Source organism: Sycon ciliatum, chromosome 13, assembly GCF_964019385.1.
Source record: "Sycon ciliatum chromosome 13, ocSycCili1.1, whole genome shotgun sequence".
In the NCBI taxonomy this organism is placed as follows: domain Eukaryota; kingdom Metazoa; phylum Porifera; class Calcarea; order Leucosolenida; family Sycettidae; genus Sycon; species Sycon ciliatum.
The window spans coordinates 26465178-26534083 of record NC_088655.1 but is presented as its reverse complement, the minus strand read 5'-3'; the positions used below and the strand labels follow the sequence as shown (position 1 = coordinate 26534083).

Genomic DNA, 68906 nt, shown 5'->3' with positions numbered 1-68906 from the left:
ATATACTTCAAGTGTGTCTGTTATGGTGAGGGCAAGTGTCCCGGTCGCGATATAACCTCTAAAGCCCGCTGAAAACAATAGCATAATGTTTTGGTTTTGCCTCGCTCACCTATTATTATTATAGGCTAGCTGTCCCTCCCCATAGCATTCGCTAGCGTTGTTGCTGAGCATTCTTGCTCCTTTGGCCTGGCATCTTACTCCCCCCGCCCGAGGGCTCCATTTCCCATTGATTGACTTCCATGTCGAGCATCCTGGCCTTGTTCATTCTATCTTGAAGTCAAGGTGACCATGGTGACGTGGCACACAAAGCATGCACACAGTCACGTGTATGCCTGGTCACGTGTCTCTGTTCACTGCATACATGTACTTGATGTAGCTTGGCAATGGCAAACGTTGCCAGACTGGAATTCTCGCATGTTACTAGTAATATTTATTCTTCGTCCTTTTGTAAGAGCTTGGACAATCCACTTGTCCAGGCAAGAAAGCAGCAATGCCTGTTCATTCTGGCGAAGTAAAATATAATAAATTATACCAACCAACCAGCTTCGGTCCTCGCCTGCTAGCCCCTAGTTTGTTCAACACTATTGCTCCCTTCTATCATTATTATTATTAAACAGTTTTCGTGGCGACAGAAATGGAATCAACGCAATAAGTAAAGCAAGTTGCGCACTCAAAAATCAAAACACACACCATTGACACAGGTTAGATTTCCTTGAACGCTTTCGTTGCCATCTCTTCAGAAGGAACTTATAATTACTGTCTACCTGTGGCAATGGTGTGTGTTTTGAATGCGCAACTTGCTTTACTTATTGCGTTGGTATACCGTAATCATTATTCAACTCGGATGGTGAGCCAATTAAATTATGGTGAAAAAGGAGAAGGACAAAATGTTACGAGTTATGACTAACTGTCCACCAACGTTGCACCTAAGAATGATCTTATACAGTCAGCGGGTGCGACAAAAGGGCACAACAACTGACAAGGAGTATTGAGACATTCGGCGACCTGACACCTAGCTCCAACACTTCTCCAAGGCGCAAACCAACAACCGTAGGCTTCCAACTTGGAAGGCTCAGGTTCGGAAAGTTCCAAGAGGGGAAGGAAAGCGCAACAAAGAAGAGTACGAGCTACGCCCCACGGCAACAAAGAATGCCGAAAGGTTCTGGATGATGACGAAACTAGTAAGACTATTGGACATACCGGCCTTACTACAACTCGACGACGCAAAGCAACAGACCACCCAACTTGGGAGGCTCAAGTTTGTGTAATAAACTTCCCCTCTTGGACCTTTCCGAACCTGAGCCTTCCAAGTTGGAAGGTTGTGGGTTTGCGCCTTGGAGAAGTGTTGGAGCTAGGTGTCAGGTAGCCGAATATCTCAGGACTCCTTGTCAGTTTTGCCATTTTGTCGCACTCGCTGACTGTATAAGATCTAGTTACGTTGGTGGACAGTTAGTCATAACTCGTAACATGTTGTCCTTCTCCTTTTCACTATAGTCATTATAGCAAGCTGTATGAGCTTATGTACTCCAGGTGATACCCGATATTCGTCGCCATACAATTCAAGGCCTTTCCCCGCAGGCTAGTCGTGTCGTTGACCGTGTTCCTCTCCGGAAACTGGTTGCCTTCTGTCACACAAAAACTCACCGTTTCGCCAGCAACAAGCGAGCATGGCGTTGAACTACACAAACATGATGGCCGACCGGCAAGGGATTTCCGGCGACTTCCTCGATCTCTGTGGTGCATGGTGCAGACCATTTGAGCTATAGCGTCCTAAACCGTTTCCTCTGGTCCTCCGTGTGGTGAGCCTCCCAGGCAACTCTTGTATACAGGGCTTGCGGGCATTGTTAGCTGGTGCAGAAGCGTCTCCCGCATCACACGAGCAATGCCGTGGAACAGTATCAACGGAAAGTATAATAATACTATTCTAATGAATTCTTACTCGAGTGTTCGCGGCTCCCTCGCCTCCGCTTCGTTGAGCACTCTTTCGGGTTAGCGTCAACGTTGTCTGCCGTCCGAGGCTCGTGCAAAGCTCGCTGTGTTTATCGCAGTTAGAGCACTCTGACTTCGATGCTTAAAAAAGGGAATAATTGTGCGTCGCTCCCTAGCCCTAGCTGGGAGCTCGCGCTTTTCCTGCCAACTTGGATTCTCACTTGACGTATTGAATGCCTCCCAGGCTCTCCTAGAAGACACGTCCGCTGAAGGAGATAGCATGAGTCGTAGCAGGAGAAGCACATCCCATTGTGCTATAATACTAAGTCAATTGTAGTTGGTGGTCCTCTTAGTCCAATACGAGTGGGGCTGCGTACATGCTGCTGCAGTCCATAACTTGTAGCAATATCAGCCAGCCGCATATGATTACTGCAATTGCGACTGGTGTCAACATTAAAGTCTCCACAAAGTATTGTCTGCGTCGTTGGGCTGCAGGCTTCACTCAGCAGGGCTTCAAAGGAGTCCCAGTATGAAACAGTGCACCCTGGTGGCCGGTATAAGCTCGCAATCAGGCATGACTGATGGCTGGTTTTCACTTCAGTCCAACAGCATTCTATGCCTGGAGAAACGAGATCAGGCCTGGGTTGGCAGTTGAGTTCAGCTTTCCAATAGATGCAGACTCCACCACCAACATTTCCGCTGCGATCTAGCCTTTCTAAGTTATAGCCTGGGAGGTGGAGATCGCCAGGAGTGACGGATGAGTCCAGCCATGTTTCGCAAATTACAAGTATGTCAGATTTTGTTCCTTCAGCAAGATCCAGAACATCACGCAGTTTGTGGCGCAGGCTTCTGATATTGATGGTGGTGATGATGCATATCAAGGTGAAGGTGGGATGAAGGTACAGAATCAGAATTATTATGCGCTGGTAGCTGTCCAAACGAGTTGGTCAACGTGTTGGCTTGGGTACTAATGTCTGCACCAGGCTATATCTGCTCAATCCCCAACCTCCTTAGAAATCCCTGCTTGAAAAGGTCTGTGCTTGGAGCTTGTGGTCTTGGCACATAGATCTTGGAGGCATGTTGGACAGAAATTTGAAGGTACCCGTAACCGGTACTACATTCTTGCATGCTTTGTTATGTATACCCTCATGCAGGATGTCCCAACCTGGATAGGCCGCCTTGCATGCACTCTTTTTTGTTTGTTTGTTTAGCTTTATTTTACTTCACCACAAGCACAAGCAAAATCTGCCTTCTCACTTAGGGTATTGCCACAGTTCTCGCAAAATGTTGAAGATAGTGATACCTGTATAAGAAAAGGAGGAACAGGACAAGACAAGCATGAACAAGGTACAAAGAGAAGAACTCTCCTGCCCGCCAATAAAGAATGAGTCGACGTTGACTATTTCCTTGCTAAATGTAGTAATGAGTGCTGTGGCACAGAATGTGAGTGAAATCCACATTGGCTCATGCCGAGTGCGACCTTTGCTTGTCAACTAGCGGAAGTGTCATCAGGCCACAACGAGGTATGACGAGCGAATATCGAATAGCACCCTATTCGTATTAGCAGTAATTTAGCACGCTGCAGCTATTTCCCCACCCGCTAGCTTGTATTAGTTGCAACATTGCGGCGAGATCAGAATGCTTGTGCACGTCCATACTGTGGCATACACATCATGTGAATGTGATCATGACCACCACCGACAATTCACACCAATCAGCCAAGTACAGTCGTGGCCAAAGAAATCCCGCCCACGACTGAGGCGAACGCAGCAGCGCCAAGGCTCATGCGGTTCTGCGGCACTCGGATGGGTGTTTTCCACCATGCATTGTGATTAAATTTTGTGTATTGGAAATGAAATCTACATATACCTACTGCCCCCCATGATGATAAACTCGTTCTTGTGCAGTGAACCCTCGCTAAGAAGAACGCTGCTAAGACAAACGTTCGCTTTAGAAGAACTAGTTTTCACAACTCCAATGGACAGTTCCCTGTGTATTCACAGGTTATAAATATGGAGAACTCCCGTTATTGAGAAAAAATGTAATACCATCGCATATCGGTCTCTTGGTGTTCGTCCTAATGAACTTTGACTGCTCCAGTACAAAAACATGCTATGCTGCTACAGTACATGTACATGTGATAGTCAGTACTAGTCACTGGTACTTGACGTACACTTTTCCTCTCTCTACAAAATCCACGTATCTCCAGGCACTGAAGTGAATAAAGGAGTGTGATGGAGGGGCTCATCAAGCTCAGCCGACCACATCTTCATAGCTCGATAGACGCAACAAATAAAGAGATCGTATGGTTGTATCCCATACGCATTCCGGTCTTCGGGGCGCAAAGTATGTCAAAGGGCAGCAGCAGCAAAAGAGAACTATCTGCATTGATAAACAAGCTGCTTATAGCTATCACGATCAACAACAATGGGAGAGAGAAAGAGAGGGGGGGGGGGAGAGAAGGAAAGAATCGTTTGAGCGTGTAGCGAGAAGGAAAGAACCAGTTGAGCGCGTGAAGCGAGAATTACAGCATTGCGTGGCGGTCAAGCTAATGAGTTATGGTTTGAGCATACCGCACTAGTACACTGTAGCTTGTCGGCAGTGTGAACGCAAGTCGTGGTAGGCAGCAACATGCAGAGGCATACACGTAGATGTACTTAATGAAAGAGAAAACCAAAATCTGCGATCAGCAATGCCGCCAATGGCTATTGAGACGAGGAACGAGCGCAGATCTACGAGGCGCGGGGTCCATCTGCATGGTCGCCTGCTGTCGTCGCCGCCCTCGCCTCCAACCGACCTTTGACTCGATCAGCTGTGATTTACGCACAACCTCTACCTCTGTAGGCCTTACTTGATCAGCTGCGACGCGATGGCATGCGCATATGCATGTCATAGTTATCCCATGTGCTGCATGATTGTGTGTTATCAGCTGTTGACTGTACATTCAAAGGATTGCTAATGTAGCTATAAGTCTGAGTATGAACGATTCCCTATTGTCATTGATCAGGTCGAACCTACGTCACAAGCGCAGCTGTTACGGCAGCCGTAGACTACGTCGCCCCACTGATGATGCGTTATACCATGCAAGAGAACAAAAAAGGCAAAAAGGTCTTACACCCGTCTACGACATCACACGACGTACTGAACCGCCCGTCGACACTACAACTTACAAGTTAGTACAACAGCCAACTTTGTTTTGTAGACTGTGGACTGACGCGTTCCAGCTGCCAGAACTCACTGCATGGCACAGACTACACCGCGAAGGACGCGTTGAGTATCTTTCTTTTCGATGTACTAATACTTCGAAGTAAAACTCAAAGCGGGCGGCGAAATGTTGCGACGACACGTCTGTCCGCGTGACTGTCCTTTTTAGAAGGATTGGTACAAGCAGCAAACATGTGGCGTGTCGCACTGTCGGAAGCGGAGCGACAACCGCGTGAAACAGGATCTTTCACTGAATGTAGACCTGCACTGCATTCCTAGGCACTGACTGATCTAGTGTCGCTGGCTAGTCGCTGGCTTGCACGTTTGTTTTTGTTTTGTTTTTGAATTTCGTTTAGTTCGTTCCCTCAACAGTACAATGTACTCCAAACTGGGTCGAACGTCACCTGGATCAGACACGGCCAGATTTCCCCCACCCTGTCAGCTGTGTCTCGCGCCGGCAGGATGTCGAGAACAGCCACAAAGAAATTCAGAAAGAAACGAGACATTAAAAGAGGTTAAGATACACGTTATTTCCGACGTGACGAGTAATTTCACGTCAAATTTGGTGTAAAACTCCAAATTTCGACGTGAGCTGCAGCCTGCATGCAGGTCACTCGCGTTGGTTTTCGACGCGAGATCTCGAGAGCCAAATAACGCGAGCTGAACTTTCGCGTTACGTCAGAAATAACGTGCGTCTTAACCTGTCTATTTTCTGTTTTCGGCTGTATTGGATCATGGACGTCAATGGAAAAGAGGTGAAGGAAATTCGAAACGTACCAACGGCCTGATCGCTACACGGGTTCTGATACAACTTATTTTACTTCGAAGTACATCAACCACCATACATCACTCTCCGCCCGACCTCGACACGTTGCCACAGCACACCATCAGGAAAGCAACACTTCCGTTGGTACTCAGTTCCTGCATACAGCTGTTTTGACCATGGAGATCTCGTCAGTGATGATTGCTATCTTTTTGAATGGCTTATCATGTACATGCACATTTAGATAGTGAAGATCACCGAAAGGAGAAGCATAACTGTACGCCTTAGGGGCAAAGGATAGCCTAAGTTAGGGGCAAAGGATAGGGCCATGCAAATGGACCAAATACAGTATACTGAAAAGAGGAAGGACCAAGGAATTACATGTACGAGTTACGATAATGATGTGCACTAACACCACCAGTTGCTAAACAATCAGCTCATGCGATAACATTGCTTTCCTCTTTTCTAGTCAAGTGGTGTGCTTCACTGTCCGAAGAGTGCTCAATGCCCATGTAGGGCAGAGCCTTGTACACAACAGAGAGAGTTTGGAAGCTTTGTTACCTCTTTTCTATAAATTTTATCCTTGGCTCTCTATCCGAGTCCATACTTCACACACGAAGTACAACATACCGCGTTAAACTAATCCGGGGATAATACGAAGTGATACTAGTAATATCAAGATTAGTGATAATGTGATGTGATAATACTGATAACCCTCTCTCTTCCTCATGCATGTACATTGTACATGTATCGCAAAGCTCCAGGATCCTTCAAAATGTGTGATACAATGGCAATCCCTAAGGCAGCCTAGCCTAGGTGATGGACCTCATCGCTTGTGCGAGCGAAATCCGATCTCGCGATCAAACGTCACCAGAGAGCATTCTCCCCAGGGTGTAGTCTGAATTACAGTTGATGGACTCTGTGCAACGTTGTGCTCGTTAGAAAAGATGGCTAACGTTCGCTTGTCCACTGCCAACCCTCTAGACTGTATCCTCGATAGGTTGCGTTTGAGTTTGAGTGAGAATTTGAGCGAGTAGCACTGGGCTATGTAGAGCGCTTGTCAGTTGACACGCCACTCTTCTTCTCTTCTCTTATTAGTGATGAAACCTTCTGGATGCCAAACTTTAACTGGAACTGGCGAGAAAAACGATCCTTGAAGTCACCCATCAATGGCATCGCCTCCGGCGTAACGTTTTGGTCGTCGATTGGCTGCAGCCGAAGTAAAGTTAGCGAGGTACTCGCTGGTACCATGTAATATCCCACCAAGTGTTGAGAAACGCTCAAGCGAAGGCTTTCGCATCGGCGAGCCACCACCACCACCACCACCACCACCACCACCACCACACCAAGCTCTAGTACTACTTGATAGTTGTAGATTGGAATGGGTGTGAGGCTGGAATACAGGCAAACGTCAGAAAACAGGCGTGTGAATTGAAGCCTTCTTTGAGCGGCAACTAGCATAATCCTATTCGCTCCCGTTTGAATTCCCAACCCAAATTACCCCTTTTTGAGTATTTGGAAGTATTCCTCTTTTACTGACATGATCACACGATGTGCCCGAGGGGAGTCTGTTGTCCTGTCACAGGCCCCGAAGCCTACCTCTGAACCCGGAGAACACGCAGGAATGCACGCTGCTCGGCATCTTGCAAATGCGGATGCTGGCCAAGTCCCTTGGTCCCTCCAATCCGCGCCGCGCTTCGGCGGCCTTGTCTATCAGCTGACACTCGAGTGAGGTGCGAATACCGACGTGCGTAGATCTACGCGCCATGGCACCTCTGTCCTAGATTACAGGAGACACTTTATCACAGTGCTTCCTCGTGCGTTGGCTGTTTCGAACTCGCCTGATCGATCCTTTCACCATGTTCACTGTTTCTGGCAGTGCAATCAGATTGAGCTGAATGGCGGTATCTTTTTCAACCTGTGAACGATGATTTCCGCTGGCCCCCACGGCCACTCCGACCAATGGAGTAGCTCTCGCGTCTGCAGACTACAACCCCACGCGCGAAGGTCAGCGTCGGTGGCGCGTACTTTCACATTGAACCCTACTTGCTTCAAGTTCCCATCTGGAACAGACTGGAAGGGTAGTGTTTGAGACGGAGCGTAGACTTCGTGCCACGCTAGCACTGAATAGGAGAACCCAAGAACTCGTGTGGGCCACGGGGCCGTCGATAACTTTGTTCCGCTCTCCGCCAGCGCAATTATTTGCTCAAGGTCTTCCGGTTGCTTTGCTGAATAAGCGCAAGTACTCCATGGTGCATCAGGCTGCAGTCATATTATGTAGTCTTGTAGATTTGTGTTCGCGCCCTAGCCCTGGCTATGCTGGCTCCACTCCACGGGCTTATCGCCCCAGGTGCTCGTCTGCTAAATTGCCAATGTGTAGCGAGTTGCAAGGCTTTTAGGTTTGTGACAATGACTTATGTACTCAGTTCCAGGGCCGAAACCTGAGGAACGTCGCCAGAAGTTGTGAACTGGCCCATTTTTCGTTCGCAATCCCAGCGACTGTGGTGTGGCAAGCTTTGCGGCTCTGGCCTAGAATATCATGATGCATGCTGCCATTCACAAAGTTTGCCAACGGTAGGAGTTCGCTATCAGATGGGGAGCAATGTCGCTGACGGAGAGATGGTTGGAGATTGGCTAGCAGCGCTTGCACCGTTGAAGGCCTAGTTCCTTGAGAACTTCGGGCGCAGGTAAGCTATCTATCTGTGCAGACTTTCAACCCTGGTCCAGCACGGGGATCGCTTTTTCTGAAGCCTGGACTTCCGCCTAGGAAACTCCTGGAAAAGCTTTCGTCTATTCCCCTAGGGAGGTACTTTCTACGTTCTACAAGTAGTTAGAATAGGGATTTTTAATTTAGTCGGAGAGGAGAAATGAAATCGGCGCCGTTGTGCTTTGTCACAGCATTGCCACGTTCTCGGGTCTCAGAAGTAAGTGTATAAATGGCCTTGTTAGCGTTACAACTGGCTCCGCCCGTAAATATTAAAAGCAAAGTAAGTTATTTTGAATGAAAATAACCTACGCGGAGAAAACAGTTTAATTATAGCAATAAAAATGCTCAACTGCGCACTCGTCCTATGCACTCAACAAGGCAAAGACGGTAGGTAAGTTCCAAGAACGATTTCTTGTGGTGGGTGGTGGTGTATGTGTGTGCTTCATATCAACAATGTGATGTTAATCCAACTGATGACAATCAGAAGAAAACGCTCTCGGAACTTACCTACCACCTTCGCCTTGATGTGTGTATAGAATGAGTGCGCACTCAAATCATTTTTATTGCTATAATTTTACCGGAATTGTCCTCGCTGTGGTGATGGTGATGTGAGTGCAGAGTTTGGATTGGCCAAGAGCGCAATGTGGTGGTGTGGTGTATTGGATTCCATAATGGCCGGGTCGTCGCTACTTCATCTTACATTTTGAATAATTGTAAAATAGAAGAAGAAAACGCATGGGAACGAGTTATGAGGCAACTATCCACGACTGTAACAAGATAATGAGTACTCAGAAAGTGCGATAACAGGGCACAAAACTGACAGGCTACTGAGACATTCAACGACCCAGCTCTGGCGCATCTCCAGCGTGCAAACCAACAGCCTTCCAACTTGGAAGGTTCGAGGTTGGGTAGGACCAAAGAGGGGAAGGTTCTGATTGCTTATTATCTTGTTACAGTCGTGTTACAGTCGTGGATAGTTGCTTCATAACTCGTTCTCATGTGTTTTCTTCTTCTACTGTACTTTTAATACTGGCTCATCCGAGTTCCATTTTGAATAAAGCTGTCTGTTTTGATAATCGTCAAAAATATGGGAAAAGGGGTGAATGTAGTTGTGTGAAGCCCACACACATCTTAGTTGATGACTGTCTAGGTGTGTGATAGTAGAGTAGAGCCAGAAAGCCTGCCAATTCTTGACGTCCACTAAGTAATCCCTTTCATTGCCCATTCATTGGTTTTGCATGCGACTATGATGTACATATTAGCAGTGGAAAAGCTGGGGTTGTACTCTGCATTAGGGGTCAGCGGGTAATGCTCGGCTTTTCATTATTTAATGCTTTACATAATGCTTTTTTGCACCCTCCTACTCTGATTGAGCACCCCCCCCCCACCCTCTCCCCTACTCATTTGTTGATTTTGTGTTTTTTCCTGCCATTCAACGAAAATGCAGTTGATAGTCATTAGTCACTGCTAGAAGGTTCATAAAGGCACATTTGTCTGGGGTGAAGTCGAGGGTTCGACCCCATACGTTGATTTTGGCATGGTAAGACAATTTTGGAAAATGGGTTACGGGGTAACTGTTTCCCCCGCCCGCCCCCTGCCCGCCCCCTGCCCGCCCACTACTATTTTGACCTACTTTATACTAGAACCCTGGTGGATGTGTCCTATAATTTGTTTCAATGGTGTGAATGCATTGGTGAAGAGCCCAATCTCAAGTATTGGTGGAATTCACACTACTGAGTCTGACTAGGGGTGACGACTCAGTGAGTGTGTTCGATTATGCACTTGAATCAATTCATGAATGGAATCTCGCCGTTCAATTTCGCCGTTCGATTTCATGTCATGAGCCCTGGAATTGGTTCGGAATCCATGCACCCTATTCACATGTTGTAATGTGAATAGCCAGGGGCGATTCATGAGCGGATTCATGAATCGATTCACGGGCATACTCAGTGAATTCACTCAGTGGTAGAGCATTGCCAACCATAAGCAAGGGTCCCCCGGTTCGAGTCCTGGTGGTGGCAGTCAATTTTGTGCTGGGACTTTCCCTGTTTCACCTCACTGAACCGTATGAATATTGAGTAAACGTACTATTAATATTATAGGACCCTGCGATGCAATACTATACTAGTTAGTTGACTTTGACTAAGCAGCACCTTAACACTACAAAGTACAGATTTGTATGGTCCTTGCAGGTACATTTTTACTGAGGTTTCATTTATATCTTAATTTACGTACTTTCCGATATCCGTTTCTCCAGCATGCGATGTAGATATGACAGCCATTCTAGCAGACCTGGATATGGATGTCGGCGACAAGACACACAGCATGCTCTCGCTCTCTCCCGGAGCAGCTTGCCCGCAAAGTCTCACATATGGTGTACATGTACACATAGCCTGCCAGCAAAGTCTCGATCATGGTGTGCAAGACGCTTGCCAGCAAAGCCTCGAGTACGGCCTTCAAGTAGCATTAGCGTCCCGGTGCTATGTTTGTTACTGTCATTAAGCTCACTAGTGGCACTAGCAAGCCCTGTTTCCCCGGTACCAGCAGCAGCAGCTGCAGCAGATACATCACTGAAAGATCCTGCAGTGGCATTGGAAGGTGACTTCACTGAGAGCAGCTCTGTGCAACATGAAGTACTCGCCAAAGATGAAACGTTCTCCGGCCGCCACAAGCACGATGTTGATGGTTTGGATGTTGCAGGCGGCGACACGAAAGCAGCAGGGAAAAGACCAGCTGCACTCGAGGAGGGCGTTGCGAACATTGACCCCGAGCCACTACGCCGGTTCTACGCTGGTCTGATTCGGAGTGGCGTAACCGCTGCCAGCGGATTGTCTGCTACGCACCAAGTGCAATCACAATGCGACATCAGCCATGGCGGGATCCAATCACGTGCAACCTCACGCATCAGCAGTCTCTCACTGCGTAATCCTGTCACTCAGGCGATATTCATGACCGTTCTCGAGCAGCACGAACACGACCTGGAGCAATTCAAGATGTGCCGTGCTGTGAGTGACAGCAGCTCCCTATTAGAATGTAGCAGTGTCCGGCCTATTTGCAAAGATGGAGAGAAGCATACAGGCAAGTTTGCCATGCCCAGTGCGACAACCACTACGGTCAGCACAAGGCGATGGCCATGGCTTGAGGTCTTGAACGCAGTCCCAGCGAAGGCCGCTCCAGGGCTGAGTCTCTCGAGTGCTGCGTCAAGTATGATGGTGATATCGCCAATCTCAATCAGCCATGGCCGCCTCGGCACGATAAACATAAGCCTGCCTATCGTGACACATGCTTACGGCAACAGAGAGAAGCCCATAGTGATGGTGGGTTACATCGAACTGGTCGTATCCGTGCATCGTTACCTTGCTACGAAATGTGCTGTTCCGCCGGGGAATCAATCTCTGCTCCTCGATGCCTGCCCGGAGAGTATGGTGTGCGTCGAGGAAGAGGAACGGCCACGTAAATGTGTTTGCGCGACGGGGAGTTATCAAGCGGAGACACCACCGCTGCCAGTCGCGGGCATTGGCGCTGAAACGGACACCGCACATGTGCGTCTAGTGAACGATCGCAGATCTGCTCCGCCACCGGGCACTGAAACCGAAAGGCGAGCCCGCGATTTGTTTGCGTGCATGCCGTGCCACTCCAGCTGCGTCCGCTGCTCGAACGGCGAGCCTTGCAGTAACCCTGGCGACACCATCGCCATGCTTCTCATGTCATCGCTCAACCTGGCAGCACTTGCAGCAACCATTCTTATATCGGTGATGGTGTTTCTACACCGCCGCAATGCCGTCATGCTATCGAGCAGTTGGCCGTTTCTCATGACCTCGTTGCTCGGTGCGGCGATGATGTTCGCGTCGGAAACACGCTGGCACGATCAGCGGTCCCGCGATGTCTGGGACAGCTGCGTTCTCAGCGCCGTGCTCCACAGCATGGGGTTTTCCCTGTTCTACGGCGCACTGTTCGTCAAGATGTGGAGGATCAGCCGGCTCCTCGCACCCGATTCCCTTGCCACCGTGCTCGTGCAGCGTTCACTCGGGAACCGGGCCCTGCTGCTGCGTCTGGTCGTCATATGTGCAGCCATGGCTGGGTACCAGCTGCTGTGGGTCCTGGTGGATAGACCCCGCTTGCAGTTGGTGCCCGGCCAGGCGTATCAGTACCGCTGCCACCAGGGAAACTTCAGATATGGCCTTCTCGCAGGTGAGAGAACTGGTTGGGTTGCATCACACACTCGTACACTCGTCCATGCACCCCCCCCCCACACACACACAAACACATGTGTACCGGTACAATTATGCTCCCTGCCCAAAACAGGTCACATGGATTTACTTGGGAAAGGGGAAGGCGATTCGAAATGAAACGGAATCCTGGAAAGATGACTAATAATGCTGTTGAACTGCCCAGCGCCCGCAATCCCCTGATATCCTCAGAGTAAGAGGGTATAATTACGCGGTGTGGTGGCGTGTGTGCGTGTGTGTGGAGGGGGGGGGGGGGAGGGGATGGCGGAGGGTGTGTTTATGGGGGGGGGGGGGTGTAGAGGGAGGGAGAGAGAGAGAGAGAGTGTGTGTGTGTGTGGGGGGGGGGGGGTAGAGAAGAGTGGGTGCGTGGGGGGGGGGGGGGGGAGGGGAGAGGAAAGAGGAGGAGGAGGTTGCATGTGTGTGTGTGTGTGTGTGTGTGTGTGTGTGTGTGTGTGTGTGTGTGTGTGTGTGTGTGTGTGCATGTGTGGTGAGGGAGGGAGAGAGGATGAGGGTATGTGTAGAGGAGGGTATGTGCATGTGGGGGACCAGATATGTGTAGGGGGGGGGGGGTGGAGGAGGGGGTGTTTATGGGGTTTATGAGGTTGTGTGGGGAGCGTGTGTGTGCGAGGGGGGAGGGGGTAGAGGAGGGTGTATGTGGGGGGGGGGGGGGCGGTAGAGGAGAGTGGGTGTGTGGGTACGTAGGGGGGGGGGGGGATAGAGGAGGTGTGCGTAGAGGAGATTGTGCGTGTGGAGGGAGGGGGGGGGGAGGGTGTGTGTGTGTGGGGGGGGGGGGTGGTTGAGGTGGGCGTAGAGGAAGGTGTGTGTGTGTGGGGGGGGGGGTGGTTGAGGTGGGCGTAGAGGAAGGTGTGGGGGGGGGGGAGGAGGAGGGTGTTCAAGGGGGCATAAAGGAGGGTGGGGAGAGAGGAGGATGTGTGGGTTGGGGATGGTAAGAGGGTGGGTTGGTAGGAGGGACAGGGGGGGGGGGGGTCTGATGGGTGGCCTCAGCACCTTTCTACCATGCTGGTGTGTCCTCCCCAGGAAGCTAGCTATCTTCCAGGGTTTTAGACCGCCCTTCCAGCATGGGTGCAGGGCCGTGAAATTCAGTGCAGCATACCTCAAAGGCCAGGCAGATATAGTTGTGTGGTTTAAAGATAGTGATTGAGAAACAGCGGGTACCATGTTGAAGTCCTTCTTGGAAACGGAATGATTTTCCAACCGTGCTGTGACCTGCCGTAAATTGGGAGTTTGTGCAACAGTCTACCAGCAGATCCATTTACGAGGCGGCCTCGTTTCGTCGGCCTCTCTAATACACTTGCAGGCAGAAAACAACCGATTTGCTTTCTGTTCAAATGTAGACATCATTATTATTGAAGTGACTTCACTGGAGTCCTCATACTCCGAGAAATAAAGAGTGGTTTTAATTGAACATTCTCTTCATGCATTTGCTCAATCTCAACACGCCAAATCATCCTTTCCACTGCATGATTCGTTAATATTGGATTCTCACCGCCTGCTCTTCTCATTGTCTGTTTAGGCAAGCTGTTGCTAATGGTGGGAGGACTGGTGCTGTGCGTGCGTACGCGGCGTGCATCGTCCCGCTTCACCGAGGCGGCCAGACTCTCCTATCTTCTCTACCTGTGCATAGCGGTGTTGACGGTTACTGAGACACTGGCGTACGTAACGCGTCATGGCCAGTCGACCGGTCGCGAGCAGCAAATCATGAACACAGTTCAGATCCATTTCTCCACGTCGTTCACCATCCTCTTGGTGTTCCTACCGAAACTGAAGCAAACAATAAGTCCGTCGTCTTCTTCGCAGCAGTCAAAGAGTGCTCTAAGCTTGACGTCACATCACACCACACCGGGTGTAAAACCTACGTCTTCAGCCACTGCAGGTGCTGCTCGTAAACGTCTGCCCGCGGCGCTGAAGAAACGACCGTCACTGGGTAGGATATCTCCGAGCGCCAAGTCCACCGTGCCGCATCTGTTCCGCGCCGACTCCGTGTCGCTCGTCTCTCTGCATCTCGATGCACAGCAGCAGCAGCTACAGGCGGGTGCTGCCGGGGAACAGCCACACGGACGCCTGCGACGGTCGCAGTCACTCTCGTTCCGGCCCACGCGCCGCGGCAGTGTATCGTCCACGCACTCGCTGGTCGTGAGAACACGGAGCGACGTTAACTCCGGCGGCTTTGACCAGAACGAGGTCAAACCGGGAGGCGACAGGTCACGACAAATTGCCTTTCCCAATAGCAGGAGAAAGTCGTCCGTTGTCAGTACCTCTGCCTGTTCCGATCCTGATCTCAGTGATCCTGCTCAACTGCAGAATGGTGCAATTCCGAGCACCGACCAAGATGCTCAGAAGTGCCAAAAACATCCTGCACTAGTGCCGCGCCGATCATCCGACATGTCCTCCGCCAGCTTCTACATACAGCCTACCTTGTTGGAGGACGACGACGAGACGGTGACAGACGTGGAGCCTGTGTTTGTGACGCGCATGTCTGACCTGTCCATGGCCTGTTGCTCGCAGCTGCTGGACGAGGCCAGTCTGCTGAGACGGCCGTCGGACATCTCCATACAGAGTTTGGCGTCGCCGGATTCCACGCGGAAACCGAGAACCACCCCGCATACTCCCATCACACGTGCGGGCTCAATCGGCGGTTGCAGTGGCGTGTTCAGTCGCAAGAGCAGCAACGTGTCCGACGTGGCGGTGGTGCCGGAAGACAAGGTACTGCAGACGGCATACCCGCACACGTTTAGCCCGCAGCTCTCCGAACTCTCATTGTCCCTGTCCGGCGGGAACACCGGCCGAGTGCTGCATCGTCACGGGCACGGCAAGGTCACCAAGACAACATCGCTGGAGATGTTCACGCGACAGGGCTCGGACCTGTCGGCGCGGAGCCTGCGTATGGCGGCGCAGGCCATGGCGTGCAGCTCTCTCCTGGCCCAGTCGCCAACCACTACCACCACACCTCCACGCTCCATCGTTAAGCATTCCCCGGCCGGTTCCGTACGCGGCAGCACCAAGCAGGTGTCGTTTGAGTCGAGTACCGATACGGGCATTGGCAGAACATGATGTGGCAACGGTGACCGAATGAGTGTCATTTGAGCCAAGTACTGGATACGGGCATTGGGAGAACTTGATGTGGCAACGGTGACCGAATGAGTATCATTTGACCCCAGCACCGACACGAGCACTGGCAGAATTTGACGTCACTGAGAAACGGTGACCGAATGAGTGTCATTTGACTCGAATACCGTCACATGCCTTGGCAGAACTTGACGTAGAAACAGTGACCGAATGAGTGTCATTACGTTTGTATTGTCAGCAGTCAAGAAACGAGAACGCAATGTAATTTTTTGACCGGTGGTGAAAATCATCGAACTTGCTTCTATAATCATAACCGCGTGCATGCTATCATATTTTTAATTTAACGCCTATAAAGAACAGGCATATACATAAATCTGATGGTCTTTCATCTCTGGAAGTGACATGCAAGGCGCCGTTTTGAGTAAAACCCCATCTCTGAATTATGAAAAAATTATACTTGAAGTGTACGCATTTGCCTCATCTGTATATCTTGACAGGAGATTGCTTTCGTTCCTTTCTCTTGCACTATCGCCTTTTCCTGGTTGTTTTGAGTTCAATTATTTTATTCCTCTCATCTCCAAGAGTTTGAGACTTCTCATCAATCGTTGAACGCTGGAGCCCCTTCCCCCCGCCCCCCCCCCCCTCACTAAAAAGTAATCAAAATGATAAACACATCCCGCATTGCGGACGGGATTTTCACATGCCCCGGTGAGAAGGCAGTCTTGCCTGTTCATAATGGTGAAGTAAAATAAAGAAACAACAACAACAACAACATGCACAACACACCCATCGTGTTGCAATCACCCATGCAATGGTTTAGTCCAGTCCAGTACGGCAGTAGTACTATAGTGAACCTTCAGCTCGGAGCCTCCTGATGTCCCTGCATAGAGTACTCTGTACAGTGTACGTGCAGTGAAACCTGTCTAAGACGACCGCTCAAGGGACCTTCACAACGTGGTCTCTGTTACCAGGTGGTCTCCTTATCCAGGGTCATTGGACTGGAAATCGCATCGCTCGGTCCTGGTTGCAGTGGTCTTCTGTGGCAGGTGGTCGCCTTGACAGGTTTTACTGTACCTCCAAGGGAGGTAAACCAGTACCAATACTCAACGGGCAAGGTACTCCTTATCCGAGGAGAAATACATGTGACTGGAAACAGGTACTTCGTACATGTATATAAATAATAATAATAATACCACAGCACGCGTCCAAAGGCCAAAGAACAATGCATGAGAATACACTGAAATTAAGCCAAGTCTGCTTCTGTCTCCAGTCAACAAAAACTCATCCATAAACAACGTCTGATCTCCATTTCGACTTGTCTGCAGCAGATGCTCGTGCTCCTTCTAGATCGCTGGCATTCTTCAAAGGGATGTCGTGCCCTGCCAGGTCCTTCATGATGGTGGTAGGGAGAGCAGCCGCGGGACGGCCCTTTCGAAGGGCATGTATGAAGGGCATTAAGATAGGCACTTTATATTGTACAATGCAAAGTGAAAGGTCAAAATGTACACTGCTGCTCAAAGAAATCCAGTTGCGTGAGTTGAATTTGTGCCTTGCTTCATTCCGCAGCCCAGTGTTCGCAGGTCTAGGGTTGCGTTTTCTCTCGACAGTAGGCATGGTTAGCATTGTACCGCTCACCCTAAATCCAACGGTACTCGTACCCAACACCCAAAACACCGTCGGTTTGGTATCGTTTCGACGATAGAAGGCTCTGTTTTAGCGGGAGAACGGAACGGAAAGATTCCGACTCGGGTTACGTCACAAGTCAATCGTTGCGTCAGAAACCGAAATGTCTTGAAAACACACAAAGCACGCTCGACGGTCGGAGTTAGCGTGAACGGTAAACTGCTAAACCATGTCTATTGACTGACGTTATAAGGGTGTTATCTGGTATTCACGGGGTCGCGCTGGAAATGGAGCGTCTCTGTAAGTTTTGTATCCCTGGCCATGTTCGTACCTGGAGAGCAGTAGTCGATATAGTGACCGAGCCAGAGCACGCGAAAAGGGCCCTTATGGTGATTTTCAACAAAATTCAGCTGATGGCATTTTCAGGTAGCCAGTGATTGTAGAAATCGAATAAAAAAAATTTGACTCAATTTGGCCAACTCTAATCAAAGTTACGGCTCCTGCCGTGGGCTCGTTTTTTACGGAAAATGCGGACATGTAGATAAGGGGGGTAAGAAACTCCTAGACATTCAGCCAGAGTAGACTGGTTGCAATAGCCATGGAGAATATCTCAGCCGAAGTACAGCATTTGTACACAGTTACAGTCAAAAGACAAAATTGAAAAACAACCTGTTGAAATCTTTGTTATGTACACAGTAACTAGGGAGTCATCCACCATGGAGTACTACGCAAGAAGCGGACCCAGAATGTGGCTTGTGGCAAATAGTTGCAACGGAAGTTACAGTAACAGCAACAAACATTGTTCCCCAAGCACCAGGTGACCGGGTTCATATGCACTCTCTTCTCAGTTTCAAGGCGAGAGCTGACTAGAAGCAGCGGGGGCAGGGCAGAGAGTGTCTTGATGCTCCACAGCAATAAACGGCCGTATCTCCTTGTGCAAATAATCCTGGCGTGCTTGCGACAAGCCACCAGCAGGCAGAGTTGCGGGAATACCAGCAGCCTTTACCTCCTCAGCAGTCACTTTCAAGATAGGTACAGCCACAGCATCACTGTCACCGTTATGTGCTCTTCCAAATTGCGACAGGCCATCAGTTTATCGGCTTCACCCGCAGCAGAAACAACTTTGCGCCGGAGGTCCTCACAAACTGCACAAACATCCATTCGCGGCGTCATGAAGCGGATGTGTGGTAGACACTGATGCCAAATGCTGCGGAAAGTAGACTCCGCTATAGCTCTCCATCCCTCTGACTTACACAGTGCCACAAATTCTGCATGGACTTCTTTGTATGTCTGGTGAGCTGGCAAGAAAACAGGAGGTACATCATCACGCCCGGGAGAGGGGCTGGGTGTGGGATACCATAGACATCAGCGTGTCGCTTGATGAAGTCAAGGCAATTCTTGACATCAGCAAATTCCAGTGCATTGGGCGGCCTTCGCCCACGGTTACCATGTACTCTTGCTGTGACACCATGCTCATGGAGGTGCTTTCTCAAGTTCTTTAGCCGCTTCTCACCGATGTCGTACAAAGTCCTGAATGCAGCAACACAAATTTCCACTCCCTGGAACGAATAGCGAAAGCGCTGTCGCTGTCTCTTCTCTCCTGGCTTGTGGGACAAAGCAGTTTCGTGTCGACCTGACTCGAGCAGTCCCAGTATAATCAGGTCACTCTCAGGTCCCTCGAGCTCCTTCGTGTTCAGCACATTCACTTCAACATCTGCCTCGTCAAACTTCCTAAAACAATTCAGGCTGCATCCACACGAATAATTGCGATTGTGTTCAGCCGCTTCACCAGTCTGCATGGCTTCAGAGGGGCTACTGCTACTAGAAGTTGCCTGTGGAGCGGCGTGCGAGCTGTCCAAAGACATGAAGTCCAGTGCTGCACTGGCTGTGTCGATTGTCGCAGCAAGGAAATGTTCTCGTTCGTCATCGCTGCTGTCAGAACTATCTTCACATTCGCTCCCTGCGCCATCACTCGCACACTCGTCATCGCCATAAAACTCAGCTTCATCTTCTCTGAGAAGAAGATCCAGCGCAGCATCAACAGTGAAGCAGGTTCTCCGGCTCATGTTCAACTCGAGCATCCACTGATCCAGCTAGTGCAAGAAGAGCTAGAGAAGGGAACGGCAAGTGAAGCGCAACAAGAAAGAAGTACATGTACTTTGCCGTGCCAGCAGCTAGCTGCCCACGCGCGCGCGTGCGAACAACCCACGAAATCAAAATCGCTGAAACTTTGGCTTCCGTAGCTCAATTTCATCGCGGTAACTTGCAAATGAAAGCTGGAAACCCCAAGATCATTTTGGAATAACACCTATTTCATCAGTCAAACCGTGGAAATAGTGCAGAATCGATCACGGTGGCCTGTCAAAATCCTACGGTAAATTTGACCCACTGCACTTCAAACGCGATTTTCTCAGTTCGCACGTGCATCCCATAAGGGCCCTTTTCGCGTGCGCTGGCATGTACTTTAAAAGTCTGTGAGCTGTGATCATTGTAAAAAAAAGAAAAAAAAGTTGTGCTCTTCAGGCACAATCTTCCCCAGCCGAGTCCAGCTCAACTGAAGAGGGGTGAATTCCTCGAAACACATGTGTATTGAGCAGGGCTAGGGAGTGGTGCTTTGTTGTAGGCTTGCCGAGTCGATGGTTCGATGGACTTCTCGTGTGTTCTAGATTGCAGTCGTTACCCGTGAGTCAGTCAAGTGTCAAGTCAGGTGCGATATCATCGTCCACGCCCATGTCACTAGCAGAGGGCGGTCAACTCGCTAGGGGTGTGCGGATAATGCTCGAAAAGGTGGCGGATTCTGCTCGATAAGCAGTGAAATTGGCAGAACCATACAAACCCTATGGCGGGCAATTCCTCGAATTCTGCTCCATTTCTTTATCCACATACCAAACATGCATGAAACTTACCAGAAAAAGTACCGAATTCTGCCAATTTTTCTGCCGGCATTATCCGCATATGCCTACAAATCGCCAGGTTTATCAGTAGCGACAGAGCTTAGTCAGCAAGCCACAGGACGAGTCGGCACTTTTATAAGCGCGCCTTTTATAAGCCGCGGGCAGTATCCGGTGACGGGTTCGCCAGGCGGCTCCACGGCCAATACTTTAATAGCAGGTGAACTACTTTTAGTATGTGCATGACATGCATGTACATGTACTGCAACTACATGTAGATACCGTTGATCCCCGGGGTTCTTGGAAAGCTGCTCGTGTGATCCTTGAGGAGCGAGAAAAACCGCAGACTATCGAACCGCGTTCTCATGGACATGGTTATGACTGGAAAGCAACGACATCCATATAACATTGTTTTGAAGTATTCACGTTGGTGTACAGTGCTGGCAACTGAAATCCAACCCCTGAGCGGTGCGCTCACATCGCAAAGACCCAACACGGGATAGTAAAACTACGAAAATAGAGACCGCTAGAATGTGAACGCATCGCTAGGGGGTCGGATTTCAGTTGCCAACACCGTACAGTACACTGTGGTTGGTCATATCATGCATACATGTACCGGAAGGTTGCTGACCTCTGTGGCAATGTCGACCTCGTAGTGTCGCGTGCACACAAACCCTGTGTGCTTCAACCACTACTACTAGTGTACTGTCAGTCGTCATGAGCCTCGTCGATGGGACAACCTAATCCAAAGATGACGTAGTCACTAAACACAATTACGTTAGTGAAATTCGACCTGAAATCCAGAGATGGGACGCCCTGGACCAGTTCCCTGCACACTTCTGTGCCGGCAGGTAAACAAGGACACATCCATAGTATCAACCTGCCAGGTCAGGACGTTAAATTAAACTGCACTTCTAGAAGTGAACCCTGTAGTTTGCTGAGAAAGTGGTGGACATCACGCAACTTCATTATAAAGAAAAAAGGGGTTTGTCAACTCGCAACCGCTCTATTCAGTTGCTATTCACAATAATTGTGAGTAGCAACTGAATAGAGCGCTTGTCAGTAGGGTCCAGCGGATTCTGCCGGCAGAAAAATTGGCAGAATTCGGTACTTTTTCTGGTAAGTTTCATGCATGTTGGGTGTATGTGGATAAAGAAATGCAGCAGAATTCGAGGAATTGCCCGCCATAAGGTTTGTATGGTTCTGCCAATTTTACTGCTTTTCGAGCGGAATCTGCCACCTTTTCGAGCAGAATCCGCCGGTCGACCGGTCCCTGCTTGTCAGTTGACAAACCTTCTTTTCTTTATCCAGAGGGTGTGCGCCTTAACCTGCAATAGTGCTCAAATGCCCGGAATGGGCAGAGCGTAGTACGCAAGAGGTACACAAAAGGAAGTATATAGGGCTGTTTTTGTTGTAACTCAGAGTTTCATGGCAAAAACCAATCATCAGACAACATAAGGAGATTCTTCTCTTCTTCTCTCCCCCCCCCCTCTTCTCTTCTCCTCTTTTCTTTATCCTATACATGTAGTTTTTAAAAAGACTAAAAATCATTCTTGGAATTGGATTTCACCTTGCACTTTGCACCGTTTCTCAATAGGCAACTATACTAAGATAATCTGAACCGTCCACCTCTCCACACTGCGCTCTAGACGTGCAGTGTGGAGAGGTGGACGGTTCAGGTTAATTTCCAAAGGCCGGGGTTTTGTTGCTACTTCTTGGCAACTACATGTATACTGCATGCGGTAAGTAACACGTTAGTTCAAGTAGTAACGTGTTACTTTCAATACTCACACAAAGTGTTGTCCATATCACCACTGCCCGTGCACACAGTTGAGTACAATGTCATGCTATGCCCAGCGTCCGGTCCGTATCTTCACGATGTCGTTGCTTGTCTCTACGAGTATGTCAGGCACATTCTGCGGTCGTCAGCGCATGAAGAGTTATATAAGAAGCCCGGAAGTCGTGCTCATGACGTAGTGGCGGCGCATGGTACGTAGAGCGAAGACCAGCAAGTTGTACATGTACATGTAGGGCAGGGCCTAGGCAGTCGCCAAATACTATTTTGACGACTCCCTGCAGTATGCTGTTGTACTGATTCGTGAGCAAGACTGTATGTCCGAGGGATACACGAAGGCGACACACGAAAGTGGTGTTATAACCTGTTTAACTTCAGGTGATGTTGTGCTGCCTGAACGTACTAATATTGGGCAACACCTGGAGCAGTAAACACGAAACACTTGATCGCGCTGAACTTCTTCGTGCTGTAAATTACTGCGCCTTACACACTGTACTGTTTCGCGCTGAGTTGCTGCCGCTGTACTTTCCCGGGCTGATAGTCATGGCGCTGAAGAAGCTGGCGCTGTGAAATCATGCGCTCAAGTCTCGGCGCTGAAATGTATCGCGCTGAAACGGTGGCGCTGAAGTGGCAAGTCACCAACACAGCTAGGGGTAAACCGGAGCTCAGGCTTGCAAACGTGCCGCAGATTCCTGTCTATCCATTCCGTTTGGGGGCAGCTATTGTACCTGCATTCCACACCATCAAACAGTGTATGATCGTGTAGTGACCAGGTATCATTACTGCCCCAGGTCCTCATCGCCGCCCCAGGCGACGAAAACGAATGTTTGTTGGAACAGCTTGACTGGTACAGTGTGGCTATACATCAAACAGATACAATGTACAACAAAACCGTGACCCTAGGTGATGTTGTTGGACCTAGTCATTAATAATTGTGCTGCAAAACTGCAAAACATTATTTTCGGTTGCTTGGCACTTGGCAGACAAAAACTGTTTAGAAATAGTTTCAGAGTACAAATAATGCTGGAAGAGTGATTTAGAAATGTTTCTTGGAGCATCTTGACTCAGTGTTCACGTTTGTGCAGGCTACTTTAAGCCACTGCACGTCGGGGAGCGTGAGAATGCAGAGAGGCATTCACGTAATTTTGCACTTTGACAGGGCTCGGAAGGAAGCGGTACTGGTGAGTGGATGGTGTGAACACGCGCTCTCGGGTTTCGATCGTTTCCGGTCCATTGCAAGGGTACGACCAGCGGTTATCTGGTGCAACCGAGTACACAACTGTAGGAGAATTACATGTAGATTGGTGGTGGTGGTGGGGGCAGCAACCAACTCAACGGGTCCCATTGCTGTAGCAGAAACAGTGTAGAAAGCAACCAACTTTCCGATTACTGTAGCAGTACAAATTAAGCCAATGTTCTCATCACTCATTCTATATGTATCTCACATTCCCTCCACTCCTAGTCACTGAACACTCTTTTGTTTTGATAATGAGCATTTGAAGGATTCCATGGGAGAGGCAATAGACCTGTAAAAATCGAGAAAAAATCTCGCTGTGATAATCAGTAATCAGAGCTAAATTAGCCATGCATCTGGGTGCATTCAGCTGTTGCGATCATGGCGATGATAAGATGAGAGACTATAGTCTAGTATAGTGAAGAAACCAGTGTCTGACAAAGCAGCAGCCTGGCCTCGTCATTGATACTGGAAAATTCCGGAACGGAAAAAAAAGTGCACCACATTCAAGAATACGTTATCGCGTGAGCTGATTGCGCAGATATTCAGGTATTATGTACGCGGTCGGAATAGGATTCAAAGGAGGGAACCTACAAGCATGACGTTCGTAGCTTCAATGCACGGAGCAAACTATGCAATACGTGTCATTGTATCAGTATGTGCCAGGGACGGATTCCAAATAAGGATGTATATGCAGCAGCTGCAAACCACGCTTACCAATTGAAGGGTCGGGTCTTATAAGTTAAATTAGTTGTCTCAAGGATTGAAATGTGCGAGAATGCATCTGATTGTAATAATGTTAGGCTAGTTCAGTGAGGCGACTGCAGTTCTTCTCTGGTAGCCGCCACCATTATCACTATGGTAACATGGCGTGCCAGCTCACGCCCGTTTGAAGACGCACTTCCTGCAGCGGCACCCTGTCACCACCTCGATCTTGGCAAATACTCTCACCATCGTCTCCTCGCCGGGCGGAGGCGCGCACAGGAACTCGTGATAGCGGCTGGCGCGATGGCTGATCTTGCAGCAGCGACAGTTCCGCGCCGTCGACGACGTGAAGCGATACACATCGTCTCTGCCCAGCGTCAGGTTACCGGACGGGAAATCCCCGTTGTAGTCACAGGACCCTTGGCAGCCGCCCACGTCGATGGTGACAGGCAGGCAGTCCTGGAAGCGTATGACCTTCCGTCGCACAACAGTCGAACAGTACTGATCCTGATCGCCTTGATCCACCACAGCGGCGGGCGTTGGTGCGGACGTGGTCGGCGGTACTGGTATTTCCGTGGGTTGGCGGAACTCGCCACTGGCATCTCTGGCGACCGCGCCGCGAACACGAGCCAGAAAGTACCCGTACACAGTTGAATTCCTGTTGAGTCGGTCGTAGGCGGCCGAGTTGCGACCTCCGTGGACCGGTAGGCGAAGATTGTCCGGAGCTGGTGTTCTAATGCTAGATGGGGAAGGCGTGTGCCTGTGAGCGTCGCCGCGTAACTGTCTGGACAAAGCCACCACACTGGACGCGTGCGTGCCTGGAGCTGCATGGCAAAGCTGAGCGGCGACCAGCAGCACCCACACGTAAATTAGCTGAATACTGAGCAGAAGAGAGCCGAGAGAGGAGACGTTGAGAGTTGAAGCCATTCTTGAATTCGCTGTTCGCGGGTTGGGGGAAAAGATCCACACGGACAACAAAGGTTGGCTCAAAGAAATCAGTCAATGCCTTTGCTGTTGTAGCGCCAATCAGTGCTGCACTGTTTCTGTCTCAATCTGGGAAGATGTGGTGGCTTTTATGCGACATGGGCTGTGGTCTGGGACATCGTTCTTGCCGTTTTACAGCGCCACGGAGTGACGCAAGTTTAACTTCCTCTGCCAAAAGGAGAGAAGCCCTGAGCAGGGCTGGAAGACGCGCGTAGCAGCCTACTCCCTGCTTAGTAGTAGTCTCCAGAAGATAGATGCATGTCGCAGCTAGGCGTCCAGTGCTGGATCACGGGCTGTCAGAGCATCAGGGCTCTACGGTGCCGCAGGCAAGCGTCTTCGAAGGTAGTATTACCAGTATGGTATGTGCGTCTTCGAAGGTGGTATTACCAGTATGGTATGTGGCTGAGAATCTTTGGATAGCTTATGTACATGAAACCTGGGGTCACTCCACGCTAATACAAATACTGCCTAGACGGCTCGTGGTGTGGAATTTCCAGTTTGGGATTAGGATGCCTTGGGATGCCTGGGCGTCGCCATTGCAAACTCGCGACTCGCAAAGAGATGCCATCGCGCTGTGCTGTGCTGCTGCATTTAGTTGTTGTGGTGGTGTTCCTATTGGACCTAGAGCAGCATTTGCCAGCGGCGAACATACCACTCGTCCATGTTCCTCGTCCAGCCCTGGGCCTGTCCTCGTCACGGCTGCGAGGGCCAAGCGACCTGCAAACAACTCTTGCTACTAGACCTTTGTACGATGTATGTCATACAGTGCATGTGTAACAGCTCCCTCGCTCACAACCCCACTACTACTACCACTAATACCACTGTGCTTCATCGTGCAAGCGTAACTCTTAACCGGGACTATCCGCTCAGTTGACAAGGAACCTACCTGCGATCGAGCATTTAATGCATAGCTTCGGCAGGATATGGGTCTCTGAGCGTGAGCGTCAGGAATGCAATGTCGTCGTTTCGATACACCCCAACCCTTCCTTGCTTGCGGGCATTTAGCCCAAGACGCCAAGGTCTTTACAACGTACTGACAATGCGTAGTCTGTTGTTGTGGCTTAGTGCATGTCGCACAATCCAAGGCAAACCCTTTACCATCCCATTCAAGCTTGTTCTTCTCGCGGATACCTATCGAAGGACATTGGCGTCATAATGCATTAAGGGCTACCCAGCTGAGGAAATCATGTTAATCACCGCCGCAGGTTTCCTACCCAGCAGCCCCTACCCCAGGTCGAACACATCACGTCGCTCGAAGAAATGAATGCCCACCGCAGCTTCAACACCCACATAAGGCTTTGTTACACATGTCCTCATTGGACGATCTTCGCTGTCCATCTGCGGCCGTAAAGTGCCCGTATTTGAAGGCAACGTCGGGATAATGGGGCCCGCTAGCACAAACGATGTCAAAGGAATTGTCACATAGGTGTGAACAACAATATCTCCGTGTCCCCAATCGACGTATGCCGTACGCTTCGTGCGTCAGTCCCACCATGTAAAGGTGCGCGAGTGAAAAACCATCCGAACGCCCATCGAGAAAAATGGTGGTGGCCAGTTGGCCAGGTGCAGGTCGTAATTCTATTTTCTGCATGGGGTGTTTCCACGCGGGCATTTCCAGCGCATTAGCGTGTGCAAAGACCATAACTGTGTGCAATGTATTACTGGAGCGTACAGCCGGCCACCATAGTGCATGTGTATCAGGATACAGAGTGGTGCTGAAAGGTCGGCAAGAACATGTAGTGCGTGTTGCGCGCCTCGAAGAGGTACCAGTCGAGGACAAAAGAAGAGGAAGCGCAACCATTCTGTGATGTGGTGCACCCTCAGCTTGACCAAGAGAAAGGATGCCATCATCCCGTGCAGCCCTGTAGCTCATGCTACTGACTACTACTATGGCCAGTTGGCTATGCACCAGCAAAAGGCGCTAGTATGCCAGTATGGGAGTTCTGGCTTGGTCGTCACCAGGAAGCGACTCCATGTGGAGCGCTGCTGGGTTCGTAGACAACGTTACCTTTTACGCGGGCCGCCCTGCAGAAAGGATCCATCCGCCGAGAACACTCCACGTACATGTATCTTCGACTTGACCAAACGGATCTGAGTCCAAATACATGCGTTCACCATGGCAACGCGGTCTGGCTCATCGAAACAAGTCCTTCACTGCGGTGGCACGAATATAACCTTATGGAAAATCTAGTTTTGCAAGGATCCGTTGCGGAACACACAGTGGCACACCATCCGGTGTGAAAGGTATCACCATCGTGCACCATACAAGGAGACCTGGGTTGCAAATTTGGTCTTTTTCTGATCTATTTTCGGCCGCTACACGTTACGGCGTGTCAGTGGGTGTACAGGAATATCACCAGGAGCAGAATGTTACCTGCTACCTGTTGGGCTGTTACATGTCACCCTCGTGCGTTTCCCTATCTTGAGGGCAAATAGCAAGAGTGTGACCTACGCGTCAGTGCATCATCGGGGCGCAGCATCATTGGATTGTCGCACAACGCCCCGATGCTCCCCCTTATGGCATCCGTGCCCCACTCCTAAATACAAGGACCAAACCAAGGATGTCAGAAGTCAACACGCATCCAGAAGCTCAACAACAGAAAGGGGTACATTTCCATTGCACCGACATTCCTGTCAATGGCACACTCGCTTCTCAAATGAAGCATGTGTATTCTCCGTACCATACGGCAATGTGATGAAGTTGCTAGTTATGTTAGCATGGATTTCCATTATTATGCTACTCCCTGGTCGTCACTGCAACGAAGGGAAGTTGCTCTAGACTCATGCCGTCTGACGCGGTCCTCTCGGTGAGGTCTTAAAGCATCATCCCGTGTATTGTGTAAACATGGTACACGAACGTGAGATATGCCATTTTGTATTTATTTTTGGTCGCTTGACGTCACTGGATCACTGTTCATAGTAGCAGAACATGACGGTATACTAGCAGACAGCAGACAAACGTCGGGAATGGGGATCGTTCCTTGCTCTCCTCCATGTATTTCTTGCCGGCAGTAACGGTACTCTGGAGATGATCTTCGCCAGCACACGTACCACATGTTGGGTATTCCGGGCAAACCCAACGGGCTGTGCAGGAAATAGCGAGGGTGCTGGAGTACGTATCCGCTAAAGAATTCCTCTCGAAAGCTCCATGTTTGGAGAGAATATCCTTTGAGCTTGTACGTGAGGGTAACCATTTCTAAACGTATTGCATTTTGAGCTTCCTTGGACATCACCCGGAAGTGATAACGGTGTCGAGCCCTATCCGAGATGTCACATTTTTAAGTTCTAAAGCAGGAAGTGCTTGACATGACGAGTTCGAGAAGAAGCAAGGGTACGACCGTTGGTGCATGTCTGTCTGACAGTGATATACGAGAAACTCTTCGTCAGCTCTGGAACTGATTTTGTCAGTGACAGGAATCTACTGAAGATCTTGACGTCTTCATGATACACGACACATGAGAGAGAGAAACATCAGTTCCAGAGCTCTTCGTTAGGTCTGGAACTGATCGTGTTTTGTGACAGGAATGCACCGAAGACCTTTACGTCTTGGTGATAGATGACACGTGAGAGAACACATCACTTACCGAGTGGGTAATTCCCTGAGGTAATTCCCTGAGGTAACTTCCTGATGTAGTGCCGTGGAGATGTTGGTAATATGTGAGAGAGACACATGTATCAGTAGCCGAGTGGAGAAGTCTCTGAGGTAGAGACCTTGACGTGTTGGTGGTATATGACACGCGAGAGAAACATCACTTGCAGAGTGTGTAAGTCCTTCAGGTAAAAGGGCCTAGAGGCTTGATGTCTTGCTGATAGACCTGAGAGAGGTATCAGTAGTTGGGTCGATAAGCTTCTGAGGTGGAGATCTGGCACTCTTGGTGATTAGACGTGAGGAAAACATCAGTACCCGAGTGGGTAAGTTTGTTGTTGCTGTTAGATTTGATTTCAATTCGCAGTTACCAGACGAGCAGAGATTCTGGATAACAGGGAAGTGAATGTAAGTGCCAACGAGTAGGACGTGTGGGAATTCGGCTAGACAATACTAGAATAATTGGGAAGTGCAGAGGGGGAGGGAGTAGGGAAGAATGGACGAGAGAGAGACAGAGAGCTAGATAGATAGATGGATAGATAGAGAGGGAGGGAGGGAGGGAGGGAGAGAGAGAGAGAGACATAGAGAGAGAGAGAGAGAGAGAGAGAGAGAGAGAGAGAGAGAGAGAGAGAGAGAGAGAGAAAGAGAGAGAGACATCGGCGACCGAAGGGAAAGGTCCCTGAGTTAGAGATCCTCACAAGGCCATGGTGATAAATGCGAGAGAAGTTAAACATCAGTAAAGACGTGGATACATGTGAGTACCTGTGAGGCTAACTGGGAGACCTTGCTGTCCTGGCTAACAATGACTATAGACGTGAGAGACACATTACTAACTAAGCCTAGCGGGCCACGTGTAGTTGAGGGTGAGACCCTAGAGTCTTGGTCCTGGACTTGAGACAACGTTTATCAACGGAGTGGAGCAGTGCCCAAGCCTAGCTGAGATAGAGAGCTTGACGTCTTGGGAATTGACGTGCGAGAGAGACATAATGAACCGAGTGGGTAAGCCTCAGAGACTAGGGGCACGTTCGAATTGTCACTCTTTGACCTTTCGAGGAGTTTCGTTTTTCTGGATAGGTGGCCTTATTGGCCTCTTCACAAAAACGAAGCTCCTTGAAACTCCACAACCTCATCCGATGGGAGAGGTGGATTAGTTCCGAAGAGGTTGGAATAGCTACGTCACGTAGTACGTGGAGACATCATTGCCATGACAATTCCACTGAAAAACTCTAAAATGATAGAAACCGTTCTAATTGGACACTTCAACTAATCTCTTTTAAAATTGTGCTTGAACAGTTGATGAAGACTATTCGAACGCGGCCTAGGTGAGATGGAGACCTTGAGGTCGGGACTAACAATGACTATACGGAGACGTCAGAGAACCCAATACCAACCCAATTGATAGCCTTGGAGGTTACATGTACATATGGATGTTGGTGAGGTAAGACCTTGGCATCTTAGTTGTGGATGTGAGACGTACGAGGACCATCATTAACCGAGTGTTTAAGCCTCAGAGGCTAGCGGAGACAGATATATTGAGGTCTTGGCTATTATTATTCTTTTATTCCACGATGGCGTGACGCCAATAAGGATGCTATGATTATACGTACGAGACTGAATAGCACTACTCGAGTGGATAAGCCCAGCCGGTCACATGATGTAGGTTTTATTATTATATATATTTGAGGATTTCCCAAAGACGTAGTCTAAATTGTAGGGAGTTCCGGTGAGGTGGAGACCTGTAAGTCTTGATTGTGGACGCGATCGAACCATCTCTAACCGAGTGCATTAGTGCCTCAGGTGAGGTGTGGAGACCTTGAAATCATCGCACACTCCCATGACGCAGCTCGCCAGATCAAGGTGTGGGCTTCACTCAGAAGAGACCAGGCGAGTAAGGTGTAGTCCACGTGGCGAGAGGCGGGCTCACCACCCCTGTATGGCAACTTCCCCATGGCTAAGCTGCAAGACGAAGTTGTTGTTGTTCAATGTTGTGGAATTTAATACTGTAGTAGTCATACAGGCCGACGATTAGAAAGAAAAGAAGACCGCCATTGCTACGTGTGGACTTGAGAAGCATCACTAACCGAGTACATGTAGAGAAGGGCTAGGCGAGGTCACTTGCCTGCAGCTCACCCTCAAAATACCTGCAATGAACCAGGGTTGCAAGTTTACAGTCTGAAAAGCGCAATGAGCCATAGGCAGTAGTGACAATTGGCTGCAGAATTTCATTTTGTTTATTGTCACGATCATGCACCTTGTGCTTGCGTGGCTCGCGCAATCGGTAAGGTCACCCCAGTGTGGGTTCGGATGAACAGTCCGCCACATGTGCACACTTGCAGTGGCGGAAGTGCGCGTTGAATATACTTTGCAATGTGCTTGTTCTTCGAGTTTCTAGTAGTTGTCTTTGCTTTTCTCATTGTTGCACCATAGAACCACCATAGAGATGAACCTGGGTTTAGCGACCACTCCACGCTATATACTGGGTTCGTTGTTTGGCAAGCGGCCTGTAAACACAGGTCGAAATGTACGTAGAGGTAAACACACATGTATGGCATGGCACCCACAATGAGCGGTTTGCTGAGGGTCGTAGTCGCGTATCACGTGTTTACATGTATGGAAGTGTACTGACACTGGTGTGAGTCTTGCCAGACTTATCGTTCCAAATTGAAGGGATCGGAGCCTACATGTACACATGTATGGCCAGTATTGGCACATGTGAAAAGAAGTATAGTGATATAGTAAAGCCTGTCAAGGCGACCACTCGGATAAGGCGACCACCTGTCCCAGAAGACCACTGCAGCCAGGACCAAAGAATGCTGTTTCCAGTCAAATGACCCTGGATAAGGAGACCACCTGGTAACAGAGACCACGTTTTAAAAGTCCCTTGAGCAGCCGTCTTAGACAGGTTTCACTGTAATTGTCTTTGCTATGCATGATTTCGCATGAGCTGTGTGGAGTGCTGTCAAATAGAGCCACTTTCCCTACCCCATGGTTGATAAATATGGTGGTAAAGACACACCTGGCAATATGGCGGTAAACACACGCCTGCCCACACACGCTCTCTAGGCTGCAAAGTTCTGGCACAGAGCTCTCCTTCTCACCACCACCACCATCACTGGCATCAGTACCATAAATACAGCTGCAGTGGTGTCTTCAACTTCATTTTCCCTACCCCATAGTTGGCTGATACCGGTAACAACCTGCAGACACACGCAAACTGTTAGGATCATGGATCACAAGTCATATGCATATGAACCAATAGAAGCACAGAGAACCACCAGCGTCAATGGTGTTACTTTTTGTTCAAGTTTGTATGTGTGAAGAGGGGCGATGTTGCGTCGCCTCTGGAAGAGTGTGTTTGTTTGTTTGTTTGTGTTTGTTTATGTGTGTTTGTGTGTGTGTGTGTGTGTGTGTGTGTGTGTGTGTGTGTGTGTGTGCCAGCTAGTTCGGTTGGTGGGTACACTTATGCCTGATTGTATTGGGTCTGTTGCCAACGGGCTCGGCTACTTGAAGGTGTAATGTTGTACCTGCCACCTTTGTTGGTTCCAGGGTTCATATACTTTCTATTTGAAGTATACATACCTGTTAACCATGGACTGCTTCTGGCTAGATTAACTCTTGTGTAATCAATGGTGCTAGTGAAGCTTATATCAGATCCGCTCTGATTTAGCCACCCACACTAGTAGCAAGTATTACCTTCACTGGGGGCAGGGGTAACTGCAGTTGGATCCCGGGACGGATACCCTGATGCCGTCAATCCTTTTTCTGCACCTTGTCCTCACCCACTTACTGAGGTGTGGTGAGCCCATAAGTGGGATCATTTTCAAGTCCACCCAGAGTTTTGGGGATCTCAGGGGGTGTCGGTCGTTGGGCGGTTCAATAGCCAATTGAGTCGTCATTCCAAGATTCCTTTTGAGTCTCTCTCCCCTCTCCCGGGGAGACCCACGTGACCAGTTTTGGCAGTGAGCAACAAGTAAGTACAAGTACAAGTGTGTGTGTGTGTGTGTGTGTGAATGGTGGCGAATGGTGTAATCCCAACACAAGTTGCTATGTCTAACATAGCTGTTCGCTATCATCGCTTCCGCGATGGGCAGGTCTGAGGTGTGTGTGTGTGTGCTGATGTTGTCATGCTATTCGGTCCTAGTGGCGGCGTGGCAGGTGAATGTGTTGACACATACAAGGAGGTTACACCTTGTGTTAGAATAAGACGTCAGGCGGGTAGATAAGAGTTGTTAGATGGCTTCACCTCTTTTTCCAATTCTCCTCCCGTCAGTGGTAGATAGATTTCAACCCGCTCCTAGCCTAACATTTACTGTTGTTATCCGGGCAAGGATTTACTACTGACATAGTACTGTACCAGGCGCAGCAATTTGAGCTGCACAGGCATTTTCGTTTAGAGTTCTGTGTTTTTGAGGTTGTTGCTATCGCCATGGAAACTGAGAACGCATCGAGCAAGAAGGTTCTCAAGTTGCTCTCGGAGGGCGATTCGGGCTGGGATGATGCTGTGCTGGCCACAATGCTGTTCTGGAGCCGGTTGCAGAGCAACTCCGATCTGTCACCCAGTCATCGCGAGTTCATCTCGTGCACGGACGGCGTGGAGCTGACGTGGGGCGCGCCGCCGTTCGAGCACACCGCGTGGGTCCGTGCCAAGGAGAGCGACGGCCTGCGTATGGGAAAGCCGGCCAACATCTGGGCCACCATCGGTCTGGACGTGCAGAGCGTGGCTATCGACGCGGATTGTCTCAAGGTGAAGGTACTGACTGAGGGCTTACTGGTTGTCTCCTGTACCGGACGATTCCTGGTCGACGGCTCGGAGAGGATGTTCAAGCAGCGTCTATCCTACAACGAGATTCCGGCCACCTCCGGCTGTCACTCTCGGCGATGGGTCATCGATGAGATTCGTATACGACTGGCGTAGGGTCGGAAGGAACGCCTAGCACGAGTAGTGTGATTGTCGTGAGCGGAGCCTTAGAACTTGAGCGGAGTATGCCAATCAGCCTGAGCTTGGTCATCATTATACTGATCCGACAGCACCCACAACGCTTAGCGCCATGTACACCAATTTTATCGTGAGCGGAGCTTTCTAGAACACGAGCTGAGTTTGCAAATCAATCTGAGCCTGGTCGTCACGTGTTGACTGGATTGCACCCATATGGATTCGCGGAAAACCAGCACAGCTGAACACCGGTAGTCGCCGACTCTGGGCGTGGCAGACGCACCGATCAGTCAGCAGCTGCAGCAGCGACTCCGCTTCACGTACTTGTGCATGTCCAATCATGTACTTGGTGTGCGCGAGCACCCATCTCAACGTGGTGAGCACGTGTCCCTAAGCTAGCCGGTTATAATTATTACTCTTGGCGTGGTAACTTTTTTTATTTACTGTCGTTGTCGTCGTGGTCGTGGTCGTCGTCGTGGTTGTCGTCGTGGTCGTGGTCGTCGTGGTCGTGGTCGTCGTGGTCGTGGTCGGCGTGGTTGTCGTCGTCGTCGTTGTTGAAATTTATTTGGGTTGGGAGACCACGGGAATCGTGAATTTTACGTTGGCGGCCATCATAGGCGCGTTTTCTCGCGCATTTTGTCACGCGTGTATGCGCGCGCGCGCGCGCGTGTGTGTGTGTGTGTTACTTCAGCATTGAGTCTGCGCTGTCCTGTTGCGTACTGTCGCCACCTGTGAGCTGCACTCATAGGTCTACTCAGGAAAAGACTTGAACGAAGCTACAAAATGAATCACAACTGGGCAGAAGCCATTGACACTGCTAGATCGATTAGATCTTTTTCAAACCAGATCAAAACATCAAAGTTATACCCGCGGTAATGTACATGTACATCTGGTAAATCCGAGGTCAACTGTCTGGTTTAGCGTAATGCTGTGCTTCATAGCTGAGCAAATGAATAGCATTTCTGTACTTTGTGGCCGAGGTGTGTTGTTGTTGTATACTTTATTTGAAGTTGAAATCAAAACAGGCATATGCCTACCGTAATAACAATGGGCCCACTATGAATAAAAGGTTGAAGGATTTTGTGGAAAAGTAGTGATAGGAAAAAGAAAGAAAACGGAAGGCTGGCTGTAACGAACAGATCTCAATCCAGTGAGCTATGGAAAACCGACATACAATCTAGCTGATGAGGCGCATACTGGATATCCGAGGTCGAATGACTTCAAATGATTGGTGCAGAATAATGCAGAGTCATCCAAAACAGGACGTTACATCTCACACTGGACTGGGATATCCGGGGCACTCTTCATTGAGTTGTTTCACTGTATCAATGCTAGTACCAGGGTAGGTACAATAATGATGTGAACAACATGTACATGTGACTTCACAGGAGAGTGAGAGAGAGAGAGAGAGAGAGAGAGAGAGAGAGAGAGAGAGAGAGAGAGAGAGAGAGAAAGAGAGAGAGAGATTGAGAGAGAGAGAGATTGAGAGAGAGAGAGAAAGGAAGGGAGAGAGGAAGAGAGAGAGAGAGAGAGAGAGAGAGAGAGAGAGAGAGAGAGCATGTACATGTTGCTAATCTGGATTGAGTTTTACATAATACTATGTAATCCAGTGTATTAATGATACGGTGTCAGAAAAGCAGTGTAAGTAGCAAGTCCTCTTACACCGACTCTCGAACGAATCCAATTAATGTACCGGTAATAGCCTTATCAAGGGTACCTGTAACGCTACTGAAGTACAGGCAATCAGGTTTCTTGGAGCCAAGTACAATCATACTAATGACTGGAACAACGTTCGGTTAACATTCCAAAATTGCCACCAGCACACATGCACATGTATATTCTAGAAGTGAAACGATTACAGATTACTTCAAGTATATCTATCCGTTAACTGTCCAGTTTCGATTATCAGTGTGTATTGCAAGTCTGGGAAAACTAGCAATCTGGTTGTAATAATATACGACTATCCCACACATCAGCACACACTTGTGAGTTCACGTGCTACTGTACGAAATCTGAATGTCATGCACCAAAGTGCTATAGGACGTGTATCCCTGGATCACGTGGAATCTCGTCATATTATCAGGACAGTTTCTACTGCACCAAGGGCGCCGTCCAGTTAGGGCCTTTCACTGTATTTCATTACCTTTTGAATTTCTTCAGGTGGATGCAAACAGGAGAAGAAACAAGCCTACAATATTGTGTTATGTGTGCGTTGTGCTAAGATTGTTAATAATAATATCTTTATTAGGATGACCCAAAGGCAAATCGCTTATCGAGGGGTTCACCGCGTTGAACTGTTGAATGTTTTGGCGGCTCACTTCATGCAAGAACGCCAAACCTATGCAAATGGGGTCAGAACATATTCACGCACTGAGGCTGTCAGTTAAGGACATCCACACATCATCAGCTCGGTGCATTTGTCGTCGGACACCGTGATCACACATGCATGACTAGTGCGAGACTGTAGGAATTTCTGAGCTGAAAGTTTCTACATGTATGTGCATGAGAAACATCACCTCAGACTAGCACTTGGTGGATTCTGCTCGAAAACATGACAGATTCTGCTAAACCTTCCTCGAATTCTGCTCCATTTCTTTATCCACATACCAAGCATGCAGTTAACATACCAGAAAAAGCACTGCCAAAATTCTGCCAATTTTCTACTCAAATTATCCACCGAGGGCTAAATCACATCCTTCCCGTGTTTTTTTCAATACGCGGATGCTCCACTGCAGCCAATTAATCATTGCAGTGTCACGTTCTCTGTTGTGCTGTCCGCTGCTGCAATAGCCCATGGCTATTGTCATACCTGTTTGCACCCATGCATCGTGAGTGTGATTGCTCCGGTAGACCACTACCCCATGTACTGAACAGTTGCTTTGTGAGTGAAAAGAGCTTGATGTTTGTTCTATTCCTTTTGTCTGAATAGGTTTAGGTAGGCACCGGCGGATAATGCCGGCAGAAAAATTGGCAGAATTCGGTACGTTTTCTGGTGAGTTTCATGCATGTTTGGTATGTGGATAAAGAAATGGAGCAGAATTCGAGGAATTGCCCGCCATACGGTTTGTATGGTTCTGCCAATTTCACTGCTTTTCGAGCAGAATCTGCCGGTGCCTAGGTTTACGTGTACTCTGTGGATAAGTACTGGAAAGTCGACGTCGCTTTCTCTGACGGACGTCACGATTCGGTGGCTACGTTTCACGGTGCGGTGCACGTCTCCGCCGAGATATACTGGTAGGTGAAAACCTTGTTCGTCTCAGCCGTGACATTGCCTCTACAAGTAGAATTTTGCCTAATGATCGCATAACATGAAATACTAAAAAATGGTGATTGAATCTTGTAGTTACACGGGAAGCCCCTACACACACTGTCCTCAAAGCAAGTGGTGTGTCTCCTCTTCGCTGCAAATTCCTATTTTCTCAACCAATTTTTTCGGCCAGGAGCCATCATCAGGACTGAGGAGAAAAACGAGTGAGGTGAACCTATGATATTATCATCATGGAAGACAAGTTGTGACTGACACTTCACCATGATAAAGGCATACCATCCCGGGCTTGAGGCACAGGCACACCCACACGCAGACAAGCGCACACCGACAGGACAATAGCAACAGTGACGGTGATCAACATACAAGTTTCACATCGACAATTGTCAAGTAGCCCTCAACCATAATAATTGTTAACCTTCGGTTGGTGTCTGGATATGTGGATGGCCTCCCTTATCCGGAGGTCCACGTACGACACTTCCTTTGCGAATATGGATGTTGATGCGAAGGGCATGAATGGTGTGGTCGCTGGGTGATGTGGCTCGTGCAATACATAGTACTCTTCCCGAGGGCTTTTGTGATTAGGATACTCTAGCTTCTCTGTAATGTTCCTGAACCTTGTAGAGACTGACATTTGTATTGTTACTTGGGCATTCCCAACAGACCCTAGGGTCTTCTTACAGGGTGCCCAAGATGAATGAATTTGTTAAGTTCCTGGCGAAATGAGTGTTGGTGATGTGATTAGTGCGAAGGGATTCGGGAAGCGCATTAAAGAGGTCAGCAACCAAGGGAAGACATTATAAAAGTTACACATCATGTAAAAAAACCTGCAATCGCCACGCAAAGTGGTCATTGGCTGCCCCAGCTATGTTTTGCTTGGAATAAAAAAAACTTTATTTCAGTCACGATTATCAGCGGATCAAAGTTACATCAGGCGACAGGCGTCCACAACCCAGGCGGTATGGACTCCTGGTTACGTTGATAATGCAAACGGGATTCCCGGTCTCTAAGCATTTTTTGGGTGGCCTTTTTCAACTCACCTCTCATCGCTCTAGGAGCTGCATCTTTCTCTCTCTGTGCCTTGATCTTTGATGGTGGTGGTGTTCTTGCGGATGCGGAGAACGCAGTCAGACTGGTTCAAACGCGAACCGTGATGGTTATTTTACAGGAAAGGAGAAAAGTGTTAATTGATTCTCGACCCAGACCCCTCTCCCCTCCACCCTGTTCATGATTGTCATTTCTGTGTTGTGTGGTGATGGCCGGAGTACATGTACATGTACATGTATGTATCTGTTTTTCTACAACCCTTTTCCCACCAGTAGTGTCACATGGCATGAAACAGGTCAGTCATGTAGGACCCTTACCAATTCGATTAGCTCGCACCCTACTCAACCGAGTTTGTAAAAATACATGCGCACTACAGCTGCGCTCAATCTGCGAACAGAACCGAATATCGTCCTTTTGAGTGGTTTGTGTACATTTACATGTACATGTACTCAATCTGCGGACAGAACTGTTTCGTCCTTTGTGGACTCATCAGCGCAGCACAGAGAAAATGCGTCCGAACGTGACCTGATAGCAATGAAAAATTAATTTTCCAAAGCCAGATTTAAACCAGGCACGAACGTACCTTGCCAGAGTGCTCAAACTGACAAGTCTGTGAATAGGCAGCCCGATATTGAACGTACATTGTGTTGTGTGTCTTCAAGTATTAGTTGTTTAACGCGACGCATCTGGCAAACCTGCGACCAGAAATCCAGCGGAAAGTGCCCGTACATGTACATGTAATTACGTGCAGACATTCACAAGAATGTGAGGACAACTAGACTCATCTTGACTACTTGTAGTGTCTCGTGCAAGATTCAATCCTACATTGCAGCATGGCACATGTACACTCATACGTCGTTTATCCGGGAGGTCTGGGACCGGCCACTGGCCGTAAATAACTTTGAAATGTCCCAAACTCCGAATCACATACATTTTGATAGAGAAAGGCCATAGATATGACATACACGTACATGTACATGTATGGCGCTACTATTTCCACATTGCGGCAAATGGAGCTACAGCACAGCATATTGGGCATATAAGATGAAGGTACGTCTGTGGGAGGTGTGGGTCTAAGCAGGTTCTAAATGTTACAAAAGAGTGGCACAGTTACCACGGAAACTCACCCAAAGGGTGCCCGTTAGACTGAAGTGCCCGTAACTTCGATTCCGGTCCGGATAACCGAGGTATGAGCAATCATGTACATTGTACGTGATTGTGTAATGGAAGACAGCAGCTGTCCGTGATTCATCATGTTCCGTTTTGCAGCTGGCGCGGTCTTCCATTACGACGCACCTCATGAACTGATACAGCATGACAGAATGATAGTTTGACAGTATGAGAGTATGGCGCATGGCCCGTATCCAAAATGAGATAGGTCTTGCAGGTGCACTTCACCACTTAGTCGAAGTAGGAGATAAAGATCTTTGCAGAGTGCCAAGACTAGCTCTAAGCCCTAAGGTATGGATAGTGGGCTGCCAGGACTCCATGTTTGACGTGCTCCTGCAACTGCAGCATGTACGTACATGTATACTTCGTTAACAAGATCGCTTAACGTGTTCGCTCTGATCGGAACTGTATACGTACATGTACGGCATTCCTCAATGAAATCCAGTCGAGTTTCTCAAGGATACAATAATGTACAATGTACGCGCCGGGCGTTGCGAACACTGGACTGCGAAAAGGTGCACGGCGCCAACTTGACTCTCGCGACTGGATTTGCAGCACTGTACATGTACATTGTACATGGGATAATAACTATGATATCTCAATTTTTTTCACGTCTACATGTACATGACTTTATCTTGCCCGTAAAAGAGGCCGTTACCCCGTAAAATATAAATAATTATAGAAGGCGTGAGCCAGCCCCTGGCTTAACAAAATGGGTGCTCCTTTTTAATTTAGTTTTTCTTCTCTTCTTCTTTTTATTTTGCTTTGCCCGTACAAGAGGCTTACTTCTCCTTTAAAAAAAGAAAAAAAATCTTTCTCCATGCCGACTCTTAAAATTATAGAACCTTTAATACAAGCACCCCCAAGTGTACATACGTCATGTACATACGTCATGTACATGTACACGGTATTATAATACTAGTAGTACAATACTGAACTCGGATGGTGAGCCAATATACATGTAGTTATGATGGAGAACGGAAAAGGACAAAATGTTACGAGTTATAACAAACTGTACACCAACGACGTAACAACGTAACGTAACTAGCCATTTTGTCGCACTTGCTGACTGTATAAGATCTGGTCACGTTGGTGGACAGTTTGTCATAACTCGTAACATTTTGTCCTTTTCCTTTAGTACAATACGAGTATTAGATAAACCTTGTTCTAGTTCACACGATCATGTTGTTAGTAGTGACAGAATGAAACAAGGTGGACGCGTCGGGACATCACCAACCTCGTCTACAGAGAGGACCTTCTCACCACAGTGTCAGGGTGGTGACAGTGACTGTTGTCAGCTGACGAGCTGAGAGAGGGACGCCATGGGCAGTAGTTGGAAGAAAAAAAGAAAAAGACAATTCAGGTTTATGTACATGTAGCTAGATGACTATCAGGACGACATCCAGGAGCGATCAAAAAATACACCGACGTTAGGAGAAGTCTAAAAAACTCCCCTAGCATAATGAGGGTCAGAATTGGGTTCAACACCCACATGGTTCAGATGGTCCCAACGGACCGGGGCTCTGCCAACCGTGGATGGTTGTAGTAAGGTCACTGTTTCCGAATACAGTGTCCTCCACCTTGTTTCATGCTGTCAAACTAATACATGTAAATGTAAGCTCCCGTGAGACCGTAATGGCTCTTGGTAATCACAAGCGACTTACAGAGGAGGAACATCGACTTGAAGCGAAGCAGTCAGCTGGGGAATGTGAGGGCCATCGCTCTGGACAAGCCTACATGGAGAAATCTGGCCGACAATCCATGATCTGGCGTCACAGGTCATCAGTGCGCCGTGTTAATAATTACCTTGATAATGGAATTTGATCATAGGAGATAGGACAGAAGCGGAACGTATAATTATACCCACATAATTATATTATTACGCGTGCTGTGGTATTATTATTATTATTATTATTATTCAAAGTATCAGTCGGGGAAGTGAACTGCCTGAAAAGAGAAAAAAACGCCAGACCCACCAGGACTCGAACCTGGGACCCTGCTTGTCATGAGCAATGCTCTAACCACTGAGCTATGGGACCAGGCTGAACCTAGAGGGCGCTGACAAGTTTTTCACTCCAAAGGCAGCTCACAACACGTGCCACACATACTGATGGCACTTGGGTCTTTTTCCCTCCCCCAGGGGACCAACCACGGTCAGTTTCTGGAAACTACCAGAGGTGAAAGAAAGTGATTAAATTTGGAAAGGATTGGGAGAACTTCAAATTCAAAGTATCAGTCGGGGAAGTGAACTGCCTGAAAAGAGAAAAAAACGCCAGACCCACCAGGACTCGAACCTGGGACCCTGCTTGTCATGAGCAATGCTCTAACCACTGAGCTATGGGACCAGGCTGAACCTAGAGGGCGCTGACAAGTTTTTCACTCCAAAGGCAGCTCACAACACGTGCCACACATACTGATGGCACTTGGGTCTTTTTCCCTCCCCCAGGGGACCAACCACGGTCAGTTTCTGGAAACTACCAGAGGTGAAAGAAAGTGATTAAATTTGGAAAGGATTGGGAGAACTTCAAATTCAAAGTATCAGTCGGGGAAGTGAACTGCCTGAAAAGAGAAAAAAAAACGCCAGACCCACCAGGACTCGAACCTGGGACCCTGCTTGTCATGAGCAATGCTCTAACCACTGAGCTATGGGACCAGGCTGAACCTAGAGGGCGCTGACAAGTTTTTCACTCCCGACTGATACTTTGAATTTGAAGTTCTCCCAATCCTTTCCAAATTTAATCACTTTCTTTCACCTCTGGTAGTTTCCAGAAACTGACCGTGGTTGGTCCCCTGGGGGAGGGAAAAAGACCCAAGTGCCATCAGTATGTGTGGCACGTGTTGTGAGCTGCCTTTGGAGTGAAAAACTTGTCAGCGCCCTCTAGGTTCAGCCTGGTCCCATAGCTCAGTGGTTAGAGCATTGCTCATGACAAGCAGGGTCCCAGGTTCGAGTCCTGGTGGGTCTGGCGTTTTTTTCTCTTTTCAGGCAGTTCACTTCCCCGACTGATACTTTGAATTTGAAGTTCTCCCAATCCTTTCCAAATTTAATCACTTTCTTTCACCTCTGGTAGTTTCCAGAAACTGACCGTGGTTGGTCCCCTGGGGGAGGGAAAAAGACCCAAGTGCCATCAGTATGTGTGGCACGTGTTGTGAGCTGCCTTTGGAGTGAAAAACTTGTCAGCGCCCTCTAGGTTCAGCCTGGTCCCATAGCTCAGTGGTTAGAGCATTGCTCATGACAAGCAGGGTCCCAGGTTCGAGTCCTGGTGGGTCTGGCGTTTTTTTCTCTTTTCAGGCAGTTCACTTCCCCGACTGATACTTTGAATTTGAAGTTCTCCCAATCCTTTCCAAATTTAATCACTTTCTTTCACCTCTGGTAGTTTCCAGAAACTGACCGTGGTTGGTCCCCTGGGGGAGGGAAAAAGACCCAAGTGCCATCAGTATGTGTGGCACGTGTTGTGAGCTGCCTTTGGAGTGAAAAACTTGTCAGCGCCCTCTAGGTTCAGCCTGGTCCCATAGCTCAGTGGTTAGAGCATTGCTCATGACAAGCAGGGTCCCAGGTTCGAGTCCTGGTGGGTCTGGCGTTTTTTTCTCTTTTCAGGCAGTTCACTTCCCCGACTGATACTTTGAATTTGAAGTTCTCCCAATCCTTTCCAAATTATTATTATTATTATTATTATTACTACAGACAGTACATGCACTGTAGTAGAGTCGATTACTGAATTGATCATCACGCATGTTTCTCCTCTTTCCCCGGGGTGTGGGCCGGGCGCCTGAGAGTGTAGTTTTCATGACACCTCACAAGTACATGTAGTTACAAGTTTTTCTGGGTTACTGGGAGCTGGTCGAGTGCTCGTGTGCTGTTTCCAGAGCAAAGTAAGTTTGTGTACATAAACATAAACATAGAACTTCGAATCCGGTGCCGTTAGAATTTCCGGGTTCGAGTCCCACGTCATGCGATGATAAAACTCCACCACCAGACAACTCATCTACATAACCATTGTAGTCTGGGAGTGTGTGCGCAGACTTCGCTTGAAGAGGCAGAGAGAAGGTGACGACGGAGAGGAGATGATCACTGCCCCCTCCAAGACGAGCTCAGTGGAACAGCAGACATCAGGTACCACCGGCTTCCACTGTCGGAGTTTGCATTTAGCCTTCTCTTCACCTACACCATTTAGGCAGTCCAGGATTGTTTTTTATCTAATTTTTCATTTCGAGTCTCGAAAAGCTTCTGTTACGGGCAAGAAAACCCAGCGAATGTGAAAAATGTCGGAAGTGTCGGGTTGTCGATGCCAGTGATGGTGTGCTGTGGCAATGTGTCGAGCGCAGTTGTGGTGTGTGGTGCTTGATGCGAAAAAACGAATATGAAGGACAAGAAGTCAATAGAGTAGACGATAGTCAAACCAATTGAAAATTTAAATCTATGGTCCTTTTCAACTACTTCTGAAGTACAGTGACACCCGGGTTTAAAGTACATTTGCATTGTGTATCTGGTTGGCAGATCTACCACGTGACGTTTGACCCGAGCTGACACGTGTGGGCAAGAGTACAGACGTGAAATCGGTAGCACAATGACATAGCCGTTAAAGGGGAAGTATACCCTAAAATCAAATTTTCACCAGTTGTAGTCTTCGGGGTGCTGAGTCGAATGGTTGCGACGCTCCCTTCCTACTTGAATCCCAATCGAACTCGCGCACTTCCACCGAAACTGGGTGACTGCGCCCTACTAGATGGGGATTTGTATGCAAAATGTCACTAAAAGCGCCATTTCGTTCTTATAAAAGCACGGATGACCGCGATTGGCCCATATGTTGTAGTCCTTTGGACGCTGAGTCGACTGGTTTTGGTCCGCAAAGGCTGCGATGCAGCGTTCCTCCTTTATTCCCAATCGAACATGGTTGAAGAAGCGGTCACGTGCTCCTGGGTGCCCAAATCACCTGGTCACCACGCCAGCAGGCGACAACTTTCACACCAAGGTTCAACTCGAGTTCAACTCGAGTGACAGGACTGCACCCAAAAAAGGTCAAACAGGCTAGTAAGTTGTACCCTGCAGGCACGGTGACCAGGTGACTGGTGTACGCAGGAACACGTGACCGCTTGTTCAACCATGTTCGATTGGGAATAAAGGAGGAACGCTGCATCGCAGCCTTTTCGGACCAAAACCAGTCCACTCAGCGTCCAAAAGACTACAACATATGGGCCAATCGCGGTCATCCGTGCTTTTATAAGAACGAAATGGTGCTTTTAGTGACATTTTGCATACAAATCCCCATCTCGTAGGGCGCAGTCACCCAGTTTCGGTGGAAGTGCGCGAGTTCGATTGGGATTCAAGTAGGAAGGGAGCGTCTCAGCTTCCTCGGACCAAGACCATTCGACTCAGCACCCCGAAGACTACAACTGGTGAAAATTTGATTTTAGGGTATACTTCCCCTTTAAACTGGAATTGTACCTTCTGTAGTTGGCGCAGATCCCGCCGACAAGAGCTCGACCCGGGCAATATGATGCAGCCAAAAAGCGCCTGTGCACGTGGGTAATGACGTTCTACAACTAACTGGCTAGCAGCCCTAGCACATCTTCGATGCGCACTCCAACAGCCTTCCAACGTGTGGCTCGATGAGACGACAAGGTATCCTACCCCCCCCCCCCCTCCTCACGACTTCGAAGAGCACACCGAAATCGCCTATTTGATCGTCAAGTCCTCGGACATTGGACTATGTGTCCAGAATAGCGCCGACAACGTCGAGAAACATCACATCATCATCATGTTTCCCCCGTTTCCGCATTGGACCAAGAATACAAGTCATACAGTACATGTAACCTCCCAGAGGTTATTATACCCTTGATAGTACTGTATTAGGGATGCAGCTCCTGGGGGGGGGTAGGCGATCATGCGGCTCAGTAAGACACTGTCGTTGCAATTCAGGATATAACAACATAGACAAGTGCCCGTGTCTCGCTGTAGCTGGGACCACGACTGGGCTCGGACTGAACTACCAAGAGTATATAAGCTCACAGAAATACTCTTGATTGTACTCGGCGATCTCCTTTCGACGCGACAGCAGTTGCAAGTTAGTTCGCTGTTCTTGCTGAAGGTTACCACGATGGCGCGCGCGTCGTTGATGATCGGACTGGCTGTTCTGCTTTGCTTCGGCTCCGCAGCTGTATCCGGGGTGAGTTGCAACCTGCAGTTCCAACGACTCGCTCATGTATTTCCTAGATTCGGTTCATACTCATTCACATGTTGAACAGAGAGGGCTATTAGAATAGATAGCAATTTTGAGCATGACGTTGAAGGGAACAATCCCGCAATGTGAAGCACGGATGGTGGAAGGGCTTGTCTTTTCTTTCAATTTACACCAGCCCTGCATGTACGCCACTAGGGCCGCGGGTGGAGACACGACGTGCAAGGGAGATGCACGCCCATTGTTCTTATTGTTCTGTGAGGCTTCATCCTTGCAGCCGAGTCTTGTCCATGAGACGAAGGAAATTCAATTATTACCTGCGACTGGGGTTCACGTACATATACTGCAGCAGAACGTGCATCTTTGTGGCGTTTTCCTCTTTGTGTTCACACGTGCCCCGGAATCGTGCTGGCTGATACGACTGTTGACTGGGACGATGGTGTGCCGTTCCTGTTCATCTCACTGGATTCATAGCAAAGTAAGAGAGCGCGTCTATGTGCTTGTGTTTGTGCTGATCTCGTCGTTTAAACTTAGAAATACAGTGCTGGCAACTGAAATCCGAGCGCCTGCAGGCCTGGGCGGCGCGTTCACTTTCTAGCGGCCTCTATTTCGGGTGCGATGTGAGCGCACCGCTCATGGGGTCGGATTTCAGTTGTCAGCACTGTATATGTACACACCGGAGATTGTATACTCCGGTATGCATGTTTTAAACCCCAGAGATCTTTTGCTGAGCTGCTCTCTCACAGGGTCGCCTCGAAATCAGTCTGGAGCGATGCGTTTGTCCTGTACGACAAGGGGCCATTCTACGTTTTCACAGTTTCTGTCATGCACGCGGTTATTATCATGGCAACCCTGTGTCTGGGATACGCTTGTGGTGGAAAGGGTGCAGTATGTGTGTGTGTGTGTGTGTGTGTGTGTGTGTGTGTGTGTGTGTGTGTGTGTGTGTGTGTGTGTGTGTGTGTGTGTGTGTGTGTGTGTGTGTCGTTCCGAGAGGATAACTGTCGAGGATCAGAGCGTAGAAAATACCAGTGCTATCAAAATCACGGGTGACAAGAACAGTGTACATGTGCATGATCTCTGAGTCAGTCTTCGTGCAATCGTTTCTGGCTTTGTCCGGTGACACCAATCTCATCATTTAGCATGCCTGGGAAAAGTGTGACACGCAGGCGTAAAGGACATCGTTTGCACACCTGGTGGTTATCTGATTATCTGCGCCATCCGCTGATCTACTTCCACTAGAAGCCAGACATAGTTATGATAGTCCGTTGCCTACGTTGTGAGTGCCTACAAGTAACCAGCCAGTGTTCGAGCAATGAGCACTCAAAGGCGGCTCTGGAATGCTGAGAGGTTAATCAGTTTGGCAAAGTCACTGACTGGCATCGCTGCACAGTACACGTACTTCAAGCATCAGATAGAAAGGGAGAGAGACAGAGAGAGACAGAGAGAGAGAGAGAGACAGAGAGAGAGAGAGAGAGAGAGAGAGAGAGAGAGAGAGAGAGAGAGAGAGAGAGAGAGAGAGAGAGAGAGAGAGAGAGAGAGAGAGAGAGAGAGAGAGAGAGAGATAGAGAGAAAGTGAGTGAGTGAGTGAGTGAGAGAGAGAGAGAGAGAGAGAGAGAGAGAGAGAGAGAGAGAGAGAGAGAGAGAGAGAGAGAGAGAGAGAGAGAGAGAGAGAGAGAGAGAGAGAGAGAGAGAGAGAGAGAGAGAGAGAGAGAGAGAGAGAGAGAGAGAGAGAGAGAGAGAGAGAGAGAGAGAGAGAGAGAGAGAGAGAGAGAGAGAGAGAGAGAGAGAGAGAGAGAGAGAGAGAGAGAGAGATAGAGACAAAGAGAGACACAGAGGAGAGGAAGGGCAGAGAGCAGAGATAACTAATGATAGTGGCTTTAAAATGTGGGTGTGGCAGTGGTGTAGAGGCAGCTGAACCGAGAGCTCATTAGCTTTTTACTGTTTCTATTTATGATCATAAGGGCAGGGCATACATTGTACATTGGCAGATCATTAGACTTTGCTGTAAGTGTTCAACTAACTCTTATTTGCGTGACGAAGGATAAAAGACAAAAACTGTTCATTCTGCACAGGGGTCGCATGATCCAATGGCATCCGTTTTGGGAGTATGTGTCTAGTCATGATGGACGATGGAAGAACGTGTGACACGTTGTCCCGTCAGCGAGAATTCTGGTCGTAAATCGCGTCTAACGTCTACAGTCCATTCATCGGAAACTGTCCCGCTGGCTTTTGACAGTCCGATTTGGGCCGAATTGGGGATCAAAAACCCACTTTAAATCTCAAAAATCTGGGTTTGGGATCTGCTTCTCAATACCTTTCCCCATGGCATACCTGTCCTAATTTTGCAAAACCTGGCTGAATTTCTATTTCCCTGTGCTTGGGCTTTACTGGCCTCAAATGTGGCAAGGATCAATTGCACAGGTCATAGAATGCAGGATGTACTGTTGTTTTTACGATATCTACAACTATGTGTGGGAGACACCAACACGTTAGGGTGCCAGTTTCCAATGAACGGACTGTAGTCGCTTTCTCCTCCTAAACGTGACCGCTTCAAGCATATTACTCTGTATTGTTTACCTTTGATAACGAGATAATTTTTTATCTACGCAGCAAGAAGATCTGCCACCATACACATGTACATGTACCAGGCCTCACACCCTTGCCCCGGGTGAACCCTCGAGTAATTCGTGCTAAGTAGTTGTAGTCTGACGCAGACCTCTTTACGATGCCAGTCCTAATCGGATCGAGTTCAGGAAAATACTCGCGTACAAGCACTAGTGCGCTCCAGAGATCACCATTGCATGAGCCATTTGTGGCAGTGTTGAGTGAAGGCAGTGACTGCGAACAGGCTGCTATCTCGTGTCGTGTCACTCCTACCATGTCAAGGAACAATGCCCGGACGACACGGAAATCGTAATGATCCGGGCTAATTTCACTGCTGTAGGCACCAGAGTGTCTGGCCAAATATAGCCTCTTGACTGTGCAAAAAACTGGTGCCTGGTGTATAGCCCCCCCCCCCCTCCCTGCCAGAAACTAGCACTATGATACACTGTACTAGAAAAACCTTGTTGTATTGAGACATGCTGCTGGTTGACTGCATGTAACAAGGTGGAGACCACCGTGAACAACAGAGGTTGTAGTAAGGTATTTTGTATTGTATTTTATTTTTTACTTGGGCATTCCCAACAGACCCTAAGGTCTTCTTACAGGGTGCCCAAGATGAATGAAATAATTGTTAAGTTCCTGGCGAAATGAATTGGGGATATGATTTGTGCGAAAGGATTCGGGAAGCGCATTAAAGCGGTCATCACCAAGGAATGAAATAGATCTGTATCCAGCTTGAGCTTGCACAATGGGTAAGGAAAGGGAATAATTGACTTGCCCGCGGGTTACTCTACATGTGTCTGTGTGAGCGCAGTCACGGCGAAGGGAGAACATGTCAGAGAGTAGTGAACTGCAGATATTGTGGATGCAACGGAACACGAAGAATATGGACTTAGTATGATATCTTTTGTCTAAGCTAATTATGTGGTATCGCTCAAGCAAGTTTGATGTCCGCGTGAATGTTTCATGCTCAAATATGCATCTAAGTGCTCTCTTACTTATGCGTAGCAGCTGCTCTCTCACATTGTCAGTGAGGCAGTGGACGTAGGTAGTGCTGGCGTACTCGACCTTGCTCTGGACTACTGACAAGTAGAACTGCCTTCTGGCCTGGACAGCAAGGTTCCTCCTTCCACGTCGAAAAGCACCTAGTTTCTTTCCGATGTCTTCCCTGAGGGAGTTAACGTGGGCACTGAAACTTAAAGTTGAATCGAGAGTCAGTCCTAGATGCTTAACTTCGTCAGACGAGTAAGGTCACTGTTTCCCAACACGACTGCTGTCAGCCAGCAACATGTAATATAACGTTGATGATGTAGACAAAATGTTTTACTACTTCGAAGGAACCAAATGGCGAGGCGACAACAACCTAGGAGTAGGAGGGTAGCAATCAATCTAACCCCCAAGGCTAAAAAGAGGTATAGTAGCCGCGGACTGGCCGAAAATAAAAGAATTGAAAGCCTGGAGAGGCGCTAGGGGCGCGCTGATAGGTTAGCCTTCGCTCCTGCATTTGTATCAATTTTGTATTTGCATTTTTGCCTGAGGAAGACAAAATTTAATGGACAGGGATCCTCTTGTAGTGAATTTAAGAGAGCATGTCTGAGAAAACCAGAACAGCTGTGCAAGTCGATATCTCCAATTTCGCCTTGGTCATGCACGTACCCACAGGCACAAAAACAAGGGCAATGGTTCGGTTCTCCGTGACTCCGAGACCATGTGATTGTCCCGGAGTTGTATAATAAAATAATGGCAGCAGTTGAGGGAAGCATGGCGACGGTTCCGACTTCTAACCAATGGTCTATAAGGTTATTGACACAGCCAACTCCCGCTAGCAGACCCACGGCCAGTATAAAAATAGTACCAACCGTGACCAGCGCCTGCACCATCACCATTCCACCACCGCCACCACATCAATGCCCCACCATCCTGGTGCGTGCTTGTCGCATTGAAACCGAGACCTTTGGTCGGTGGAGGCCCTGGCACCTCACCATCACTGCTACCCAGTACAGTGCAGCCCCTACTCAGTAGCTGTTTGTTTTTCCCACGTAATTATTTTACGAGTTGGGTTTGTGATTACCGGAATTAAAATAGTATTATAAATAAAAAAAATTAAAAAACACCATTCCTCCACTGTTACCACATGCCCCACCATCACTGCAGCGGGGTCTTGGTATAGCCACTGTTCACTAGCTGTCTAGTTTATCTTAGTTCCAATATTATCGTCTTTCATGATCGTTTTCGAGCTACGTATGTGAATATAGTAATAAAGCCACCAAGCAACAATCAGCTACTGAACAAAAAGATCCGCATATCCTGTACATCCTGATGTAGCGAAAATGTTTGAGATTCTTGGTCCAAACCGTGATGAAGCCCAAAGCCTTCCTAAAAGGGTCAAAATTGATGCCAAAGTGTACAGCTTTGTGACACAGGCGCTGTCAATGTCGTTCTTTCTGCTCCTGCATTTCTACTCATGCCACTGCAGGCCTGTCACTGAACTTCCAAAACGTTCCGTACAGCAGATGGCTGACCAAGATCAACTCGAGCTGTCTGATGCTGAATTGCCACGTGCTGGGCCCACCCGGCTGGGAGATTTCCTACCAGATTCGTCATAAAGCGTACAGCTGTGCACGACATCCCGAAATTACCCCAGATAGAAAAGGTAAGTAGTATTGGATGGAGGTTGATTCATTCCCAGATACACGACACTGCTACTACTTGAACATGGGCTTCAGTGGATTTGTGCATGTGGAAGAAGCAACTTCGGGAACTGGATTGAGACAATAGCTTACGCATGACATTTACCTGCATTATACTATCATGGTGTCGCCAAAATAATCCGGTCAATGCTGCACATGAAAGTAGACTACCATGTGCAGCATTGACCGTTTTTTTTGGTGATGATAGCATAATGCAGTGTTCTTATACCATTTTCTGGTACGTATTTTATGCATTATTTGTTAATGGGGTACCCTAGAACCTCTTCATCTAGTTTTTGGTTTGCTCCTTTTTTTCCTTTTATCTCCGTATGATCGGTTTTCGGGCCTCTTTGTAGTAGTACTCTGTACTGCTGAGTCCATACCTGCCAAGTATCCAGATTTTTCGGGAGTATCCCGCAATTTTGGATGAACTCCCGCGATCCCAAAATTCCTGTCGATTATCCCGAAATTCAGTGAACAAGAAACAAGCTTGATATCAAGTTGTACTTGGAGTTGGAGCACTTCAAATGACTTGTCACAGGCCAGTAATTGTCCTTGTGGATCCCGGACCGCCATAGCCTGCAGTACCAGTGGATCTACTTCCATGAGCAGTCTCTGAAAAACCTCCGTTTTTTAAAAACCCTTTGAAGCCCAGCTGGGTTTTCTGATTTCCCAGGCACTCGCACCGCGCAGCACGCAACCACGGATGGTCGACTTCAAAATTTCATAATTCACTCACCAGCAATGGAATTTCATGATCTGGAGCTCCCTGAAAAGCTTGTGATCTCCTCCATCCAATGATAAAGACTAGACACTAAGCAGAAGCAATAGAAGCGCCTCCAAGTCCCTTGAGTGCAGCTCTATCGCGCCTGAACGAGATACACCACCCACAGTGACAATTTCCTTCGGTTCATGACTTTTACTCAACACAAAACAACGATTCAAAGTTCTCCGTGCTGCTGAAGCTCAAGCGGTCATCTTGGTACCCATCGCGCATGGGCTGCACTGGTATGAGTCATGGGGAAACCCCATGCGCACGCGAGCTCTACTCGAAAATTTCAAAATTCTAAAGTTTAGAAGTATTCAACCGCGTTCCGGTCTTTGTCGCTCGGGTATTTCGCATCGCGCTGCCACAAGTGACACACCGCTGGAAAGGTCTTTTCCTTACCTTTCCAACAAGCTATCGTTTGTGAAAATCAAAGAAAGGACAACGGAGATACGAAGCTTTGTACAGTGATCTATGCTCAATGTGTACACAGTGCGCGTTTTGGACGAGTATACTCGTCCTTGGGAAATCACTAGGGACGAGTATACTCGTCCTTGGGCTTCAAAGGGTTAAGTCGTGAACATGTGTAAGTGTGATCCGATGATCACCATTATCGAAATGTCGGTGCCATCAAAAGTTGAAAAAGGATTCTTTTGGTAAAAATACGACATATCCCGAAAAACCAAGGCAAATCCCGGGATTTTGCCATGGCGATCCAGAAAAAGCACTCTCAGTACTTGGCAGGTATGTGAGTCACGGAAGTAAAATACCGGCATTCGATACAGTACAACAACAAAAAATCTGCCTCGTTTCACGGCAGACAGCAATCCTGAAATGTAACACATGTACATCGTAAAGCTCTGATGAGATGTTTTCGCATGGGAAGCAGGGGAGTCTACTAAGTGTCAAAAAATCATCTTGTACGCTAAAGGATTTCAAATTCAAAATGAAGTTTGAGTTTTAATAACTGCGAATTCTTCATTCAGATTTTTTCTCTTTGCCTCACCCTGTGTAGGTAATTGCCTCTTGTAAATTGTCTTTTTGCATTGTTTTTGCTTGCTGCCATGGCTGGCTATCGCTCCCCTCCCTCCATATTGGCCTATCACATTCCCTGGCCACGGGAAGGTGAAATAAATAAAGTAAATAAAAATCCGAGGCAGATGAATAAATTGCGGGGAGGACAAAGATAGGACTAGAGTACAGACGTTGAGGTAGGGTGAAAGGGGGGGGGGGGGAGAGACGAGATCCGTGCCCTCAGTGGTCAATGCTTGCCCAAAACAAGTGTGCAGAGTATTAGAGTGCACACACCGGCCCTGTTTGTGTCTATTGAAACAGAGTATGCTGTACTAGTATTAGAGAGTGTGCTCCACTGTGTCTCAATGTTCTGCTGTGATTCTGGACACATTTGGCACTGCAGGCTCTCTGATCATCTGCAACATGGATGAGAACCGACATCATGGCCAGTATCGCTGCGAGGCCAGCAACTCGCAGGGCTCCCGGGCGTACAAGGAGATCACCGTGACAAGATCAGCCATTCGCAGATGTACGTAAGGCCAACGAGCACTGTCAGAGTCTGCAACACTGTGAACACACTCGCCGAATACTCACACAGTACAGGGAATACACATGGGAAAGTCTGAAGCATATTTTTGACTGTAACTACCAGGACTCGGATCAGGGACCTTGGCTTGAGGCCAGCGATGCTCTAAGCACTGAGCTGTGGTGTAGCTCTTATTCGAGCAGAGACCGTTCAATATTTTCTTCAGACTTCGAAACTCACGCTTGTTAGAATAAACAAATTGTTTCTTGATGGTAATTTCAAATTTGGACTTCACAAAGAATTTCAGTTTTAGGAAACTAGCGGCCACATGCCACGTATACGCGTACTGCTCTTTTCTTTCCGGAACTCAACACTTGCAAGCCAGATATGAAAGAAAGAAAAAATCATCAGTCACACCACCGGGACTCGAACCAGGGACCTTGCTTTTCGCGAGCAATGCTCTAACCAACTGAGCTACAGTATGACTCTTATCCACAGTGATGGTAAATCTATCCTTCTTCGATCAATCCACATCTGGCTTGCATCATACTGGCAACTAACACCTCTTGATTGGTGTTAGTTGCCAGTATGATGCAAGCCAGATGTGGATTGATCGAAGAAGGATAGATTTACCATCACTGTGGATAAGAGTCATACTGTAGCTCAGTTGGTTAGAGCATTGCTCGCGAATAGCAAGGTCCCTGATTTGAGTCCCGGTGGTGTGACTGATGATTTTTTCTTTCCTTCATATCTGGCTTGCAAGTGTTGAGTTTCGGAGAGAAAAGAGCAGTACGTGGCATGTGGCCTCTAGTTTCTTGATGGTGTGTATAACAATTATACACACCATTTATAAAAATCAAATTTGAAAATAGTGTGCTGTGAGAGTAGTGAATACTGAGTGGTTTGCCCTGTATCCTGGCTTGAGGGACATATGCATGCCGTGAATGGGATTTTCGGTCTTCGAACACTTTGTGGTGGGTCAGATCTACTCATCTCACACCGCTTTAGGAGCTGCATCTGCGCCTTGATCCTAGAGGGTGGTGGCGTTACTGCGAATGCGGAAAACTCGGCTTCTAGCAGAGTCTCACGAGAACCGTGACTTTTTCGTCCTGTTCTATTTGATCCTATCACCGGTTCTTGAAATGCAGTTCGCTCGGGCTTACTGGAGCAATACACTGGACTAGTGGAACCTATCTCTTGCAGGCGGGAGCCGGCCCCGTTCATCGAGATCACCGACCTGAGAACTTTGAATCGCCAGCAACGCGGACAGCGATACCAGTATTGTATTGAGGTGCGATGCACGGCGACAGGTACGTAAGTCCTAGTTGTAGTATAGATATTTCCTAGTTGACTTGGTTCTTTTTTTTCAATTGGATTTATAGAAAAGAAAAGGACATTATGGATACGAGTTAGGAGTAACTCTCCATCACTGTAACTAGATACTATATACTACTTACTAGGGCTGAAATGATCATCCATTTAGCCCAATCGATTACTCTTTATCATAACGATCGATTATTCGATTATAATCTTTAAGGTGGCAGACTACCCAAAAATTCGCTGAAAAGTCGAATTTGTAAATTCATATCGAGTGCTACATCAGTTGAAAGAGCATGAATAGCTGCAAATTCTCTGAAAATTGTGTCCCGATCTGACCAGCTGTTCAAGAATTATGGCCGAAAATGTGCCCTTGCAAGGAAAGATTTTTTGTTGCACGCTGTCATTTGTTGGCAGCACTGTATTTGAATGTGAGCAGACCGTGCGCAACTTGTCGTATCATGGAAACATGCGAAAGTGTGCAGAATTTTGCTCCAAGTCCAAGAAATCACGTTTTTGAGCCATGTGCAGCAGGACTTTTGCCAGCACCATCGTGGCGTTTCAGATATGTGGCTTGATTATTGTAGTTGACGTTGATTTAGTGACTTTGGCAAGTTTGAGTCGTGTCAAAAAGTCAGGTAGGATTCAGTACTAGGCAGTAGCGGAACGTGAGTGGTAGTCTTTGCCGGTTTCTGAGGGTATCCTGGATTTGGTGTGCAGCGCTGTGGAAATGGCTTGCTGTGGACGTCCCAGCACTGGATGTTGTATCAAAGGTACGACCTCGTAGCACGTGCTAAACCTAAAAAAATTCAAAAATTGACTTGGGTCTGTGGGAGTCTGTGAGAGAACGCCCACTCGTTCCGTTGTGACAGATTGCAGGGCCACGTTGAGGGGCCCTACCCCACCACCCATGGCTGCTTCTGGACTTGTTTTAGGTTTGGGTCCCGCGCACGGACAGAATGGGCACGAAAATGTGAAAATTGTAAATGCATTTGTTTGGCTCCTGGGTGGCTAGCACACCATGGCACTATGCCGGAAATTTGAGTTTTTCCGGCCTGGAAAGCCTGTCAGTGAGGCGCAAGAACTTGTAAATCATGTCCTGAGGGCCAGCATAGTGGCAGGAGTGTGTGGTCAAAATTTCACTCGAATCCACTGAGAAACACCAAAGTTACGGTCAATTGAATGCCATATGGAATTTATGGGTAGGCTGCCCCCTTAAGAGGCCGCACCTGGAATATGTACGTGGAATGGCCAAAAGTGGAAATATGTACAAAATTTTGCACAAAAACTACAATCAATGTGACTCATGTAGACCTATATGTAGACCTAACAGGTTCGTCTGATGAGTGTTTTTGAACACGAAACTCGGAGTAAGGAGAAAGCTTTTTGCACTTCGCGTATATCAGGTATATATGAGCCAGAGCACGCTAAAATATGACCACAGACCAAAAATTCGATTTTCAGTTTTTTGTTCAAAAATGATCAAACACACCTAATGTTCACTGTCTGAAAGTTTTGGATTGATCTGACATGTCTAAGTGTTGCTACAATGGTATTATATGCAGCACTGTTGAAATTTAGAAATTCTATGTACAGCAATAGGATTGTCACTTTTGCACACTGCTGATATGTTCCTTGGTTCATCCTTTCCGGGTCAGTTCCTCTGTCCAGGGTCTTATAGCATGAGCTGACAGGTACTCAGCCACATCCAAAATTTCTATGGCAGCTGAGCTGGGTGTCCGAAATACCTCCTGTTTGGAGCACCACTGGAGAACTGCCAGCGAAAACACGGTCAACATCTGTAGACGGACGAAGAAGTTGACACGCCACTTCCTCTCCATCACACTCCACCTGTACTTTCAGATATACGATATACACTGCTGCACACCGTCTTCCTCAACATACTCGACGTCGCACTCATATTCCCCACACCAAAGCCCATCTGCACACGGTTTTCTCCGCTCGCCAGAGAGTACTGCTTTCGCTGCCTACTGCTCGTGCTAGCGATGTTCCGCATAAGGGTACTCAAATTATCGACTTGAGCAAGTTGAGGGAGCAGCAGAGTCCATTGATTGTTTTTGCAGTTGCAACCAATACTGGCATTGTCCCGGATATGTGCAGCGATGTCCATTCTGGCCAAATCATCGGCCGACTCACCTCCCAAGTCAGTGTCGATGCCAATCGCTTGCCAGATTGTCATCAGAGTAGAATTCCTCGTCACTGCAGATCGTGTGACTACCAGCATCAATTCTTTTACGCTCGATGAAAGTGTCGCCCTCAAATGACTCGTCGCTGTAGCCATCATCGTCTTCCTTCTGTTTCCGACCCGAGTCCTCAAAATATTTTATCCTGCGCATGGAGTGCGAGGATGTCGTCTTCTTCCGCTCCGCAGTATATTACTACTACTAGGCTCTTCCGTCGATACATCGATGACGACCAGTTTTAGGCGACTCAGCGCAACATGGAATACAAACTCAAACAAATAAACTTACTTGCAACAAAGAAATGCATCCGGAACAGTCCAGTCGACCGAGGAGAACAACAACAGCGACTCGCGTTGCACTGCACTTCGTATTTTTTTGCCGCGGAATTCAAATCGCGATTTTCTCGACTTTTTCAAAAAAAGCTGTGGTCATGTTTTAGCGCGCTCTGGCTCATATACATGTAGTATTAGAAATTTAAATTTTTAAAAACGCAAAATAATCGTAATCGGTAATCTGAACGATTGCTCGATCGTTAGAGTTATCAAACGAGTACTTGATTATTCGGTATAATGGTTTCAGCCCTACTATATACAGTCAGAAAGTGCAACAACTAGGCACAAAACTGACAGAGTACTGAGACTAGGCCTTGGCGGATAATGCCGGCAGAAAAATTGGCAGAATTCGGTACTTTTTCTGGTAAGTTTCATGCATGTTTGGTATGTGGATAAAGAAATGGAGCAGAATTCGAGGAATTGCCCGCCATAAGGTTTGTATGGTTCTGCCAATTTCGGTGCAAAAAAAGCAGAATCTGCCACCTTTTCGAGCATTATCCGCCAAGGCCTAACTGAGACATGCGGCGTCCTGACACAACATCCGAGTTCTAATTGGATTTTTTATCTATTTGATTTGATGTTTTCTATTTTACTGGACCAGATTTGTCACCATTGCTTTCTTGGCTTGCACTCTTCGAGTTCTTCAAACCCGTGCATCACCCAGTTTACGACACCCAATTTGTTATAGGAAAACTTCTCATGTAGTAGCATCTGTTGTTTCACCAAGGCAGACCCCGCAGACGTTATGTATTGCTAGGGGGTACCCTAGGTGATCGTGGAATATGCCACTGAATGTTTCAAAGGAAGCTGCCTGGCGACACCCTGGTGGAAGAGAGTTCCATCTGTCTGCAGCCAGGTAGGGTAAAGCATAGAAACTGTTCAGCCAGACCTCGCTTAACCGCACGCATCCGTTTTCCACAAAAATACCCGGATAGGCGAGGGAACCGGATAATTGAACACACATACTGCATGTATGCATGGCATATGCTGTAAATCGGTAACCAACGATTTTCTGCTGGATGACGAGGGATCTGGATAAAGGAGGAACGGATAAGCGAGGTCTGACTGTATCGTGAAATAACATTTTGCGAAACTAAGGAGCGGGCGGCCTGGCATCTAGTCAAGCCTGCAGTGTGATTTCCGTTAGCTCGTAAAAATGCCCGTTGAGTCTTGCATAGCATTCAGTCAAGCACATCCTCTATCCATCGCAATAGAAAAAAGTTTTACTTGTTATGAAAAGTAGGATCTGTTGTAACCAATGATCAAGTTTAATGCAAAGCAATGCAAGCGGTGTGCACGTGTGTGTGTGTATGTGTATGTGTGTGTTTGTGTGTGTAATAATATGTGTGCATGTATGTGTGCGTGTGTGTGTGTGCAGCACAAGTTGCTATGTCTAACATAGATGTTCGCTATCATCGCTTCCGCGATGGGCAGGTCTGAGGTCTGAGGTGTGTGTGTGTGTGTGTGTATGTGCGTGTAAAAAACAAGATTTCTTTTGCGTCTCTCTCCCCTCTCCCGGGGAGACCCACGTGACCAGTTTTGGCAGTGAGCAAGTACAAGTGTGTGCGTGTGTGCGTGCGTGCGTGTGTGCGTGCGTGCGTGCGTGTGTGTGTGTGTGTGTGTGTGTGTGTGTGTGTGTGCACGCACGCACGCATAAGCTCAGCCAAGAAGACCTTCCTCAGCATGCACACTGATCTCAAAATGCCAGCTCCTGAAAACAGGTTCTATGTGGCGAATGTCTCACGCAGTGTCGCCAAGAAGTCCTGGGCAGTTTGGTCGTGAGCTGGAGTTATCTCCAGAGTAGGCTAATGCTCAGACATGTTGTATCCATGGTTACGTGTGCTGTCTATATCATGCAGGCCACCCTGAGCCACTGAGCTATCGCTTTCGTTACAAGGAAATTCCAGTGCCGTCTCCGTTCCTGCACCGAGGCATTACTGTCTCTGGCAACGTCCTGACCCACTGCAATACCTCGCTGGCCAACCTGGGCGGATCGTACACCTGCACGGCTAGCAATTCCTTGCCTAGGTCGGTCTCTAAGAGCATCGACGTCACTGTTGGTAAGGTAGTCGGTAATAACGATCTTTTGATGCACACATGAATTTCCAGGGGGTTCAGATTTGTAGCGGATCGTACACCTGCATAACTACTCAATCTGCGGACAGATCTGTTTCGTCCTTTGTGGACTCATCCACGCAGCACAGAGAAAATGAGGCCGAACGTGATAACAATGAAAAATGAAATTTCCAAAGCCTGCACAACATGTAATTCCTTGCGCAGGTCGATCTCAAAGAGTGTCGACGTAGTCAATAACTGTCATGTGATGTGACTCGGTACAGAGTATCTACATGACTGTGTATTAGTTTATGGATGTCTCAGCATAAACACATCGGTTGCGCACACACTGTACATGAATTTAGAACGAGGTCTGTCTCGTTGTCCAGGAAACGACCAATCAGCGACATTCCCGCCATTTTTCCTGTTGAACTGAGCCACTATGTAACCTGTATCTGCCCATGGGATTCTTTGTCTGAATCGTTCTTCAGCCCCCCCCCCCCCCTCCCGCAACAGCACACTGTACATGAAGTACTATTGCTGTGATGTTAGCTGTGCTCCAGTGTGCATTGTGCATCTCTCCCTGGTAGTTTCAAGTTGGGGAGACCCAGGTAGTGGAAGTCGGGGAGAATCACCAACCTCACTCTGTTGAGCTGGCTGAAACAAGAATCTTTCGGGAACTTTCAGCTCCTACGATCAGAGTTGTTCCCTTTATCCTTTCTTTTCTCTCTTCTTCAAATACATGTACTTTGTGTCCGAATTCTATAGCTGCTCCTGTGGAAAACTTTGTGAGGGTGGTACACTTCACACGCACATCCTCACCGCAAGGCTGCACGACTTTCAACTGCCAAGTGGATGGTAAGATATGTAAAAGGACTGAAACGTAGAAGGGCATTCCCCTTCTCTCCCTCCCCTCCTCCATCATCACAACCACAAAACCGCACTTTGATTTTCAATTCCAACGCTACGCTACAAGTCATTATAACCTGACCATCCGCCATTGAAGTGATGGGTTCCCTCCCCCCCCCCCCCATCACCACCAAAAACCGTACTTTGCTTAGCCAACTATTTGACTTCTTGTCTTCTTCAATCTGCCTAACAAGATATTTTAGGGAATGTCCAGTACAGTATAGTGACATTAGCTACCTCAATAGTCGCTCTAAGTTTCATGATAAAGTTTGCTTATCTGATAATATTCAAGATCTCAGTATAATTGGTGGGCTGCAATGCATAACTTGTGCCGCACTGTCTCCTATTTTGACGTTCCATGTAAAAAATTGTTTTATTTTCCATTTGAAAACAGGCGCTCCACAACCGCTGACGTACCGGATGACCTACAATCGCGGATCTCTTCCGCCTGGATTCACCTCACTTAGCCAGACCTCTTTCCGATACTGTGGCCCTTCTTTGCCGGGCGGCACTTACCGTTGTTCGGCCAGTAATCGCCATGGATCGCGTGCTTTCAAGGACATCACCATACGTAAGGATACATATAATTATGAGCTCTTGCTTGCTTTTGCTACAAAAAGGCCAGGTTCGCTCCTTGTAGATTGTTCTGGCGATGGGTGACTGGCCCGAAACGTCAATAATATTCAGCATCACAATAAAATAATTTTTAACTTAATGCAGCGCATGTGCAGATTGTGAATAGTAACTAATTGGAGCGCTTGTCAGTTGACAAACCCCATTTTCTTTCATAATGCAATTGGGTGGCGTCCGCAACTTTCTTAGTATATGTAAGGATGCTGGGCAATTGGATATCTTACAAGTATCCTTTTCTTAGCTATTCATGTGTGTGTTCGCTTTTGCATGCATAACAATGTGTCAGCACTGAGGTGATAGCTCTGGATATGTTTGCTTGACTCAGAGCGAGTTGCGGCAGTTTGTGAGAGTGCTCGAGGTACCTAAGCTCCCTAGCATTGAAGTCATAATGATCGGAGTTTTCACTCCTCCCCACCCTCTCCCATCCCATCCCATACCCTCTCCTACCCAACCAAAAAACACAAAGAGCCCTTCCGAACATGGTTCTTTTTAAGGGTGAAACAATTATACCGAATACTCGAATACTCGCTCAGTTTTTCAATAGTAATCGTACTCGTAATAAATCAGAGTACTCGTTCATACATGGTACATGAAGTTACCACAGAAATCTGCAGTTTCAGAGCAGCAGTCGGCAGATATTCATGTGCAGACTGTGTGGTGAACATTTGTTCATGAGTAGAGAGAGAGCCCAAATGACCCACCAACCAATATATCCGAGAAATATGACTGCCACTCGGTTCAATCAGGGTTGTATCATGCGATTTTAAGGCCCTTGGTGTGCAATTTTTAGATGATGAAGAATACTCGAATACTCGAATATTCGATCGGAGAAGATCAGATTACTCGAACTCGGGATCACAGTGCTAACTTTCACCCCTAGTTCTTTTTGCTGGGGGGGGGGGGGGCGTGTTCTGCAATATTGAGGCGATGGCTTAGTTGGACAATGGCGGCATACAGTGCTGAAGGAAATGAAGCTGATGCACAGATTGTTTGTTGTGTCTTGATGCGTTGTTCGGCCAGTAATCGCCATGGATCGCGTGCTTTCAAGGACATCACCATACGTAAGGATACATATAATTATGAGCTCTTGCTTGCTTTTGCTACAAAAAGGCCAGGTTCGCTCCTTGTAGATTGTTCTGGCGATGGGTGACTGGCCCGAAACGTCAATAATATTCAGCATCACAATAAAATAATTTTTAACTTAATGCAGCGCATGTGCAGATTGTGAATAGTAACTAATTGGAGCGCTTGTCAGTTGACAAACCCCATTTTCTTTCATAATGCAATTGGGTGGCGTCCGCAACTTTCTTAGTATATGTAAGGATGCTGGGCAATTGGATATCTTACAAGTATCCTTTTCTTAGCTATTCATGTGTGTGTTCGCTTTTGCATGCATAACAATGTGTCAGCACTGAGGTGATAGCTCTGGATATGTTTGCTTGACTCAGAGCGAGTTGCGGCAGTTTGTGAGAGTGCTCGAGGTACCTAAGCTCCCTAGCATTGAAGTCATAATGATCGGAGTTTTCACTCCTCCCCACCCTCTCCCATCCCATCCCATACCCTCTCCTACCCAACCAAAAAACACAAAGAGCCCTTCCGAACATGGTTCTTTTTAAGGGTGAAACAATTATACCGAATACTCGAATACTCGCTCAGTTTTTCAATAGTAATCGTACTCGTAATAAATCAGAGTACTCGTTCATACATGGTACATGAAGTTACCACAGAAATCTGCAGTTTCAGAGCAGCAGTCGGCAGATATTCATGTGCAGACTGTGTGGTGAACATTTGTTCATGAGTAGAGAGAGAGCCCAAATGACCCACCAACCAATATATCCGAGAAATATGACTGCCACTCGGTTCAATCAGGGTTGTATCATGCGATTTTAAGGCCCTTGGTGTGCAATTTTTAGATGATGAAGAATACTCGAATACTCGAATATTCGATCGGAGAAGATCAGATTACTCGAACTCGGGATCACAGTGCTAACTTTCACCCCTAGTTCTTTTTGCTGGGGGGGGGGGGGGGGCGTGTTCTGCAATATTGAGGCGATGGCTTAGTTGGACAATGGCGGCATACAGTGCTGAAGGAAATGAAGCTGATGCACAGATTGTTTGTTGTGTCTTGATGTGTGCATTTCCTGTGGATGTGCATGCATTCTGGTGTGCCGGATGACGATTTCTCAACTGACATCTGCCAACACACAGAGTCCACGCGGCGTGAGTACTAGCAACACCATTGACAAATAATCCGTTTGCAATAATTCTGTGGTCCCCTCCCTCGAGATTACTTCGAGATTTGGCCTCCAAGCGTTTTTCATTTCGCCACTATGACTGTTTTCTTACATTTATCAATGAGGAAATCTGCTTTTGCGCAAATCGTGTGCATGAAAAGTCTTTGTCCCCCCCCCCCCCTCCCTCCCCCTCTCTCTATGTGAGTGCATGCAAGAGTTCATGTGTGTATATAGGCGAAGATCAGTGATTACTCTGGGGTATGGTTCGAATGCAGGGTTCTAGCCAGGTCCAAATAGTGTGTGTGTGTGTGTGTGGGGGGGGGGGGGGGGGTGGGGGATGGGAAAACAGTTACCTCAAAACCCATGTTCTCCATTTCACAAAATTGTCTTGCCTTGTAAAAATGCAACGTGCTGAGGCTAACCCCTGACCTCACCCCAGGCAAATGGGCCTTTATGAGCTCTCTCTTCTACATTTTTCGTTGAATGGCATGAAAAAACACAAAAAGTGACACGTGAGTAGGGGGTTCTGCATCCCCTACCCCCCCCCCCCCCCCCGCACACCTTGGCTAGAACTCTGAAATGTTTTGGTGAAAAAAAATGCTGATTGCAGGCTTATAAATTGAATGAAGCAACACCATGATACCTATGAATTGTCCAAATACGTTATCACCTTATCACCAAGAAGAATGTGGCCTGCATGATGTTTGTTTTGCTCAGGCGTGCAGCCAACACCAGCTTCCAACCTTCAGGAAGAGTCGGCATCTTCGTACGGCATACACCTGTCAATGGATGAAGAAAATTGCCTCGTAGTAAAGTACGTCTGTTGTTGTTATATTGTCGCATCCCTGACCCCCCCCCCCCCCCTACGCCTCGACCCCCTGCCCCACCCCAACCTGTACGCCTCAACCCCCTGCCCCCTCCCCCCAAACCCAGGCTCAACTTGGTCCGGTTGTGTTCAGTTTGCATGAGATCGTTTCCAGTGAAGTTGGGTACTTTAAGTATAAATTTGGGCATTAGATGCAAAGTGAGCGCACTTTGATTCGCTCAGAATCTCTCTAATACAGTGTAAGTCTGCTAATACGTACTCCCATGGCAAGTAGGAAAGTGTACGGAGTAGCCAAGGTACTCAGTCTTACACCAGGCGCGTGAGCCGGTGCCCTTCAAGGGGGGGGGGGTCCGGGGACGCCCGGAAAATTTCAAAAAATGAAGCAAAATCCTGCATTTGGAGCGAAAAAAGGGGGGTTCCGGGCACCCAGGAACCCATACGGGGCACGCGCCTGTACCCCAACATACTTCAGTTTCGGCCAAAACACCCGTGCTCGTTACTGTGTTCACACTAAGCACGGTTATTATTATTTATTCCCGTAGCTATGCAGAAGACGTTACTTCAGTAACGTCTGGCGCTAGCCAGGGTCCACACAGCTTTAATTTGGTGTTTGTTTGTTTGTGTCACGCCTGGCGCTATCCCGTATCTGTCCCGTACTGTACCGTACCAGCAAAGACAGCTGGCCACAATATTTTTGTTTGTTTGTGCCATCGACATGCCTGGCGCTATCCCGTACCTGTCCCGTACCATCAAGAGTACGGTACCATCAAGAGAATGAGTATATATGCGAAGTGTATCGGGGGAATGCATTCAGTGCAGCAACATTTTGTGTGGATTTGTGTGCGAGGCCGAGATCCCACTAGCAGGCTGGCTGGGCCGCCTGTCAACCAGCCCGGGAATCGCATGTAGGCCGGTAGCATAATAATTATAACGTATATACAGTCATGTAGATCTATAGCAGGGAGTCATATTATGTAAACAACTCCCTGCTGTATGGGGAGATTTTCTGAAAAAAAATACGAAGTAGGGAGACGAGTAAATGCAATCAGAATGGATGTTAGTTTCCGTCCGTATAATAATAAGAAGAAGAAGAATGCCCGTGATCGGCAGAGTCAGCGCCGGTCCCAGGAAACGTCAGGACAGACATCCCGTCGACTCCAGAACGCCCGTGATCGGCAGAGTCAGCGCCGGTCCCATAGCTGTGCAGAAGACGTTACTTGTACTTCAGTATCTCATTGAAACGTTTTTGCAATACAATGATGTAGCTAATCAAAGGAAAAAGCATTTCCATCAGTTCTAACAACATGCACGATGAGCTAGGCAACAAAGCATAGCGCAGGGCCCTGAGCTTCCAAGCTCTCTCGTTTTTACTTCAATATCACCGCACCACCTGGAAAGGGAAAGGAGAAACGGGTGAACATGAAAAAGGACAATAGAGAACACTGGGAGGGTGGGTGCTACAGGGAAGCCTTGTTGGTCTGTCTGCAGGCACTCCACTGACCATTGGTGTCAGAATCAGTATGTCTTTTCATTTCGAAATATGAAAAAGGCGACGTGGAGACAATAATCTTTTAAGCTAGACTTCCCGCGTTTGAGCTGATGGATCACGTGTGGGGCAGTTTTCTTTTACCTAAAAATAATGCGATGATGAGCTATGTATTAGCGAAACAGCTGTCTGAAGGAGTTTATCAATATCGTCTACGGAAGTGTCCTCGCAATGGTGATGGTTGTGTGCAGGACAGTCTAGTCGGCTAAAGAGCGCAGTGTAATGGTGGAGGTGACTCAACATTGTTTTTAATGGCCGAGAGCTCTGTCGCACCCTGTAATAATAATTATGATACGTGCGCCGTTAGCGTCAGAGCAAGAAGAGGGACAAGACGAGTCAAGGGACAATCCGAAGGACGCAATACCATACGACCAACTGTTTGTTTCTACCAGCGTTATTGGACCGTCGACACAGCTCTGACGACGATATACTAGGCGAATGCCGCGGGGCCTCCCAGCGTGTCAGCGGCAGTGGGTGATGGGCAAATAACAAGGTAGCTTGCAGACAACATCGATGGCATGAAGCCTAGTGACTGCCAAGCGTCTTGGCGCGACGGGCGAGCAGTACAGTGTCATGCCCCAGGGGCTGCTGTGGCTGTCGACGTCGGCGGGTCGTGAGGTGCGTTCGCAGGCCTTCATGGCGCTCAGACAACTGCAATACTAGTACTCAGACTCTCACTAGCTACATAGTACTCTCTACTCTGATTCTGGCACGTTATTTCTGCATTGAATAGTGATTGATTTTCCGCGCCGACTTTCCGACGCTGCATGCATGTCCAATGCGCGTCAACAGTACTTCACACTTTCCTTTTTCCCGCGTTATCACCTCAGCTATGCCAGTTTTGTATGTGGCAATCCCCTATATAATAGCAGTTTGGTCTATATTTTCAATCATTCAACATCTACCTTCACTGATGAGCTATGTATTAGCAAAACAGCTGTCTGAAGGAGTTTATCAACATCGTCTAGGGAAGTGTCCTCGCAATGGTGATGGTTATGTGCAGGAGGGTCTAGTTGGCTAAAGAGCGCAGTGTAATGGTGGAGGTGACTCAACATTTTCTTCAATGGCCGAGAGCTCTGTCGCACCCTGTAATAAAAAAATAATGCAATGAAAAAAAATCCTATTGCAGTTCATCATTCTCTTAATTTAGGTCACGAATTCCATTGATAATTGTGACAAGAAAACGTTCTGGAATACTTTATTCGTCGCTACGGTTGTGATATGAGTGCACATCTAGTTTTGTTCATTGCATTCGTAATTTCTTATCATTTCATGTTTTGTTCCGATGCGGCAATGTGCGGATTTCAGGTGCACGTCTCTGGGACAAACCCGCAGCACGCAGCACTTCTTGCGCATCAACGGCCGCAATCCCTCCCTCGTGCCTCACTACCAGCAACAGGTGAACGGAGACATCAAGAACTGCGACGTGGACTACAACAGCGACAGCGGGCTGTACCAGTGCACGGCGTACCCGTCGTACAAGACCTACCGCAAGCAGGTGTCGGCATCAGGTATGACGGTTACATGACTCATGCATGGTATAGTGTCACTAGCACAAACACATACTTTTTTTGAACTTGGATTGAGAGCCAACATGGATGCAGTGAATGGGATTTCCGTCTTTGACCACTTTGTGGTGGGTCTGATCTACTCACCTCCCACCGGTTAGGAGCTGAATCTGCGCCTTGATCCTAGAAGGTGGTGGCGTTCCTATGGATGCGGAGAACTCCGCTTTCAGCCGAGTCTCGCGCGAACCATGGATTGTTTTGGTGAGCCAATGTAATCATATGAATGAAAAGGAGAAGGACACAATGGTACGATATCTGACTAACTGTCCACCAGCGTAACGAGATCAATCATACGGTCATATACAGGGGGGGGGGGGTGAAACATGGTGTTGGTTAATTTCACCACACCTACCCTCCCTAGTTAATCTTCTTGTGTGCTCTCCGTTGTGTACACTGTGCAGAGCTGAGGGAGATGATGTCAACACCTGTCGAGACTACGTGCGGTGAGTCAGACTGGGTGACAGTGGGTGGGTTTCCTCAGCAGCGAACACATGCTCTGGTGGGCAAATGGTTGGCCGGGCCATGGCCTGACCAACTGGATCGGTCACACCATCCCTGCAATACTGCTGTGTTTCTGGCAACTGCACCGTTTATGATGTTTTCTCATGACTAGCGGTAGGTTAATCTGTTCACTGGTACAGCTCACCAGGTTGCTTTATTTTTACGCTTTTAAAATGGCAATAAACAGAGTCAACTGAAGCGACATGACTGATTGTTATAAAGGTTTTATTAAGATGTAAAGTGTGGATATTTATTTTACAGTGTTTCAAGTTTACGATTGTCATTTGCCCTGTGTCTCACTGCTATATGCAGACATGCGCGGCGTACAAGGTGAACTGGCCACGGCTCAGTCGCAGCTGAGGATAGCAACCCAAGAGAACAGGGACCTCAGGGCTGCTCTCCAGGCCTTGCAGGATCAGATGAGAGGGGTAAGTCGGGGGTGGCTGAGGTGGGTATTCGGCGTAATGTGGGGTCAGTTGCGTGACTGAAGCCAACACGGGTGTTCTGCATCATTGTGATTTTCTATACACCTTTGGAAGCTCGGCAACGACAACATTGCCTGACTAAAGTTTATAGGCGACAGAAGTGCAGTCACGTCCATATACACAATCATGTGGCTGTTGTGCATAAACAGCGATCTGAATTCTCTTCAACCGCATGGGTCACGCATGCATACATCATTGAGGTGTTCCGCGGCGAAGGCTGACGGTGATACTGGTTACTGCCGGTGCCTGCACGGGATTCACATGGGCATATTGCGCTGTGTTTGTAAGGTTGTTGCGCAAGCTCATTTCACGTGGAGAGACCCACACAGTGTGCACTGATGTGAAGACAACGCAGGCTAAGATGATTTTTAAAAGTATTTCTAACTCCTGTCTTTTGTGTGTGTGTGTATGCAAGGCCTTGCAGCGCAGTGAGCAGGCAGCCACACCATCACGGCTCGCACCCAGTGAAGATAAGGACAACAGGGCTAGCGCAGCCTTGGCGAGTAAGAAGAATTGTTTTCTTGGACTGGCCTGCATATATCGATATCTTGCTTTCTCTCTCTTTCTCTCTCTTTTCTCTCTCGCACTTACTCTGTGTCTCTCTCTGTGTCTGTCTGTCTGTCGGTCTGTCTGTCTGTCTGTCTGTCTGTCTTTCTGTCTGTCTGTCTGTCTGTCTGTCTGTCTGTCTGTCTGTCTGTCTGCCTGTCAGTGAAGAGTTTGCAAACTCGGCCGCACTGTGTTTGGAGAGAAAGTGAAATTTAGGGAGCAGGGGCGGTGTTTAGTTCTGGTACTGCCCACTCTAGTTCTCATTCGGGCAGTGCTGATTTCTGCATGGCTTGTAGCACGGATTCACTCGACATGACCCGTACCGTTATCGTGTGTGTCTTGTGTAGCCCTCATATCAGTTGTGCTGGTTGAGTTGAGTACAACTTAGCCAGAATGATTGTATCGATTCATTGCGTTGTATTCTGGCAGGGTCGTAGAATGGGGACCTCAGGTGGCCCGCCCGGATAGGGTGCTTGACCAGAAATGGACATGATTGACGAAAATTGGCAGGGTTTGGTACCTTTTTTGGTATGTTTCATGCATGTGACATGTCAGGTACAGGTCTACTCTCCATATAACGTAATCTCTGGGACCACGCACGAATTATGTTATATCGAGAGTTATGTTATGTAGAAAACCGTGTGTAAAATACAAGATGTACCTCAAAATGAAGGGTATTACAAGGCGGGTTCAACCGTGCAAACATATACACACTGTACCACCATCGACATCAGATGCCATCAATGCCGCAGAATATATGCACAATAGGACTAAACTGGCTAGCTACCGTTAGAGCTTGATTGTACCGCGCACGTGAATCTA

At 48.0% G+C, this 68906-nt stretch overlaps 3 protein-coding genes across 4 annotated transcripts in view; all 3 read left to right on the top strand.

Annotated features, from left to right (window-relative positions):
• The first annotated feature begins 8208 nt into the window (after positions 1-8208).
• On the top strand, positions 8209-16534 carry LOC135829627 (uncharacterized). The gene is made up of 3 exons (XM_065342025.1): positions 8209-8583; positions 10861-12794; positions 14367-16534. The coding sequence occupies exons 2-3, from the start codon at positions 10862-10864 to the stop codon at positions 15902-15904; spliced, it is 3471 nt and encodes a 1156-aa protein (XP_065198097.1). The 5' UTR covers positions 8209-8583; position 10861; the 3' UTR covers positions 15905-16534.
• Positions 16535-45716: 29182 nt separating this feature from the next.
• Positions 45717-60725, top strand: LOC135829032 (intercellular adhesion molecule 5-like). 2 transcript variants are annotated; one of them, XM_065341439.1, is made up of 7 exons: positions 45717-45806; positions 50409-50585; positions 52806-52931; positions 54077-54238; positions 58641-58841; positions 59605-59694; positions 60140-60721. In XM_065341439.1, the coding sequence occupies exons 2-7, from the start codon at positions 50477-50479 to the stop codon at positions 60403-60405; spliced, it is 954 nt and encodes a 317-aa protein (XP_065197511.1). In that variant the 5' UTR covers positions 45717-45806; positions 50409-50476; the 3' UTR covers positions 60406-60721. The 2 variants fall into 2 exon arrangements, with proteins under 2 accessions (XP_065197511.1, XP_065197510.1); XM_065341438.1 differs by lacking the exon at positions 45717-45806 and adding an exon at positions 48666-48684 and having other exon boundaries at positions 60140-60725.
• A 596-nt stretch (positions 60726-61321) lies between these two features.
• Positions 61322-68906, top strand: part of LOC135829327 (uncharacterized) — an 8181-nt gene continuing 596 nt past the window's right edge. The window contains exons 1-6 of the mRNA XM_065341732.1: positions 61322-61439; positions 63330-63426; positions 66293-66495; positions 66954-66995; positions 67366-67481; positions 67954-68041. Coding sequence (XP_065197804.1) covers positions 61322-61439; positions 63330-63426; positions 66293-66495; positions 66954-66995; positions 67366-67481; positions 67954-68041 — 664 coding nt within the window. The remainder of the gene's footprint in view (positions 61440-63329; positions 63427-66292; positions 66496-66953; positions 66996-67365; positions 67482-67953; positions 68042-68906) is intronic.

What these genes read in the sequence shown, in the direction of transcription:
- LOC135829032 (XM_065341438.1), top strand. An exon ending in AATTACCCCAGATAGAAAAG is followed by an intron (nt 50,586 to 52,805) that starts GTAAGTAGTATT and finishes TTGGCACTGCAG; the next exon opens with GCTCTCTGATCATCTGCAAC. An exon ending in GAGCATCGACGTCACTGTTG is followed by an intron (nt 58,842 to 59,604) that starts GTAAGGTAGTCG and finishes CGAATTCTATAG; the next exon opens with CTGCTCCTGTGGAAAACTTT.
- LOC135829627 (XM_065342025.1), top strand. Translation starts at nt 10,862, where the DNA reads ATGCGATGTAGATATGACAGCCATTCTAGCAGACCTGGATATGGATGT. An exon ending in CAGATATGGCCTTCTCGCAG is followed by an intron (nt 12,795 to 14,366) that starts GTGAGAGAACTG and finishes TTGTCTGTTTAG; the next exon opens with GCAAGCTGTTGCTAATGGTG.